This window comes from Lycium barbarum, chromosome 5 (genome assembly GCF_019175385.1).
Source record: "Lycium barbarum isolate Lr01 chromosome 5, ASM1917538v2, whole genome shotgun sequence".
Classification (NCBI taxonomy): Eukaryota; Viridiplantae; Streptophyta; class Magnoliopsida; order Solanales; family Solanaceae; genus Lycium; species Lycium barbarum.
In genome coordinates this window covers 104,049,193-104,121,281 of record NC_083341.1, presented here as the reverse complement: position 1 = coordinate 104,121,281, position 72,089 = coordinate 104,049,193, and the positions used below count along the sequence as shown (strand labels likewise).

At 39.3% G+C, this 72,089-nt stretch overlaps 2 protein-coding genes and 1 pseudogene across 2 annotated transcripts; 1 reads left to right on the top strand and 2 right to left on the bottom strand.

Annotated features, from left to right (window-relative positions):
* Positions 1 to 30,376: 30,376 nt before the first annotated feature.
* On the bottom strand, positions 30,377 to 30,982 carry LOC132639593 (uncharacterized). The gene has a single exon (XM_060356032.1). The coding sequence runs from the start codon at positions 30,980 to 30,982 to the stop codon at positions 30,377 to 30,379; it is 606 nt and encodes a 201-aa protein (XP_060212015.1).
* A 21-nt stretch (positions 30,983 to 31,003) lies between these two features.
* Positions 31,004 to 33,547, bottom strand: LOC132639592 (topless-related protein 1-like). The gene is made up of 11 exons (XM_060356031.1): positions 33,471 to 33,547; positions 33,205 to 33,384; positions 32,996 to 33,109; positions 32,882 to 32,894; positions 32,404 to 32,508; positions 32,230 to 32,314; positions 32,054 to 32,124; positions 31,785 to 31,899; positions 31,581 to 31,684; positions 31,368 to 31,499; positions 31,004 to 31,099 (listed from the first exon to the last, which is right to left on the bottom strand). Exons 1-11 carry the CDS (start codon positions 33,545 to 33,547, stop codon positions 31,004 to 31,006), a joined length of 1,092 nt encoding a protein of 363 aa, XP_060212014.1.
* A 1,937-nt stretch (positions 33,548 to 35,484) lies between these two features.
* LOC132639590 (protein TPR3-like) lies at positions 35,485 to 50,594 on the top strand (annotated as a pseudogene).
* The last annotated feature ends 21,495 nt before the right edge of the window (positions 50,595 to 72,089 follow it).

Here is a 72,089-nt window from a genome sequence, read left to right as displayed (position 1 = left end):
AAAGGTACGTGAGGCTAACCCTTCTTTCATAAGGCATGGTTCTTTGGCCAATCATCTAAATCTTCTACGGGCTTATGATATTCTCCAAATGCTTCTATCTTCAATGCTACTAAGCTTATGACTCTCGATATGTTACGATTGTACTAAGTTCCTCGTATGAAGAGTAGGCCTATTAAGGTAAATGTGACGAATGACGATAATAGTAACAATGATGTTGATGACGATTGTGATAATGATGTAAATAGTAAAGATGCTTATGAGCTATTATGTATATGTGTCTATGTATGACTATTATGGAACCCCGAGCTTGTGAGGCCGGGTAAGATATGTAAATAAATATGTATATGATTATGTAATGCGCGCACACCTCTGCAGATGGTACGGATAACCCTGAAGCCTTGGTAGGGCCAGGTAGATGTAACCCTGAAGCCTTGGTAGGGCCAGGTATAAGTAACCTTGAGCCTTGGTTGGCCAAGTATGTATGAAACACCGATCCTGCATGGTCGGGTATGCTATGTATATGAATGTGAATAAGGGTATGTATACGAATATGAGTACAGATATGGAATGGATACGGATATGGATGTATGTACGTAAATACGGATTAGAAATGGAAAGATCCTATGTAAGGCAAGTAAGTGCCTATGACGATGATAACACCGTCTCCCATCTCGTGCTATTTCTTATGTTGCTTATTATGCTTCTATATTGATATTGATCATGCTTTACATACTCAGTACATTCTTCGTACTGACGTTCTTTTGTTTGAGGATGCTGCGTCATGCCCGCAGGTGCACAGGGAGACAGACTTGATCCGTAGCTACATTCTCAGAGACTACATAGCAGAGCTCCATTTCATTCAGAGCTATAGCTTTTGGGTACTTATTCTTTTGTGTATATAATTATAGGCATAGCGGGGTCCTGTCCCGCTTATGTGATGTGTTATACTCTTTTTAAAGGCTCGTAGACATGTGTATACAGTTAGATATGTCTGGCCTTGTCGGCCTATATTTTGTATATCATTTTGATAGCCTTGTCGGATCATGTACATTGACGTGGTATAGATGCCAACCATGATATAAAAGCATTGTTGTCCAATGGGACTAGTATGACAGATGAATAGAATTATGTGTTTAATTATGTGGCTCACCTAGATGTAAGCATAAGAGTAAGCCAAGGGGTGTTCGGGTGGCTAGCACCGGACGCTCGTCGGGGCCCCCTAGACGGGTCGTGACATAATAACACCCCTGGTAGCGAACCCAGGAGTGGCCACTCTTCCTCCCGAATGGCTAGGCATGATCACACTAGGATCTATAGTGGCTACTCTTCCTCCCGAGTAGCTAGGCAAAACACAACAACCAGTTTTTATAGCATAGAAGCCAATTCATAATTCATTTGTAATGTAGTCACATCATCAATTGTCATTAAGGTTCATTATGCCATATTGAAAGAATAAGTCATTTCAATCAATGTTTTGAAAACATTTAACTTCTTTACGAAAGATTTCCATGTCCTAATTCATCAATGAGAATATCATTGCCAGCCCTTAACCATCATTATTAAGCATCTATTATAGAGGAAGACGTTCATAATATCATATACATATACAGGTGTTATAGCCCGTATTTTGTACGTTCGGATAATTCAAGATAATTGCGAGAAGTTAAAGGTAAGACTATTTTCCAAATTATTTTAGTGAACAAGTTGTTTATTGGTATGGAAATATTGAGAAAGGCTAAGGGTAAAATGGGAATTTCACAAAATATTCAAGAAGGTTCACATGGTATTAGTAGGAGCCATATATATATATATATAAATATGGAAAAGTGATGACAAAATAAGATAATTAGTCATCCTTTTTTTTAATTTAAGAAACTTCAAGAAAGGGGGCATGTGTCCACTTGGTATTGGGAGGAGCTATATATATATATATATATATATATGTAGAGAGATGACCAAGCAAGACAAATTATTCATGAAATTTCAAGAATAAAACTTGGAGAGAAAAAATAGGGCCATTCGGCCAAGGTTCCAAAATTTGGTGCCAAGGAAATTTATCAAGAAAAATTATTTTCTTCTAGTATTCCAACTAATTTGAAGGCCCTAATTAACATGGAGTGGTTGTTGGAACAAACAAAATATTCATGGTGCAAGATGGAAGCTCTAGCCGAATAGAGGAGTCAAAGAATAAAGGTAAGGTTTAACCCCTTCTTTCATGTGTTATGGATGATTTGTGAGTGTTGAAGTATGTGGAAATGGATGAAATTCATGATTTATATATGTGGAGGTGGTGGCCGAATAGGGCCATGTTGTGTAAGTATGATGAATTGATTTTATTTAGTAGTTTGATTGTTGATATTGTGGATTCCATAATAAAAATGAAGGTTTGATGAATTGAAATGAAGTTGGAATCATTGTGGGATTCTTGAAGAAGTTAATGTGACATTTTTATGGTTTCTTATATTTGTAGGAATGATATTGCTAATGTGTGGGTTGTAAATATAATTCATGAATTTGGAAGTGAGACATGTGTTTGGAAGATTGTAAGTTGGGTTGTTGTAATTGAAATTGAAAGAAGGAAATAGGTTGTTATTGTTCTTGTTGAATTTGGAAGGTCTCGGGTGAAGTAGTAGGTTGATTGGGTTGTTTTGAATGTTATGTGAATTGTTTGAAGTATTCTTGAATCATGTTAGAAAGATTTCGAATTAATACTTGAATGTGGGATCATTGGTGTTAGCTTGATAATATGTGATTGAATTGAATATAAATGAAATACCGTTAAATTGTGTGACGAAGGTTGCTAATGTTAGAATATATTTTGGATTGATTGTTGAAGTTGTTAGTATGATTGTTGGTATTGTTGCGGATAATTTGGCCGAGTTGAATTCTCGGATTGTTGTTGATAAATTGGCCGAGTTAAATTCTCGGGGATGGTGTATTTACAGGGGAAATGCTGCCGAAATTTCGGTAGAATATAAATGAATTCATTTGAAAGACTAAGACAAGTATATGTCGATGAATCTAATGATTATGTCAATTCTCTTGAATGTAGACTAGCAAGCTTGGACGAATAAGCGTAGCTAATAGGACGTGGAACAGGTATGTAAGGCTTACCCTTTCTTTCTTTTGGCATGATCTTTGTGAAACCAACATGACAAAGTATATGTATGATTTCAAAGAAATTCCTATTCTTAGAGCCACTGGGATGACTAATGTTCTTGATTTTCGAAAAACTATTTTGCTATGTCTTGATACAAGTGTGTGGTTCCAAAAGTTCTATGTTGATTTGATTCATAGCGATATTCGAAAGGTACTTGATATGATTATTTCTTTGATTTTCCAAAAATAGCTTCTGAAACGTTCATGGAAGGTTCTGTACTTCAAACGCTCATAACATTTTTATACTAAATCGGATTGACCCGAAACTTGTTTCTGAGCCTTCAGGTGTCGGTAAGTATACTTGTCCATCGAGTCTTCCATAATATATTCGGAGGTTACCGACCTTACGTCCCTTCGATAGAGGCATAACATTCTTTGGGCTCTCCTGCATGCTGCTTACATGATATATGTATATGCTACATGAACATGATATATGTATATGTATATGGGGTAAGGGGAAAGGTGAGGCGCTATAGACGCATTGCCACCTGATCAGTTGGTATCGGAGCCGGTGGTGGGGCAAACCTCAGCAAGAACGCTGAGTCCCAAAGGGGAGTGAGTGTAAGGCTTGCCTTAGGTGAATCCCACATTGGTTTAGGCGAATCCCACATTGGTTTAGGCAAATCCCACATTGGTTCAGGAAAATCCCACATCGGTTAATATCGTCCCGGACGCGGGATATATGTGGCTAAATGGATCGGAGCCGACGCCTCGGCAATATGATATGTTCTATTTTACATATATATGAAAAAGAAATGCTTTCAAAGAAAGTAAAATATGATATGTATATATATGGATCGGGCTGCACGTTCCGCAGCACTAAGCATGCATGGTACCGGCCTAAAAGGCATTCAGATGTACAGGTTACTCTTTTACCCCATGATGTGCTCTATATCTCCATTCTGTTATTATTCATAATTACATCTCTTACTATGTTACTATTCATGCCTTACATACTCAGTACATTGCTCGTACTGACCCCCTTTCTTCGGGGGCTGCGTTTCATGCCGCGCAGGTACACCCAGATGAGTAGAAGCCATTATAGAAGATGTTCCAGCGAAGTTGGCAAGCTCCATTTGCCCCTAGAGAGTTGTCGGGTCAGAGTTTTATGCTATGATGTCTTGTTCAAAGTTAGAGACTTTGCAGACAGAGTCGTGGGTATAGAATGTCGGTATTGTAAGTGGCTCCACCAGCCGATGTGTTATTGTGTTTCATGTTACAAGTTTCATGTGACGATAGAATTTATTTGAATTGAGTACGATGAAAAGAAAGATTTTGAAAGCTTTACTATGTATTTCATTATATTTGATTTAAGAGTTCGAGAAGACTATGTGTGTAATAAGCGTCAGCGGGTTCGCTCGGCTCCGAGTATGGGGTCGGGTGCCCATCACACCCTAGTAAGATCGGGGTGTGACAACAGGGTTTGTTACAATCTAAGTTTAATGTGGGTTTGTTCCCTCACACATATTAACCACCATTTAGACATGAATTAGAGTTCAAGAAACATGAAAAGATTACATTTCTTTTTATTCATTAGAGAACCTTGAATGAAATTTATACTTCCAATAGTAGTTTCAAAAGGTGATTTTCATTCAAAATAAGTTTTCAAAAGAGAGACATACCTTAATATGTTAAACGAAGTTTAACAATTCACTTTTCTAATGAAGAACACCCAAAATCCTAGCTTGAATCACTTTATGAAGAATTATGTTGCAAGCCCTTGTTGTGGGAGGTTGATAGGAGAATAATACGTTGTTCTAGGGTTTAGAGAATGAGGGAAATCTGATTTTCGAGTTAAGGGATGAATTTATATAAATCTTAGCTCGACAGGGTCCATGCTTGGCACGGAAGTGGACGAGAAAAGCTAAAAGCAGATTTTTCCCGTCTCGCCACTATCCTCACGAGGCACGGACTTGGGCGAGCCGAGAAAAATCACTCTTGCCTCATTTTCTCGCCTTGGCCTCACTTTACTAGTTTGTGGCACTCAAAATAAGCCTAGCTCGTCCCATTTCTCACACAACAAGACCTAGCAACGAGCCCGGAAGTCTACCAACTTGTTTGGCTCGCTAAGGTTCGTGCTTGGCAAGACTTGAAGACGAGCCGGGACAAGCTTCCTTCATGAATTCCTATGCATGCGAAATCCTTAGTATGAACTCCATATTCACCATACGAATCAACATACTCTCGAATCATGTACGTGGCTTAGCTTAGAGGTATGAGGAGTTACAAACTACTTATCACCAAAATCATCCCGAAAGGTTTCACATAACAAAAATATGATATGCCAACCCTCATTTATTCATTCACACTTACCCGAATCTACGGAATGTTACACTTTATTAAGTTGGTAATAATCAATGCACATTCTGAGTGACCAATCCGTCTTTCGGACGAATAAGACCGGAGCACCCCAAGGCGAAGTACTAAATCAAATGAATCCATTATCCAACAAATCTTTAAATTGGTCCTTCAATTCATGTAGCTCTATTGGAGCCATACGATACAACATAATAGATATAGGCTGAGTATATGGAATAACATCGATCCCAAAATCAATAACTCTATCAGGTGGAATACCAGGGAGATCCTTGGGAAACACTTCAAGAAATTAATTAACCACATGCACAGATTCAAATTCGGGTATTACGGTCGGATTGTGATTAACAACAACTAGGTGGTATATATACCCTTTCGGGATCATCTAATGAGCCTTAAGATAAGAATTAACCTACCTCGAGGATTAGCAATGTTACCCTTCCATTTAATGACAGGTTCATTAGGGAATTCGAATCGGACTATTTTGGATCGGCAATCCACAATTGCATAACACCCGGAATGCCTGTTAATTCCCATAATCACATTAAAATCTACCATCCCTAATTTGATCTATAGTCTTTTGACCTTTGAATACAACCACACAGTTTTTATAAAATCTAGAAGAATAATGAGGACACCAACCCGACTATTCAGAGAAAAAAGGTTCTAATAATTATTCAGACTACACCCCAAAATCAAGAGAAAAATATAGTGTCACATAAGAGAGGTTAGACCCAGGGTCAATCAACGAATACGCATCATAAAAATGAATAGTAAGAATACATGTGACAAGACCATCTGAGGCTTTAACTGCCTCCCTACGAGCCAAACCATAAAGTCAAGCTTGACCCCCCTTAGCAGTGTTAGTAATTGTTTTACCTGCTCTGTTACCATGAGCATTAGGAACATTATTAGCATTAACTATAGGCAGATTCTTTGCAATGACGAATTATTTTTCTAACCGAAAGAGTTAGCCATCTCTCGTAGCCACTTTCGAAACTCGCTCTTGATATGACCCCTTATACCACAATAATGACAAACATGATCCTCCGATCCAGATGGACGTCGACCCTCACTCTGAGAAAGACTATTCTGATTATTAAATCTTCATCCGTATCTACCAGACGAAACACAAACATTAGACTGAGCTGACATCGCAGGTGCAGAAGACCCTTTCCGCTGACCTCCATTATATGAATCACTGAAACCACCCACTGATCGGGCCTTCTTATTCTGCTCCACCTCCAACCTGTCTTGATTCTTCCAATCCTTATGCTTTTCGGCAAAATTGACCAATCAAGAGAATGTGCAAGTAGTGGACATAGCAACAGCAACACACGCAGATTTAATGTATGGCCCTAAACCACGCACAAACCTCCTCAACTTCTGCTTTTCTGCCAAAATCATGTATATTGCGTACCTTGCCAACTGAGTGAATTGAAAACTATACTTACGAGCAGGCATGTGCCCTGTTCAATTTAGTCAAACTTAGTAGGCAGAGCAAACGACTCCTCATCAGACAAGAATCTCTGCATGAACGCCTCTTCAAACTCAGTCCAAGTACAAGCTGGAGCATTGTTACCTCGCTTACTCTCCCATAACTCTAACCAAGCATGAGCTGCATCTTTTAACTGATATGATGTAATTCCACAGCTTCTGAACCATGTGCACCCAAAGCCCTAAGAGCTTGAAAGTATCATTTATGAAGTACTGGGATCGTCCTCTGCATGCGAACCATAAAACTTGGGCGGATTCAGTCCCAAAAAGTGCTTAAGTCTTACTCCTCCACCCACTATTGTCAGTTCAAAACCCACACGCTGGTGTTGGTCTGCCACAAGAATGGTAAGCATCTGAATTGAATTCTGCATAGACGTAATGTCGGAAACACCTGCAGCAAGGGCAGCCGAAACCGGTGGATCGTGTGAAGGCAGCTAAAAATGGTGGATCTTGTGAAGGCACTTGGTTTCTCCACATCAGCAGTAGTCTCAATAGTGTCATGGTTCATGATCGTAGCCGGTCGTCCGCTTGACGCTGCATCAGAAGCACCATTTTTCCTTGATTAGTAGCTCCCACACAAGTTAAAGCCATTTATGTGAGACACGAATAATAAATACATCATAATTATTCTAAAGGGTATTTTAATCTCTATAGCACAATCTAGAATCAAGAAGAATGAGAAACACCTATAAGTGTCCTGGTAGTCTTTCGATCATGCAGGTGATTGGCCGAGGAAGACTCTACTCGACATAGCTGCATATACATAGACTAATCGTACGACACTTCTAAACCTAGGTATTGGCATAAGCACGTGTGAGTTTGATGATTGACAAAGTAAAAGAACAAGGCGAATGAACCAGGTCTGTCGACATGTTCTATCTCGTAGACAAGTAAAGTGAATAGGTCAGAGACAACTACAAGACAGAGGCTGAATAAAATAGGTCTATGGACATGTTCCATCTAAAAAACTAGGAATATTTAGAGATGGATGAAATAGGTGCTTGAACCACGTCCAATAACATGTTCCAGCTCAGAGTCCTACTACGAGTAGGATTTGTGATTTATGGTAAAGACTTGGCGGACAAGTTTGCAGGATTTCTTGCCATAATTATCGAGATACTTCAGACTTCTACAAGGATATTGAGGCCGCGTAAATGCAAGAATCCCAAGTCAACTCAAATCCTAACTCTCATAATGGGCCTTACCATATAGGATTGAGTTCACCCGACTTGATGCAAACCTAGTACAATAAATATTCAAGTCATGCATGAAGAAGATTCACGCATTCATAAAGAGAGAAAATCAGAGTTTGAGCAAACACTACCAATGCAATATCTAAGAGACTTCTAATTACTAAAGTGCACCCTAATACAATGAAGAAGATTGAAGAATCTATTTTACAGAGTTCATGTTTTACAGACTTGAGTAATGGTTCGTGTACTAGGATTGTTTGTTATAACAACCCGTTTTGTCGTTATAGGCATTTTACTCTTTTTCCCCGAAAAAACCCTTCTCGTAGTCTCTCTTCTGTGTTATTTGACTTGCGGGGATGGGTGTTTATTTGTGTCCGTGGGATTTCGAATGAGGTTCAGGCGTTGGGATGGAAGGTTGGAGACTTAGCTTATTATTCCTTGTTTCAGGTGCCTTGCACCTGCGGACATGGGTGCGTAGGTGCGGTCCCTTCGCACCTGCGATCCAACAGGGTTTTATGTGAGCTCGCATTAGTAGAATATTTTTCGCAGGTGCGACATACCTCACATCTGCGAGGATTGCTGAGTAGACGAGATATTTAATTCCTAAATTCGTGCTTAGTTCTTTTCATTCACAAATTTTGACCTAGAAGGCTTGGGTAGGCAATTTTGTGGAGCTCCTAGGAGATTCTTCTATTGGTAAGTTTCCCACATTCATTTTGTGTTTATATCATCTATTAATTAGGAAATCCATGTTAGAAATCACGTGTTAAGTTGGGGGGGGGGGGGGTTTGGGGTTATGAACCCTAAGTTGATTTTTGGATCCTTCTTCAATCTAATATGGTTTTTGTTGAGAAATTTCTTAGATTCTAAGCATTTAATCAATGGGTAACTAGTCCCTAGCTTGAATCTTCCTTTTTATTCAAGAATCTTGTTATGGGAATTGAGGGTTTTCTCCGAAATTGGGGGTTTTTGATTATTGATGAAATTAAAGCTCATTCGGGGTTAGAATTTCATGAAACTTTAGATTTTGACTACTTAGACTTTGGGTAAACTAGTTTTCCAATATTTTTTTTTATTTTGCCCTTATGGGCCCGGGGTCATTTTCTAAGGTCATTCTTTTGGGTCATTTTAGAAGTATTTTGATAAAGGTGTTCATAGAATCGTATACTAATGTAGAATACTAAATTGATAGAGTTTGATCGTTTTGAGGCGGTTTGGAAAGGAAAGGCTCAAGTGGATTAGTTCGTTGCACCTGTTCGGCTTCGAGGTAGGTTATGGCTTACCTATGTTTAGACTCTGATTAGCGAAATGTATGTAGATGGTAGTCAATGACGGGGAAAGCTTGATAGGCCTTCGAGCATGGTTGAGGTGATAAATCCACTAGTTTGGTATGGATGTTGTTATGTGGGCTTGTCGCCATGTTTGTTACTATCTTATGATTGTTGATTGACCTTGTTAGTTACCTGATATCTCTTATACCTCAACAAAAGGAAAAAATTATGTATGGATGACTTTAGTTGTATTCGACTTTCATGATTTGCATCCCTAGATTCCACAATTTGTGATATTGTTAAATTGATTTCCTAGCATTGGCATTTGTCTTCTAATTCTAAGATATTGCGGTGTGATTGAGGTTAATTTCATGCATGGCATTGCATCTCATACTCCATATGTGATTTAATATAATTGTGTTTTGAAATCATGATAAGTGAGAGAGTGTAGCCCTTGAGGTCTTTGCCGGGGAGCGTAAAATAAAGAGGGAGAAAGTGCTCGTGTCCGAGGTTATTTGCCGGAACGAGGGTACGTGGACTTCACGGGTCCCCTATGGGTCACGGTGTCACGACCCAATTTCATTAAGTCATGAGGGCACCTACCTTTCCCACCTCAGTAGGCGAACCCTTAACCCAACATTATAAAACATAAGTAAAGCGGAAAAAGATAGAATAACGTAAGTCTTACGATAATAATATAAGCAAATGCGGAAGTAAGAAATACACCCTTGTATCTGGTCTAGTCATACACGAGCAACTAACTAACTACTACAAGTCTGAATAATAACAATACATCAATAGTCTAAAAAACTATGTCTTAGAATGGAAATAAAGACATAATGATAGAAAGAGTCTTCGGGCAGCGAACATCCGCATGCTCACCCTGAAGGACTCTAATCAGCCATCCTCGAATATCAGTCACGGGGAGTAAAAGTCGATCTTACCTGGTACTTTGTATTCATAAAAGAATGCAGCAAGTGCAGGTCAGTACAAACAACAAGTACTGGTAGGTAACATAGGCCGACTAAGACTAGCTAACGTATATAAAGACAAGAAAGCAAGATAAACACATAACCAACAAGTACAAGTCAACACAAATCTATATCTACAGAACAAGTCATCTCCTATGTTATAGCATCTAAACCCAACTGTGCCAAGTCTCAGTATCATTAATCCGAACCAATACATCACATTAGTATCACGCAAGTCATCACATATGTTATAGCATTTAAGCCCAACTGTTCCAAGTCTCAGTATATCAACACCGAATCTGTGTATCACAATGGTATCACAATAAATCACAGGAATATCACAGGAAGCCAAATGATACAATGCAATGACATAATGTATAAAGTGAATGCAATGCATATGCAGCTTTGTACAACATGTCCCAGACGGAATGACTCCACGTCTCGACGATCATGACCCATGGGGGACCCGCGAAGTCCATATACCACTTGTTTCGGAATATGACCTCGGATCACGAGCACACTCTCATGATCCCGGCAAAGACCTTAGGCATCAGACACTCCATTAGTCCCGGCAAGAAACCTTGGGCAACGAACACTCATCTATCTTTTACGCTCTCCGACAGAAACCTCAGAGGCTACACTCTCTCACATATCATCATTAGTGCTAGAACTATGCATATGTCAGTATATCATGGAAATGCGTATGAATATGATGAAATGTGATATCAACAACCAATTCTATCTGAAAACTGTACCACACATGGCACCCAAGTAATATCAATAGTAAAGCTACACAATAAGCCACAACGGAATCACAACTCTCAATAGTACCTCCCAGGGCACACAAATAATATCAATAACAAGGCTACACAATAAGCCACAATGGAATTACAACTCTCAACAGTATTGTCACGACCCGGCTAGGGGCCGTGACGGGTACTCGGGGCTAACCACCGAGCACCACTCATTTCCTTACTCGCCATAGTTATTATACACTTCTTTACCATTCATAAACTCATAATCATAAGACAATCATTTTTCATTTGAAAACATAATTGATATTATATACATACGCCCTTCGGCTATCAACATAATAACATATACACCATAGTGGCATCGTGAGACGATACTACCCACACATATGTATCTACGAGCCTCTACTAGAGTTCTAGACATATGGACGGGACAAGACCCCGTCGTGCCCAAAATACATATACATATATATATATATATATATATATATATATATACACACACACAAGTATAAATCCGATTAGCACCTCCGGAATAATGGAGTGCTCCTGCAAATCTGCTGATAGCTCCTAAAGGTCTGCGCCGTCTCCCTGTCTACCTGTGGGTATGAACACAGCTTCCAAAGAAAACGGACGTCAGTACGAATATTGTACTGAGTATGTAAGGCATGAAAGAAATAAACATAATAGAAAAATCATAAGTCATAAGGTGAAGGCAAAACTTGCGCGACCTTTAAGGATGAATACATTTCATACATACATCATATATATATATACAATCGTCATACATGAATCATCATAGCGTATACATCATTATGTCATATAATTCATCACCATAGTACCGTATCTGCTCATACACATAAAACATTATCCATATTCGGCCACGTAGTGGCTCGACAATATCACATACATATCTTCCGTATTCGGCCACGTGGTGGCTCGACCATATCACATACATCATAATAAGGATCAATATATCTCATCATCATCATTGTCATCACATACATCTTATAAGAGTATCGTAACCTTTCATTAATGCATACATTTAAATTTAAAGACAATCTATGAAAATCACATCATATTCGTAGCATGGACTTCATATGAATATCGTAGGATAGACTTCATAATCTCTAGGCTTAAGCTCAACATTACCACTATCGTTTATATAGCGTATCTCTTACCTTTATCTCATATGAAATCCTCTATGAACATAGACTCGCAACTTTGCGGAACAGTGGTCATAATACGTGCATTGAGGCTTATGGACAATCTATAACAATGTCGGGGTGACATAAGGTCGAGAACCCCCGATTACATTATGGAGCATTCATAGGTATTTTGCCTCACCTTGAAGGAATTAGTATATAAGGTGAGTGTATACAACAAGCAACACCAATAGATCGTAGTTAATGTCGTTAGCTTGTAGAAACATTGTACCATGAACTCTAGAATCTTTAGATTTAAGCTTATCATCTTCATTATCGTGCTCATAACATGTCTCTTATCTTTATCTCACGTGGCTATTTATGAACATAGACTTTTAGTTCCGGAATATAAGGAAGCCATGGAAATGCAGGGATCATAATATCCTAGAGGTTACGTAAGGATCATTAGCTTCGTAGACATCGCTCCTTGCTTTAGAATCTCTAGGCCTCAGCTTATCATCATTATTATCTCATTCATGACATATTCCTCATCTTCGTCTTATAAGAAGATTTCTATCAATGTTGACTCATAGTTCCCGGAATGTAAGAAAGTCATGGAGAGGTAGGGGAATAATATCATAGGAATCATATAAGGATTGCCATCTTCGTAGGAATGTCGTTCATGAGCTTTAGGACTCCTAGACTTAGATTCATCATCAATATCGTTATGCTCATAACGTGTCTCTTTTCTTTATCTTGTGATACTCTTTATAATCGTAGACTCATAGTTTTTGATACGTAGGAAAATCATAAAGAAGGAGGGGACATCGTACTATAGGATTCATGCCTTAGAAAGAAGGGACTAGCCTTACATACCTTTTCCTTTAGCTATTCCACCGCTTGATCATTCCCCTTCAATATTCGCGTTTCTACCTTAAATGATGGATGAACAACCCTTGAGTGAAACTTCTCTTCTTGCTCCAAAACCCTAACTCACTTCCCTTAGGTTTTCTTGATGTAGATGAACTCTTGCTAGGTTTCATACACTTGTTTTCATGGATTTGGTGTAGTTGATCATGGTTTTCCCTTGAATTCTTGTAGATGAAGTTTGTGGAACCTTCTAGAGGTCTTGAGATATGAAGAAGTGTGTGGGAAAATGAAATTAATGAAGTGGGATCACATTTATATAGTTAGAACAACTCAGCCCGTCGGGACTTCCACGGACACTTTCACGGTCCGTGGAATATTGTATGGTCCGTGGAACAGGTCTTGGTTCACCACCAGAAGACCATCATCTCTGCTGGGTATTCCACGGACCAGTATATGGTCCGTGGAAGGTTTCACGGTCCGTGAAAGGGGTCGTGGAACTCACAGCTTTTTCCGAAGTTGTTCTCGTTGTTTCATTCAGTAAAAAGATCATACCTCTTGATCCCGTTATCGTGTGAGGGCCCACGACCTATGGTTGGAAAGATCTTTCAATTATATACAGCTTTCATTCTTAGTGTTTTTCCAAATTCCATAATTATAATGGTGTTTTGGCCCCTCCAAGTCAGATCATCCGAAAATGTTTCCTTAAATCGTCCTTTTGGATGGCTTATGCCCATATTTGGCTTATGGGTCCTTCTTAGAACTTGCTCAACTTTCCATGTACTACTCATATATCTCTTCATGTGTCTTTTATAAAACTCCGGCATGTGGGCCCCACTTAGCTTACAGCAACGAGGGCTTTTCGGTAAGTGACATATGAACCAATTCAACCCATATGGTCTCCAAATGCCATATGTATACCATTATTACACTCTTATAATATAACCTTTCTCCTTAATCCTCGCATAAATTTTCTCTTCCTCAGGCCCATACTAAGCTGGCTACGACCTTGGTAGTGCAAAATTTTCCAAGGTGTAACAAGTACCTCCAGGGCACACAAGTAATATCAATGATAAAGCTACACAATAAGCCACAATGGAATCACAACTCTCAACAGTACCTCTCAGGGCATACTAGTAATATCAATGATAAGGATACACAATAAGCCACAATGGAATTACTCTTCTCATCTCAATATCAATCAAGTAAAGCACCCCAATATCATAGACATCGTATATCACTAATCACCAATAACACAATGTTATCAAGGTGACAACGAGCCACAAGTAAATAGATCAAAGTAAGTCAACAACACAATGGGGTGGCTAACCCTCAAATCATACAACAAAGCCCAACCTAAGACAATATCCATCCCAACTTCATACCCGAAGGCTTACATGCATTCTTCGATAATATCATCTAAACATACGCTTCGGTAATCAAAGTCTCACCGTAAGGTAAACCATAACCTACCTGGAAAGTCGAACAGTAACGTCTCTAACAATGAAACTTTAGTCTTTCCCTTCCTTTGAGCCTCGAGATAATGAAATTCTAAACATAGTCGAATCAAGAAATTAGAATCAAGAAGAATATCATTCAAACCCTACTTCTATTCAAGACCAAAATTATCAACCTATGGAATAGGGTTTATGATATAGAAAGATGAAATTAGGAATCTAAAGATCTCAACATAAAATTAAAGCTCTAGGTGATCAATTCCTATCAATATCAAGCTAGAAGAACTAACAATTTACTCAAATTCGGATTCTAGGCAAAACCCTCGGGTATAAACCCTAACTCCAAATCTATAATTTAGCCACTAATTAGGAAGGAATCATGCAATAATAGATTCTAATCATCAATTCCATGCTTAATGAAGCTAACCCAATCAATAAATCAAGATTTTGAAGCCTAGAAAGAAGAACTCATTGAACCCTCTTTTAAATCATTAAGCCCTTAATGAACTATCATGATAAAGGAATCCTAAGGTGATTACGGAAAATGAAATAGCAAGGGAGATAGAAGAACTTACCACAAAGAGTTTCCCCCGACAATCACCTTGAAAAGCTCTCAAAAACTCTAAAGTCGAAATAATAACGAAGAGGGACTTAGGGATTTTAATACTCATTTAATGAAATTATCTGCCCGATACCGCTTCCGCAACGATATCGCCTCGATGCCATGACGGTCAGCCAACATTTGCACTTGGCCGCTGTTGCGGCAAGTCTACCGCTATAGCGGTGCCGCTGCTGCCGTAATAGTGCCACTGTAGTGGGCACCAGAACCAGAATTCCCAAATCACAATCTCAACCTAAAATCCCTACTATCACTCGAGTCCATCTGCTCACATACCATAAATGCAGGCACACATAACAACACGCTACGGACGCACCCGTGGCCTTGAAATTCCCAACAGAGGTCTCGTTGACCGAGTCAACCCCCGACACCTCAAATTCAACTTCCCAAACCAAATCCCAAAGTGAATCAGAGTGCATTGGGAACCAAACCAAATATGCACACGACCATCCGGACCTCTCGGAATCGACAGATTTCCAGAAAAGGTTCGTTTACTCGAAAGTCAACTTTGAGTCCACTCTTTTTCGCTTTAAGCCCAGATTTCCCAAATAGTCAGCTAAATCCTATCCAAATACCTCGGGAAGCATGTGAACGGTCCCCTCGAGTCAAATGTGAGCTAAACAAGCTCGGGGAAGGTCAAATGTACCGAAAAGACTATAACGACCAAACGGGTCGTTACACATGGCCGTTGCCCTTAACATGTGTGTACAGTACAGAGAGGATTCCAGGGGGCATTGCATTTCATTTGCATTGAACTTCACATTATTGCATGGTACATTTCCTCATTGGTTCTTGGTGGATGACATGATTGAGTTGTTGTTTGCTTGTAAGGCTCTTTTATTAGAAACTTGGTGGACTTGAGGATTGAAGATTATACTTAGGCCTATGATCCGAGGATATCGATAATTACTACTGTTATTATTGTTGTGAACTATTATTTGAACATGCTTAGTGATTGTTCTTGACTGCTTCTCTGTTCTACTTATTGATTGCTTCTTATTTATATGCATTATCTAAACATTGTCAGCCTATTATGCCTCCGAGTACAAGTGTTGTACTCATACTACTCTTGTTACATACCTTTTGGGATGCAGAGTTGGTTCAGGTTGTTGTTCGTGACCTCATGACTGATCCCGAAGATGTCCGTCAGAGACTTGGGGTGAGCTACTATTTGGATTCGTAGCCCTGAATCTCTTCCGATGTTAAACTGTCTCTTTCATCCCTTAGACGGTTTTCTCCTCCCGTTTTACTTTAAAATGTAATGTCAGTTTTGGATATTGTAATTCTTTAGAAGCTCTTGTACAAGTCTAGACCAGATTTTGAGGTTGTAAAGTCTTAAACGTTATTTCCGCACTATTATTAATGAAGGAAGTTCTAAACCGATTGTTGTTTCTAGTTTGGTACATTTTCTGTTAATTATGTGAATTGAGGAAGGGAAGGGTTAGCCCATTAGGGGGAGAGTGTGGGTGCCCTCACGACTTGCGAATTGGGGTCGTGACAAAGTTAGTATCAGAGCCCTAGGTTCACCGGTCTTACGAGTACAAGAGCAATGTCTAGTAGGGTCTTGCAGAATGGTATGTAGACGTCTGTACCGATCCACGAGAGGCTATAAGACATTTAGAAAAAATTTCCCTTCTTTCACTCTTTCATGCCATTTCATTCAAATTGGTATCTAGTCTATTCAAATTGGTATCTGGTTGATTCCAATTGGTATCTGGCCGTAGCGTGTTGAGAGGTGTCAGGTGAATTTCGATTATTGGGTTGGAGTTTAGACTTAGCAAATTTTTCTAGTTTTCTAGTGGTTCGCATCTGCGAGAAGTGGGCCGCTCCTGCGAAGCCACACCTGCGCAAGGTGGGCCGGAGGTGTGTTGTAATTGAGAAGGGCTAGTGGCCGTATCTGTGAAGCACAACTCGCAGACGCGAGGTCGCACCTGTGGAATTTGGTCCGCATATGCGGACTTGGGATGATAAGTGAAGCTCGTAGGTGTGAGCCCATATGCACAGACGCGGATCCGCACTTGCGATCGGTGGTCTTCACCTGCACAATAACTGGGTAGAATCAGAAAACTTTCTTCTACGAATCGATACTTGGCTTTCCATTCTAAACCTGTTCAAACGAATATCCATGCATAATATAAAAGCCTGACAAGGGCACTAGTCTAGCATAAACAAAAGCCCGACGAGGGCATACATCTAGCAAAACGAGAACAAGTGTGCAACATCCAAATAGACAAGTCATCAAAACAAGCAAAAAGAAAAATAGTATGAAAGTCATCACGAGACTGAATCAAATAATCAGAAAGGAGCTCATCCCTGCTGAGCCGAACTCGGAGCTCCCTCACCATCAACACCACTACTACCATTAGCATCATCATCAGCATCATCCTTAATGTCAGCATTATGCTTAGACAGGAAGGAATACACCTTGTGGTTATCAGAATCCTTGACTGGGAACCTCTTCTGTGGATTTCCCCACTGGAAGATCGCCTTGATACCTCTCAGCATCTTCACCAGTTGCTTGCATTTCACCTTCTTCTTCTTCTTCTTCTTCTTCTTCTTCTTCTTCTTCTTCTTCTTCTTCTTCTTCTTCTTCTTCTTCTTCTTCTTCTTCTTCTCAAAGTCATCTCGAAGAGTGGAATGTGCTGTGTCCATAGTAGTATAGGCCGCCTCAAGAATACTCACAGAATTTGCAAGGTTCAGACAAGACTCTACCTGGTCCTTCTGCGCATCCAAATACTTCTGCATCTCTGTCTTTGAAAACTGGTCAGGACTGGCCTCTGAAGGTCCATTGGGAAGCTGGGACACTAATCCCCGAATGCTCTGTAGTTGAGAACCTAGTGCTCCGAAGGGTCTTTTTGCCTGTGCGGAGAGGGAGTTATCTTCTACGTCTATCTCTATCTTTCTCTTCTTACTTTGACAGACGCTACCCTCTCCCGTGACCCTACAGGGGTTGAAGGGCCTCTTTGGCTTTACCCAGTGATATGTCGGGCGATTAATAACCCCAACATTCCGGCAAGCTCAGTAATCAAGGATGGGAACATTAATCTCGGGCTATTCTGGACCAAATACTCCTTAAACTCCTAAATGATATGATAACCAACATTCACTGGAATGTCATCCAGTATACAAGCAATCATTAGGGGATGGATGTACGTGAAGTCTGTCGTGTTCCTCGAAGGGGATATCCTGCTAGCAATGATGTACTGCCACATCTTGGCCTCAGCGGTAAAATCTGTGGACTTGATCCCCTTTTTCCTGGTACCCCAATGAATTTTCTCTCTCTTGCTTGCCAAACATAATTTTGACACCAGCCAATCCCTAGAATCACAAGTTTCCTTCTCTTACATTGGATCAATTGGATAATTGGGAAGGTTGTCATAGGCATTTATCATTTCGGGCCCAAACCTCACTACTTTGCCCCTTATGATAAGCTCGGGATTCTCGAACCTCGTCCGCTTCAGGTTCGCATAAAATTATGTCACCTACTCCTCATTTTCTTTTCATGGAGAGACAGCGAAACACATCCATCCGGTGGCAACTAAACGGTCATAGAGCCCCGATAACAGCTCAGGCACTTTTTCCATGAAGATTCCCTTTTCAGGCAGAAGCTTCTGATCTAGCAGATTGGCATAGTATCGACGGTGCTAGTCTCGAGACATGAACCTGGTAGTATTATACTGCTCATCCGCAACCCCCTTCGGTAACTTCCGAGCCTTGTGCAATATTTTCATTCCCGTTCTAGTCCATGTTTCACCACTCTAGAACCTAAAATAATCGAAACCAAGTTAGTTCAGCGATAGAATCATATCAACCAAGTTAGAACTCTGGAAATCAGCCCAAGAACCAAACCAAACAAACCCAGCAGGTACCGGACACAAAATCACTGGTTTGCAGAAATCATTTCAGTTCTCGCACCTGCGAAAGTGGAACCACAGATACGAGGCCGCACCTACGGATGTTTTTTCGCATATGACGAAGTACCCATCCTAGCAGTCACCGCACCTGTGTGAATTCTCGCACAGATGCGGGACCGTACCAACAGAATTTTTCTCGCAGGTGCGGAGTTCATCCTAGTTCCCAAGAAACCCAAAAACTGTCGAAATGTCCCGATTTCCCCATCATTTTTGGTCAAAATATCTCATTCTAGCCTCCAAATTCCCCATATGTATGATCATGCATGGCGAATAAACTCGACTGATCACGATTTCGAGCAGCAACACCTAAAATTCTAAGAATCCTACCAAACCCACATGAAAACTCAAAACCTAGAATTGCCCTCAAGTTTTACCAAAATTCGAAACCATACTAGTGATATATAGTAGTAATCTAGTTAGATATCATCAAACCCATTTAAGACTACAGAGAAGACAAGAAATCATACCTTGTTAGTAGAAAATCTTTGAAGAAGATGGGATGGTTTCTCTCTTCCTTGTCATCGAAAGTTTTTCCAGTTAGTTCCCTTTTCTTGTGATGTGGGTTGGTGAAAAGTGGGAGAGTGAGGTGTTCATGGGTTGAGTAATTGGAAGTTGAGAAAGTGGGAACTGTTTGGGGAGGGGTTGTGTTACACCCCGTACTTTCAGAGCATGAGCACGCCACGTATTTCACTATATTAATGGAGTATCGGAGACGCCCCGTGAAGTTTTGAAAGGTACAAGCCATGGAAAGTACGTAACAATGAAGTAGAGGATGAATTATGATCTCGTAAGTCGTAACTGGGAAGGAAAACCTTGGGACCAAAGTAAATGACCCTTTATCAAGTATAATTAGTGATAAATATCATGTATGAAAAGTTTCGGAAGATTCCGGGTTCAAGAAAATCGAGAAGAAAATAAGTCTGTCGAAAATTTGGGAAAATTTGGCAGAATTTTGGATAGATATTTTGGGTCAACTTAAGAGAGGTATATCTCCTGGTATATCAGGAGTTTTGAGGTATTTCAATGGCCTAAAATGAAGTTCGTCGAGTGTAGTTTCCAATGCCATAAACCGTTCGTCAATACGACATCGGAGTAGGGAGCTATGGGCGTTTTAAGACGGACTGCCAGAAGCCTGCGAATCTACGCAAATTCTCTAGAAACTCACTTAAGGCCCACCAATTCGGCCCAATAAAGCCTAACCCAACCCACACACCTATAAATACCCCTCTAACTCATCATTTTTCACCATTTTCTCATCTTCACACCTCTCTATAACTTCCCACAACATTCATCCAATATCCAAACCTCCCTAAACATATCACAAATCCTTTAAAATCTTCCTTCAACTTCCACAACATGCACATATATTCCTACAAGTCTATATGACAATTTTGGGTCATTGTTATTTCATTTTTAACATAGCCTCAAGTCCTAGGAAGTCCTAGAAACTTCTCCAAACATATTCCAATATATTTCCAAGCCCAAACCAAGGATCAAAGTGAAGATTAAAGTGGTTAAGGTTTCCAAGTGAGGTCTACACTTGTCTCCTCTTCTTGAAAATGTTTGGGTGAGTATTTTTAAGGTGGAGTAACCATGGAATTGAAGTGTTCTTGAATTTTGAGGTAATATTTCATCTTACTTTCATGTTTATAAGTTTGTTTGGTAATTATGTTAAGATTTGAGGTGAAGAAAATTGGAGGAAAAGTTCAAATATGCATTTGATGATATTTTGAGTTGTGAATTAACTTGAGTTATAATTATTAGTATGTTTTGAGCATAACCTTGTTATGAGGGAAAATAATGATGTTAAGGAATTGTCGTATACAAGTGTATAAGGGGTTATATGAAGTTGTTGTTATGGATTGATTATGAAAAGAAGTTTTGGGATTGAATTGAGTATAATTTGAATGTAATCTTTTGATTATGGAATTGTTGATGTTTTATTGTGCTTTAGGAGTTGTTTTGAAGATTGGAGGGAGTAGAGGATATTGGGGAGATGCTGCCCGAATTTCGGCAGATTCAAAAAGGAATTAATTTGAGGGCTTAAGACAAGCATATGATGATAAGGCTAACAATAGTATAAATTCTCTAGAATGTAGATTTACGAGCTTGGAAGGACAAATGTTAAGTAATTAAAGTTAAGGCGACTGAAAAGGTATGTTAAGGTTAGTCCTTTTCTTTCTAAAGGCATGATTCTTTTCATATAAACCCATACATATGTTCCATAATATCCTTATTTCCAAAACGCTAGAAGTTCATGATTCTCAAAGTTCTTATGATGCTAAATATAGATGTTTTCTATGATGAAAATGATGATGATGATGATTCCATTTCTAGAGATTTCAAAGCTTATGGTCTTGATGCTATTATGAGATTATTGAGTTTATTTTATGATTTTCTTGATTTCATTCATTATTGTTGATCTCACCTTATGATAATTGTTCCTTCAAGGTGAGATATAGCGATGATGATTGTTCCATAATATTAATCGGAGGTTATCGACCTTATGTCACTCCGATAAAGTAGTAGCTTTTATTTGGGCTCTCATGCATGCTATGAATATAATTTATGTATATAGCTGTTTTGTGATATTACCGAGTCCTATTATTTCATTTTACTTATGCATTGCACTCATTCTCATTCTTCATATATATATATATATATATATATATATATAAGGCACATTTGACCGGGGGTGATGATGTGGCCTATGTTGTGGTGTTCATGTGTATATATAAGGCACATTTGACAGGGGGTGATGATGTGGCCTATGTTGTGGTGTTCATGTATATATATAAGGCACATTTGATAGGGGATGGAGATGTGGCCTATGTGGTGGCGTTCCTATATATATATGTTCCTTGATACATAATCATACGGATTCATTCAGATTCACAGGCTGACTGGCATGTCTCAGATGTTTTTTTCCACGATTTTTATGTACATGTTTATCTCATGCCTTACATACTCAGTACATTATTCGTACTGACGTTCTTTTCTTGTGGACGCTGCGTTCATGCCCGCAGGTAGACAGGTAGATGGACCAGACCCTTAGGAGCTTCATCAGCGGAGTTTCAAAAGCGCTCCAGTTGCTTCGGAGCTGCAGATTATTGGTACTACTCTTTTGTATATATATACTTGGGCATGGCGAGGTCCTGCCTCATCTTCACGGATTCCTGTAGTATATATAGAGGCTTGTAGACAGATGTGTGTAGCTAGAAGTCCCATTTAGATATCAGTTCATATTATTGTATTATATTATGGCAGCCTTGTTGGCTTGTATTTATGGGCATAACTGTTGATGATTATATAGAGATGTGTCACTATCTTGTAACATGTACCCTACAGAGTATGACGCCCATGAGATATTTTTGTGGTCCATCTAGAAATGATTATGGGATGTATGTTCAGAGGTATTCGATGGGTTAGCTCCGATTGCCCGTCATGGCCCTCTGGTTGGGTCGTGACAGGTTGTGTATGTTTGAGTGTTTAGGGAAAAAAACTCTTCTTTTCCCCCTTTTTTTGAAACTGCTTGTCGGCTGCACCTGCGAATACACCTCTGCGGGAATTTCACCGCTCCTGCGAACCTCTTTCCTTCGGCCAAGTTCGCATCTGCGGAGTCGCTTCATTTCTGCAAATCCGTCTACAACGACTCGCTTGATTGTTATTGCACTTTCGACCCTTTTGACCCTTTCCTAAGCTTGGTTAGCTCACTTTTGACTCGATAGGATCATTGACATGCTTCCTGAGGTGTTTAGATTTGATTCGGGTGACTCTTTGTGAAATTTGGGCTTAAAGCGAAAAAGAGTTGACTCAAAGTTGACTTTTGTGTAAATGGACCTTTTTTGGAAATCTGTCGATTATGAGAGGTCCGAATGGTCGTTTAGAACTTGTGTGTATATCTGGTTCAGTTGCCAAAGACTCGGATGCATTTTGGGACTTGGGTTGGAAAGTTAGAATTGAGGTATCGGGAGTTGACTCGGTCAACGAGACCTTCGTTGGGAATTTTGAGTCCACGAGCGCGTTTGTAGCGTATTTTTATGTATGTCTGTGTATGTGGTTTGTGAGCAGATGGCCTCGGCAATTAGTCAGAAATTTGGGTTGAAGTGTGAAACTTGGGGAAGTTTTTGGTGTTTGGTGCCCGCTTTGGCGGCACCAGCACCGCGGAAGCGGTACCGCTGAAGCGGTCACCCTGCCGCTGGAGTGGTCCTTGCCAGTTGAGCATGACCGCTGTAGCGGTCAAGGGACCGCTGGGGCGGCGCCGCTGAGGTGGTCTAAGTGACCGCGAAAATGGTGATCGGGCAGTGACTGGGGTATTTAATGATATAAAACCCCAAGTCTTTTCATTATGTTATTATTCCGAAAGTGGTTTATATGGGGAGAAATTCTAGAGGATTCTTGGAGAAGATTCTTAGTGGTAAGTCCTCCTAACTTTCTTTCTAATTCATTATTCCTAATCATCTTAGAATTCCTTTTGCTTGTTAGTTCTTTAGTGAAGAAGATTGAAGTGGGTTTAATGAATGTTCTATCTAGGCATCTAAATGATGAAATCAATTAGGTTTATGCTAGATTATGATGTATCTAAGGTTGTTAATCATATACCTTCCATTATTAGTGATGAATTTTTGAATTTAAGAGTTAAGGTTTGAGTTAGGGTTTATACCCAAAATTGGGAGTTTTACTTGGATTTCGAAATTGAATGAATCCGTGAGTTAATCTAGCAATTAGTTGATGGGTTTTTATCACCTAGTGTTTAATTGGATAATTTACCCCCGAATTTCTCGTTTTGCCCTTGTGGACCCCATTTCCCCAAATTCTAGGGTTGGGTTTTGACCCAATTTGAATGATAGCAATATAAGAATCGATCTTCGTGATTTCTAATTTAGATTTTGAATATTAATAGACTTTCTTTATCTCGAGGCTCAAGGCAAGGAAAAACTAAAGTGTGATTGTTGGTGAATTGTTGTTTGGCCTTCCTGGTAGGTTACGACTTACCCTAGGCGAGACTTCGTGTAGTGAAGCTTGTATTTAGATTATATTGTTGGAGAAAGCATGTAAACCTTTGAGTATGAAGTTGGGTTGGATATTGTATTAGGTTGGGCTCTATTGTGTGATTGGGGCAAGCCACCCCGTTGTGGTGTGATTGAGTTGTCCTATTGTTGTGGGCTTGATGTCGCATAGTGATAGTGGATATTGGAGACTATTGAGATATCTTGTTCACGATATTGTGGTGCCCACTTCTTGGCATTTGATTTCGGGGATAGTGTCTTTATATGACTTGTGTAGTCTTTCATTGTATTGTTGGCGTACCCATGTCTTGTAGTTTGATCTAATTATTCGTGTAAAATCATACATCACACACATTCATATCTCTTATGATATATTGTTGATACTTGATGAAACACTGTGATAAGCTGAGCTCAATTTGCATGAGAGTGATGTGAGTAGTCCAATATCCGATGGTTATCCCGGAATCGTGGATTGTGTGCGAGTGATGTGAGTAGTCCGATGTCCGATGGTTGTCCCAAAATCATGGATTGTGTGATGTGAGAGTTCGATGTCCGATGATTTTCCCGGAATCGTGGATGAGTGAGTACATGGACTTTGCGGTCCCCCATGGGTTGTGCTACCGGGACGTCGATTCTTCCGTCTAGAGTACATGTATACACAACATTGCATTGCATTTACATTCTTACATCATTGAATTGCTTTGCATTATGGCTTATATTGTGATGATCTGGTGTTTTACTTGTGTTGTTGGATTCGGATTGGTCATATTAAGACAGTACACACTTGGGTTTAGATGCTTCAACCTAGGTGATAACGTGTACTTGGTTCTGATTGTGTTTGACTTATACTTGTTGATTTATCTACCTATCTTGCTTTATTGTCTGAATTATGTTAGCTATACTTAGTCGGCCTATGATACCTACCAGTACTGTTGTTTTGTATTGACCTGCACTTGCTGCATTCTTTTATGAATGCAGAATTCCAGGTTGGATCTACTTTTGTTTCTCGTGGCTGATAGTCGCTCTGAGATTTGCTTATAGCCCACAAGGTGAGCACGAGACGTCCGCCACCTTGAAGTCTCTTCTTTATTTATGTCTTATTTTCTATTCCGAGACATACTCAGACTTGATGTATTATTGATATTCTAGACTTATAGATTCTAGTTAGATGCTATTGTATGGATTAGACCAGACTCTGGGGGCGAATTTCATTTGCTTCTGCATTTTCTTATTTATATTATATTTGTGAGACTTTTACTATTTTATTTCTTCCACTATTTTCTATTATTGTGAATATTGAGTTAAGGGTTGACCTACCGAGGTGGGAAAGGTAGGTGCCCGCCTGACTTAGTGAAATTGGATCGTGACACCGTCCCTGCAGAAAAGTTTCCGCACTACATAATTTCCCTTCCTTAGCAAAGTTCGCCTCTGCGGACAATCATCCGCACCTGCGCTCTCACATTTGCGACCTTGTTCTCTCAGATGTGCTCACTACATTGATTTTTCATAAAACTTCGGGCAGCTACTGTTTGGCTTAGAAACCAACACCTCAACCTTTATAGGATTCCTGGTGAAGTATTTTCAGATTATCATAGTCTTTAGTGTGTGTTCGACCAACGAGATATAAATTTGAGACAACATAGGGGCTAGAGTTATTCAAATATGACATTACCGTTCCTTATCATCCAGGCAAAGGAGCGAATCTCGATAGCGGAAGGTTGCAGATAAAGGGCGTGTTGTGTTCCTTGTATGAGAGGGCTGACTGGGGAAATGTTGGGAGAGGTTCATCATTCTAGACGTTCCATTGTTACAGTACTACGAAGATGTATCGTGGCTTGTAGCACCATTACTGGCGGGAAGAGGATAGCTATGGACATCATGGTGGAGTTACCGAAGATTTTGGGAAAGTTTGATCCTATTGGTTCACCATGGAAATGGTTAACCGAGTTTGAGCTCTACATTTTGGTTCAGACTACCTATAATTCAAAGAATACAGTGAAGGACTATATTGGAAGGATTGTTCGAGATCATGGAGTGCGCATGTCTAACATTTCAGCCGGTGTACTCAGTTCAATTTTAAATTCTAGGGGTTACGATAGCAGGCTTGCGTATTTTATTTGGGTGGTCCCGAGGACTAGTACCGACCCTTTGCAGGGTTTACTCATGATGATAGATATTACACGAGTAGGGGCTTGGTACCCTTGGGGTTCGATATATAGGAGATGTTGCGCTTCAGATGGTTGGTTCGATACACCTGGGGGAAGACCTGAGAGCACTGATTTGTCGAGAGATCTCGTGGATAGAGTGAAGTTATTCCAAAAGATATCTTCAGTAAGAGCATAGCATAAGCGCTGTCCGGTCGAGGAGACTATTTGAGAGACCAAGGCCGATATGTGTGGTGAATGTCACCAACTCTTTACTGATTCACGTACCTTCCCTTTGCTTCTCCCCGTTAGAGTACGAACGGTTGTTTAATTGGTATCTTATGTCACGACCCGTTTGGTCGTTATAGGCATTTTAATCTTTTTCCCCCAAGTAGCTTCCTTAACCGGATGATGCCTTCATTGAACTTGCACTGAAGCTATCTCTTTATATTTCAACTTCCGAACCTGCCTATTCAAGATGGCTCTCTGTGTTGGTTGAAGTTATACATCAATTATACAATATCTATATGTCATTGTCATGACTTTAATTCTTTCCATGTACATTTTGACTTTTCGTTTTTCGAACTGTCACAGTAAAACGATGAGTGTTGCTGGAAAAATCGAGTGACTATCGCAGAAGTACAATTTGCTAAATATGCACACCACCTCAAAGTGATAACCCTTATTCGGGAAAGACATTGTAATGACTCCTATTTGATCTTCATACTTCCAGAAAATAGACCATTTAACTCTTTCTCATTTCATCATGAAATTCCTTTTCCATTTATGTAAGAGCGCCGACGATGAAGGTGAAGGAGAAGGAAGGAATCAATGACGGTAGTTGAAGGAGAAGAAGTGGCGGCAGCAACGATAAAGTGTTAAGGTTAAAGAGAGTAATGCTAGCTATGAAATTGTGAGGAATAGGTATGAGAAGATTAGGATTTTTTAAGGAGTGGCTATAAAAAGTAAAGTATGTAACATAAATGTTTAAATTGGGTAAGTAAAAAGAACAGGGTTATTTTAAGTTTGGCATAATACATAAACATTCCCTCAAACTTGGAAGCCAGAAAGTATGCTATCCAACTTTGAGTGTGCACAAGTAGGCACCTCAACTTATCTCCACTTTGTCAGTTGCACACTCCGACTTACAAAATGATCATCTAGACACCATCGAAATTTATGTGCCATGTTAGTATTTGTGTTTACGTGTTCAATTTTATACTAGTTGAGGTGCCTACTTGTGCACACCTAAAGTTGGAGGGTGTACTTGGCAGCTGAGGCCAAGTTTGAGGGCATGTTTATGTATTATGCCTTTAAGTTTTGGACCATAATGGGTTGCTATTCTAGTTAACTGTCTCATTTTTTAGGGTTTTATCAGGGCTGGCAACTACATTTTCCTCCTATAAATAAGAGTGTTTTTTCTTCATTATAGAGACATTACACTATTGATAATAGCATTGAGAGTCCTGTGAACATTTGTGGCTCGTGTTTTGCTTTTACTAGTTTCATTATTCAAGGTATAAGGTAATTTCTTCTTGTGATATCTTTGATTTATTTATGATATTCTTTAGAAGGCGATTAATTTTACATACAAATTGTTGTCTTAAGTTACTTATAAAGCGGTCAAGATCTGCGTTTCAGTTCATTTCTTAAGCAAAGGCGTTAGATTTCTTCTCATAAATCTATATGTTGTTACTTGGACTTGTCAAGACTTTTGAACATCACATTCTTGGAAATTCTTGGATTGTCCTCTTGAATTTTCCATATCTTTATTTCTAGTTTTCTAGGTTCTTTTATAGTTTTGCTTCCGCACTTCTAATATTGAACTTTAAATTTGGGATCTCCTAACCTCGCTGCTATCACATGAGCTAACTTTTACCAATTTCATTAATTACTTAACCCAAAATATTTATTCTTTATCTTTAATAAATATTTTCTCTACTTCAGCGCTTGATAGCAATTATCAAAAAGTTTTGTTCAAGATTCTTAAATGAAACAAAACAACTCACAAATATTAAATTATTAGGCTACTTCAAGAAAAGATCTCGTCATCTTGCAAAGAACCTTTGGCGATGCTTGCACCGGAAAGGATATGAAGCTTTCCGGATGATTGATCAGTATCTTGATTTTTTTTATCCATTTGACTCCGGCTGCCGTTGACGATAAATTCACGATTGAACGCTTACCAAGAAGGAGAAATTGAGTTTAGGTTTAGGGTTTTTAGTTTAAAAGAAGAAAATGTCCCTACTTATATAGGGGGTGGTGATATTTGGCACAAATATCATGTTTCGTGTCATTTTACATCACATTCCTAAGACTTTTAATGCCTAATATATGATGAAATCATCGTATTTGAGCTTATGTCGCTATATTTCATGTATCTAGGTACGATGAAGACAAACGACGGGAAACCGAGCAGTTTTGGTTGATTCTGGAGGTGACCTTGTGTACACGAGTGAACGAGAGAAGCTTTGGACACTTAGGTGAATTTCTGGAAGAATCAGGAACAATTGTGCCACACCCGCGTCGCGGATGAAACACACAATGGCAATCACGCATTGAGCCCACGTCGCGTGGACTTAACAGAAAAATCAGCTGCAGGAACTTTCTCAGTCAGGTGTTGAGCCCGCGTCGCGGACTTAGCACAAATAGAAGCCGAATTCACTGAAGACCCCGCGTTGGACCCGCAACGCTTGGCCAACGCGGGAATGTCGAATTTTGTCTGATTTTAAGTAGGATTAGGACCCTTTTATTTGGTTAACAACCCTAAACTATAAATATCTATTTTGCTCATTGTTAATGACGTGCTGGGATTATTCCAAGACTTGTAAGCCGTCATATTACCTTCTCTCTAGATTTATTTTATTTTTCATCTTTTTCAACCCTAGATTATTCATGAATTCTTCTTGTTCATTAAGAATCATGAGTAGCTAAAACTTCTCAATTCTAGGGTTGTGGCGAAAGACATGATAGTTGGTTTGACGACAATTATTATCTATTGATTTTCAATATTTTGGGTTGCTTATTTATTCTTGATCTTAATTATTTGATTATCTGGCCAATAGTTAGAAACTATCTGTGGTGCGTGAATTGGACTTGAGAAAGGGAGTTCACGTACGTAATAAGAATAAATAAAGTTTGTTCGATTCAATCGTTTCGCTACTGAGGATAGAGATACACCCTTTAGCCCTACTTAGTTGAATACGGAGAATTAAATGCGTTCTTGTTACCTCTGATGACCATAGAGATATAGGCGTTATAGTAACATCTACAAGCTTGTGAGTAGTTCGAGAGAATATCATAAAGTTATAATTAACCCGTCAACTAGTAACCCAGGAAATAAAATAGGTGGAATTGTCCAAAGATCAACTGGATTGTCGAAAGCCATGACCCTAGAACTTTCTCTCATCTGATAAACCTTACAATATTTGTCGAAATATTCTCAGTCACAAAAACATCCATCACAAATTGTTTACTTTTCAGTTTTAGTTTAGTACAACAAACATCGTGATTTTCACCTTCTTGAATTGTTTCATTCAAATTTGAATTAGCTTAACAGTAGAATCTAAGTCTCTGTGGGATCGATATCTGGACTTAACAGTCTATATTACTTGTACGACCACGTATACTTGCGTGTGCATTTGGGAGAAACATACATCCATTGTCTATCAACCATGTGGATTTGTTGGTTGTGTTTTCTTCATGAGAAGCCATAAACAAGCTTTCTTCTTCCTTTTCTGACTCTTCAGTAAAATTTTCCTGCTGCTCATGGTTTTGTTGTGGTTGATTCTGCTTGACCCTACAATTCTTCTCAATATGACCCATTTTTCTACAGTATCTGCATTGAATAGACGACTTTCCTTTGAACCAGCAGTCCTTTTCTTGATGATTGGTTCTTTTACAACGGTTGCAAGGTTGAAACTTCCCTTTCTTTGAAGATTCCTTCCATGTTTTCCCCTTTGCTACTTTATCTCCTTCCATCCTTTTATTGTCCTTCGCAGGCTGCTTGCCTTTATGCTTTGCTTGAAATGCCACTTCTGCTACTTCTTCATCTCTTATACGTTATTTTAGTTCTTGGGCTTGCAACTTGCTGATCAGTTCTGCTACTGATAAAGTCTTCAAATCACATGATTCCTCTTTTGCTGAAATCTTGGACTCAAACCTTACTAGTAAGCTTATCATCATCTTCTCCACCGCCTTTGAATTTGGAAAGACTTCACCAAACAATCTGATTTTATTTACAATCTCCAAAAGTTTGGCAGAGTAGTCTTTCACAGTATCTCCTTCCTTTATCCTTAACATCTCAAATTCTCTTTTGAGAGTTAGGAGTTTGACAGTCTTCACTCTGTCTCTTCCGTCGAACTCCTTTTTTAGCTTCTCCCATGCTTCTTTAGGTGTCTCACAAGCCATTATTCTTGTGAAAATCACTTCTGAGAGTGCTGAATGAAGACATGTCAGAGCCTTTGGTTTCCTTGACTTCAGATCTTCATAAATCTTCATCTGCGCAACAGTTGGATTTGGTCCAAGTGGAGGAGGATCAGCTTCACTTTCAATTGTTTCCCATAAACTAAGAGCTTTGAGATAAGCCTTCATTTTTATCATCCATGTGTGATAATTCTCCCCTGTAAACATATGAGGACCTGCACCCAAAAGGTTGTTGGAAGCCATGTTACTGCTGCTTAGCTCCCATCACCTTAGAAGAACTGAAGAAAAAAACTTTTTTCTTTTTTCCTTCACAGATCCCTCAAGAAGAAGGGCTCTGATGCCACTGTTAGCTATTTGAAACTACAGAGAAAACAAAGAAGGTTCAGCAGAAACTTTTTCATTCATTTCATATTCCAAAAGGCATACATACATATATCTACATAATACACTTCAAAAGTTAGTAGGACACCTTACTTATCCAACCACTATTGTCCTTTCCTACAAGACATATTCCACAAAATAAGGAGCACCATTCCTTTACAAACTAAACAAAAATATCAAAATAGGAAATATTAAATTAAAGATTATCTAGAAAAAGTCTCATTTTTCTAACAAAAGCAATACTAACAGAACAGAGCACAAAATTCAGAAAATAAGTTCCACTCCAGATCCAAATATATGAAGACATACCAAAGAGAGATCCATCGGAACTCCATAGGATTTGATTGACTGAGATACACGGATCTTCAGTTATACTTTGCTGAACAATTATGGAAACCACCATTGGTTACAGTAAGAAACAACTTTTTCACTTTTAAATATCAGTTATAAATGGTCATACCAGAAATGCATATGAAACAGCTTTTCCTGCCCAGATCATCCTTGAAAACAACTTTTCTTCAGAACTAACATCCCACAGCTCTACGCCTCCAACATTGTCTCCAACTGCAAAATAACATCGTCACTAGCAATGAATTTCAGTATTCAGAAACTTTATCACAAATATATCAATTTGCGAACTATAAATTCCTTCTCGATGAGAAACCTATCAGAAAAGTCAGTTGAATAAGGTGAAAATCCATTGTGGTTGGAGAACATCCGACCTTTAAAACACGTTCAACGGCCTTAGGAAAGTCGTCAGAGAGGTTAGACGACACATCCTAGTTTTGACAAGGAACAGTGGTAGATAACACCTTCTGCATGAATATAAGTACTTAAATAATTCAAATTTACTGATAGGCAACTAAACCATCAAATGACGATACCTCTTAAATTGGGAGAATAGAATAACAATGTATGTTCAAAGTACTTCACCTCATTCATACCCCCTGTAAAGCTTACACCATATAAATTACCAGAATCCTGAACAGCTTTCAAAGTTGTAGCTAACAAGAATAGCCAACAAAACAAAAGCGACACTATTGTTTAGCAATATATAGTAATTCAACTGCATAATAGGTACATCAGGTTTCCTAGATCAACAGCCTCACCAGAACCCATGTCATCAAATACAATGGAAGAATTGAAGAACATTTGTGGAAAAGCTGGTTTTGCAACCGGTATGGTTTTGCTAGGCTGATGAAGAAGAATTCAATATTAGTTGAAATGTCTCCTGCAAATGTGAAGTACTGCTATAATATAAGAAACACTTCCAAATAAGTTACCCTTGGTCTTTTCTTAACCGATTGATCTTCAGGTTCGAGACACTTATGATCCGTGAAGAGTGCCTTGATCTCTAGTTCTGGTTGAGGATTCTCACAATTAATATGCTGCTAGTTCAAGCTGTATATATTGAGATGGTATCAGCTCTTTGGAAACATCCATAAAGGTATAAAAAGGAAATTCAAACATTATCGAGTGCATTAGATGAAGGAAAGGAGGAAAAAAAAACACTCAGGTTAATTAGATTATATTGGAGTTGGTGGAGTTTCAAGTAGTCAATGAATAAGCGGATTACAAAAAATAGAGAGAAGATAACAAACAGTAACATACTACCTTTGATTAATTAGACGGCGCAATCTTGACTTGTCTAATTCTGTAAATTTGACTCTCCCCTGAAACTGTGGACTTGATTCAATGATAGCCTTAAGTTTCTTCATCATTTCGTTTCCTAGAAGATATTATGTCTCCATAAATTGCAACAGGAGTATATTTTCTGCGCATAAAATTAATAGTAATCAAGAGTTTCTTGTCAGGCGTCTTACTTGTACAATTCTATCACCTAGATAATCACAATTGATAATCAGTTAATCCAACCTGAAGGCATCCAATGTAAGAAGCTGAGCCATCTCTCTATGAAGCTCTTCATTTGACTCGGCAAACACTATAAGATCTTTCGATAGGATGTCTAGAGCAGTAATATGATCTTGCCTATCACCGGAATAAATTATATATAAGAACTTTATCCAAACTTTTGCCTCAGAAAACTGCATATTACATCTGAATTCTAATAATCACAAGATTACCTGTCGAATGCCTCATGGAACTTTTGTTTCCTTATCTCAAAATACTTTTTTAATGAATATTTATTGTCACTGACACCAGTGAAACTTGAAAGATAATTTTCAGTCTCATCCCAATTGCCACTAAGCACCAGAGCTTCAAAACGTTGCATGTCAAAAAAGAACCCTGCCTCCTGCTCTAACCTATTTCACAATTTTACAATTCCCATAAAAATACACAAAATGACTCTTATTCACCCTGGAAAAAAAAAAAGCAAAATGGAACTCACATGTGAGCAGTTTTTGTGAGGTTCTCCTCATTGCAAAACTGCAATATCAAGAATATAAGGTCTTTACTAAGAGACATAGTCAATAGATCTTCTCTTCCCTTCAAAACCTTCAGATAATCAGAGCGGTCAGTATAGTGTATGACGTGTGGCTCTACGGTAAACCAATAGTTTTTGTTTTGACCCTATATATGTACCAAGAAATATCTATAACTAATTTGATTGTAAACACAATTATTAATGTATATCAACTCGAGATCATTGCAGGAACTCGATATATATATATATATATATATATATATATATATATATATATATAGACACACACACACTAGCAGATTGAATAATCCTCCACGTTAAGGATGTCCTCCACATTTATCGTTTCATGCTCATACATTTAGGGGGAAGTGAATGTGGATCATTAAAGTTGGACTAATGAACTTCTTATTCACTCACCCATGATGTACTTTAAATATTACTACTATTAATTAGATATTTTATTCGGTTTTGATTCAATGTGGGGTGGGTGGAAAATTTATTAATGCTCTAAACGTGTGATTCAACTTTCATGTAATGAAAATATCAGTACTATTTAATATTTAATTAAATTATTTATTACATTTTGAATAATTTTGATTTACTGTAGGGGCAAAATGGTAATCTAACTTTGAAGGTAGAACCTTCGCACTTTTAGTATTATATGATGATGATATAGTTTCATTTAAAAGCTATTTTATGACCATGTGATTCCCCTTTAATTTTATAGGATTTTTATTCTTGAGTACCTTGCAAAAGCAAAATGACAGTTGAGATGTTGTGATAAAAATGAATCAGGTTTTTAAATAAGAGAAAATAGCTTTTCGTGAATTACAAGATATTTCATTTGATGCTTTTCTCTTTTAGACCACTAAGAAAGAACAATTTTAGAGCCCTAATTCACATGCCATATTTGGATTATATACATGCATGGTTTTCCTTTATTTTCTATATTAATTTAAATTGTTTTTAAATAATTAAAAAAAAACCATACCCGAACAGAAATTCCATTTCAAACACAAACAAAATCTACAAAGCTTGTGTGTCATAGATAATAAGCAAACTAACTTATTCATCTCAAGTCTCTCTCTCTCTCTCTGTCTATATAAAGAAACTACTATCTTCCAACTTTCCTCATTCTTTTACACAGTACTAGCAAAGGTTTATAGATAAGTAGGTTAGGCTCAGTTTTTTGATTACTCCCCCAGTCTCCATTTAAGTATCTTACTTCTCTTTTTATCTGTCCCAAAAAGAATATTATTGAGTAAGTTAACAATTCAAACAGTCTATAAGGCAAGCTTATAATCATAACATTCAAAAGACATTTTAGTACATTATACACGTCTTTAATTTAGGACTGCAAGATTCAAAAGTTTTTTTTTTTAATTTTGTGCCTAATCAAACTAAGACATTTAAATTGTGACACAATGAGTATTTGTTTGTATTTTTTTGAATAACTTGTGGTCACTTTTCATAATTACATTCTGTATCTCCAGTCTTTTTCATTTCCAAAAGTTTTTGAGTCTTTTAAGTTCTTCTTTCTCCAATTTGATTTGATGGACAAAAGAAGTGAAAGAAGACTGTGGATGGTATTTGATCAAGTGTTCATCGTTTGTTATTTGGTAGCCCGGTTCTTAAATTTTCTTCAACTTTGTGCAATTGAGATCATTGAGATTCTTATCTGGCTCATTTTATTGTTTTCCTCTCTTCTGTGTTTCCATCTGCAAGCTTGACCTGTCTAGTTGCACTCTCATTCAATTAGAAGCAGATTCAAGATTTGAAGTCTATGAGTTCCTGCAATGATCTCGAGTTGATATACATTAATAATTGTGTTTACAATCAAATTAGTTATAGATATTTCTTGGTACATATATAGGGTCAAAACAAAAACTATTGGTTTACCGTAGAGCCACACGTCATACACTATACTGACCGCTCTGATTATCTGAAGGTTTTGAAGGGAAGAGAAGATCTATTGACTATGTCTCTTAGTAAAGACCTTATATTCTTGATATTGCAGTTCTGCAATGAGGAGAACCTCACAAAAACTGCTCACATGTGAGTTCCATTATGCTTTTTTTTTTTCCAGGGTGAATAAGAGTCATTTTGTGTATTTTTATGGGGATTGTAAAATTGTGAAATAGGTTAGAGCAGGAGGCAGGGTTCTTTTTTGACATGCAACGTTTTGAAGCTCTGGTGCTTAGTGGCAATTGGGATGAGACTGAAAATTATCTTTCAAGTTTCACTGGTGTCAGTGACAATAAATATTCATTAAAAAGGTATTTTGAGATAAGGAAACAAAAGTTCCATGAGGCATTCGACAGGTAATCTTGTGATTATTAGAATTCAGATGTAATATGCAGTTTTCTGAGGCAAAAGTTTGGATAAAGTTCTTATATATAATTTATTCCGGTGATAGGCAAGATCATATTAATGCTCTAGACATCCTATCGAAAGATCTTAAAGTGTTTGCCGAGTCAAATGAAGAGCTTCATAGAGAGATGGCTCAGCTTCTTACATTGGATGCCTTCAGGTTGGATTAACTGATTATCAATGGTGATTATCTAGGTGATAGAATTGTACAAGTAAGACGCCTGACAAGAAACTCTTGATTACTATTAATTTTATGCGCAGAAAATATACTCCTATTGCAATTTATGGAGACATAATATCTTCTAGGAAACAAAATGATGAAGAAACTTAAGGCTATCATTGAATCAAGTCCACAGTTTCAGGGGAGAGTCAAATTTCCAGAATTAGACAAGTCAAGATTGCGCCGTCTAATTAATCAAAGGTAGTATGTTACTGTTTGTTATCTTCTCTCTATTTTTTGTAATCCGCTTATTCATTGACTACTTGAAACTCCACCAACTCCAATATAATCTAATTAACCTGAGTGTTTTTTTTTCTCCTTTCCTTCATCTAATGCACTCGATAATGTTTGAATTTCCTTTTTATACCTTTATGGATGTTTGCAAAGAGCTGATATCATCTCAATATATACAGCTTGAACTCGCAGCATATTAATTGTGAGAATCCTCAACCAGAACTAGAGATCAAGGCACTCTTCACGGATCATAAGTGTCTCGAACCTGAAGATCAATCGGTTAAGAAAAGACCAAGGGTAACTTATTTGGAAGTGTTTCTTATATTATAGCAGTACTTCACATTTGCAGGAGACATTTCAACTAATATTGAATTCTTCTTCATCAGCCTAGCAAAACCATACCGGTTGCAAAACCAGCTTTTCCACAAATGTTCTTCAATTCTTCCATTGTATTTGATGACATGGGTTCTGGTGAGGCTGTTGATCTAGGAAACCTGATGTACCTATTATGCAGTTGAATTACTATATATTGCTAAACAATAATGTCGCTTTTGTTTTGTTGGCTATTCTTGTTAGCTACAACTTTGAAAGCTGTTCAGGATTCTGGTAATTTATATGGTGTAAGCTTTACAGGGGGTATGAATGAGGTGAAGTACTTTGAACATACATTGTTATTCTATTCTCCCAATTTAAGAGGTATCGTCATTTGATGGTTTAGTTGCCTATCAGTAAATTTGAATTATTTAAGTACTTATATTCATGCAGAAGGTGTTATCCACCAGTGTTCCTTGTCAAAACTAGGATGTGTCGTCTAACCTCTCTGACGACTTTCCTAAGGCCGTTGAACGTGTTTTAAAGGTCGGATGTTCTCCAACCACAATGGATTTTCATCTTATTCAACGGACTTTTCTGATAGGTTTCTCATCGAGAAGGAATTTATAGTTCGCAAATTGATATATTTGTGATAAAGTTTTTGAATACTGAAACTCATTGCTAGTGACGATGTTCTTTTGCAGTTGGAGACAATGTTGGAGGCGTAGAGCTGTGGGATGTTAGTTCTGAAGAAAAGTTGTTTTCAAGGATGATCTGGGCAGGAAAAGCTGTTTCATATGCCTTTCTGGTATGACCATTTATAACTGATATTTAAAAGTGAAAAAGTTGTTTCTTACTGTAACCAATGGTGGTTTCCATAATTGTTCAGCAAAGTATAACTGAAGATCCGTGTATCTCAGTCAATCAAATCCTATGGAGTTCCGATGGATCTCTCTTTGGTATGTCTTCATATATTTGGATCTGGAGTGGAACTTATTTTCTGAATTTTGTGCTCTGTTCTGTTAGTATTGCTTTTGTTAGAAAAATGAGACTTTTTCTAGATAATCTTTAATTTAATATTTCCTATTTTGATATTTTTGTTTAGTTTGTAAAGGAATGGTGCTCCTTATTTTGTGGAATATGTCTTGTAGGAAAGGACAATAGTGGTTGGATAAGTAAGGTGTCCTACTAACTTTTGAAGTGTATTATGTAGATATATGTATGTATGCCTTTTGGAATATGAAATGAATGAAAAAGTTTCTGCTGAACCTTCTTTGTTTTCTCTGTAGTTTCAAATAGCTAACAGTGGCATCAAAGCACTTCTTCTTGAGGGATCTGTGAAGGAAAAAAGAAAAAAGTTTTTTTCTTCAGTTCTTCTAAGGTGATGGGAGCTAAGCAGCAGTAACATGGCTTCCAACAACCTTTTGGGTGCAGGTCCTCATATGTTTACAGGGGAGAATTATCACACATGGATGATAAAAATGAAGGCTTATCTCAAAGCTCTTAGTTTATGGGAAACAATTGAAAGTGAAGCTGATCCTCCTCCACTTGGACCAAATCCAACTGTTGCGCAGATGAAGATTTATGAAGATCTGAAGTCAAGGAAACCAAAGGCTCTGACATGTCTTCATTCAGCACTCTCAGAAGTGATTTTCACAAGAATAATGGCTTGTGAGACACCTAAAGAAGCATGGGAGAAGCTAAAAAAGGAGTTCGACGGAAGAGACAGAGTGAAGACTGTCAAACTCCTAACTCTCAAAAGAGAATTTGAGATGTTAAGGATAAAGGAAGGAGATACTGTGAAAGACTACTCTGCCAAACTTTTGGAGATTGTAAATAAAATCAGATTGTTTGGTGAAGTCTTTCCAAATTCAAAGGCGGTGGAGAAGATGATGATAAGCTTACTAGTAAGGTTTGAGTCCAAGATTTCAGCAAAAGAGGAATCATGTGATTTGAAGACTTTATCAGTAGCAGAACTGATCAGCAAGTTGCAAGCCCAAGAACTAAAATAACGTATAAGAGATGAAGAAGTAGCAGAAGTGGCATTTCAAGCAAAGCATAAAGGCAAGCAGCCTGCGAAGGACAATAAAAGGATGGAAGGAGATAAAGTAGCAAAGGGGAAAACATGGAAGGAATCTTCAAAGAAAGGGAAGTTTCAACCTTGCAACCGTTGTAAAAGAACCAATCATCAAGAAAAGGACTGCTGGTTCAAAGGAAAGTCGTCTATTCAATGCAGATACTGTAGAAAAATGGGTCATATTGAGAAGAATTGTAGGGTCAAGCAGAATCAACCACAACAAAACCATGAGCAGCAGGAAAATTTTACTGAAGAGTCAGAAAAGGAAGAAGAAAGCTTGTTTATGGCTTCTCATGAAGAAAACACAACCAACAAATCCACATGGTTGATAGACAATGGATGTATGTTTCTCCCAAATGCACACGCAAGTATACGTGGTCGTACAAGTAATATAGACTGTTAAGTCCAGATATCGATCTCACAGAGAATTAGATTCTACTGTTAAGCTAATTCAAATTTGAATGAAACAATTCAAGAAGGTGAAAATCACGATGTTTGTTGTACTAAACTAAAACTGAAAAGTAAACAATTTGTGATGGATGTTTTTGTGACTGAGAATATTTCGAAAAATATTGTAAGGTTTATCAGATGAGAGAAAGTTCTAGGGTCATGGCTTTCGACAATCCAGTTGATCTTTGGACAATTCCACCTATTTTATTTCCTGGGTTACTAGTTGACGGGTTAATTATAACTTTATGATATTCTCTCGAACTACTCACAAGCTTGTAGATGTTACTATAACGCCTATATCTCTATGGTCATCAGAGGTAACAAGAACGCATTTAATTCTCCGTATTCAACTAAGTAGGGCTAAAGGGTGTATCTCTATCCTCAGTAGCGAAACGATTGAATCGAACAAACTTTATTTATTCTTATTACGTACGTGAACTCCCTTTCTCAAGTCCAATTCACGCACCACAGATAGTTTCTAACTATTGGCCAGATAATCAAATAATTAAGATCAAGAATAAATAAGCAACCCAAAATATTTAAAATCAATAGATAATAATTGTCGTCAAACCAACTATCATGTCTTTCGCCACAACCCTAGAATTGAGAAGTTTTAGCTACTCATGATTCTTAATAAACAAGAAGAATTCATGAATAATCTAGGGTTGAAAAAGATGAAAAATAAAATAAATCCCAGCACGTCATTAACAATGAGCAAAATAGATATTTATAGTTTAGGGTTGTTAACCAAATAAAAGGGTCCTAATCCTACTTAAAATCAGACAAAATTCGACATTCCCGCGTTGGCCATGCGTTGCGGGTCCAACGCGGGGTCTTCAGTGAATTCGGCTTCTATTTGTGCTAAGTCCGCGACGCGGGCTCAACACCTGACTGAGAAAGTTCCTGCAGCTGATTTTTCTGTTAAGTCCACGCGACGCGGGCTCAACGCGTGATTGCCATTGTGTGTTTCATCCGCGACGCGGGTGTGGCACAATTGTTCCTGATTCTTCCAGAAATTCACCTAAGTGTCCAAAGCTTCTCTCGTTCACTCGTGTACACAAGGTCACCTCCAGAATCAACCAAAACTGCTCGGTTTCCCGTCGTTTGTCTTCATCATACCTAGATACATGAAATATAGCGACATAAGCTCAAATACGATGATTTCATCATATATTAGGCATTAAAAGTCTTAGGAATGTGATGTAAAATGACACGAAACATGATATTTGTGCCAAATATCACCACCCCCTAGTTAGACCTTGCTCGCCCTCGAGCAATCACGAACCAACACCATACTGCATTTCTCATTTAACTCATTCAAACAGGTCTGCAACGAGATTCGGCTAGTATGGCTATGTCAAAGGAACGATTTCAAAACCAAAACAATGAGCCAAGTTATGAAAGCCATGCCAAAGATTTTAAAACCTTGTTTTCAACAACAATGACCATTTTCCTAAAAAACACGTCACTTTTAAACCAATTAACCCAATGACACCATTTTAAAACATGTAACCATTCTTATGACCAAGAAATCAACACTTCACTACTCTATTGGTAATCATGTACCCTCACCCATAGAAAGTAGTCCACATCTCTCAAGAATTACACATGTATAAATCAATGGACATAATCGATAATCACGCTCACTCTCACAAAGAATATCACACGCAAAGTACGACGTACCATAGGCTTGCCCGTAGTGTAACCACTCCACTAATACAAGTAAGACGAACCTAGAATCAAGTAGGACTTCGAGGGCTGTAATGTAGGCCAAGGGACGAGTAGGAATTATTTGGATAATAGTGACTAACCTCCCTAAGCACTTTAATACATATACCTCTACCATTCTTGCACAATTTCTTCATTAGCCCTTATTCAACACCAACTAACCTTTAAATTTCTCCTAATTCACCCCTTTTTGTTTGTTTAAGCACCACTCTTTTAAAGGTCTCACAAGTTAGAAGGGAAACTTTTTCGCTACATTTTTTTTTCTTTTTCAGATTTCTCTTTCTTTTCTCTTTTTTTTTTTTTTTTGCTTTTTCTTTTTTTCAATTCCCAACTAACAAGTAAATTAGTTCTTTTCATTCGGTGCTCCCATAGTCTTCCTAGATTACAATTAATAACCATTTCCCCTCTTTATTTCACATCCCAACTCCCATTATATATGTAATTGATTAAAGTGCTCATAGAGTATTTGGATCAAAAATCAAGTTTTATAGAACGAAGGGGTAGAGGCTAATTAACTGCTATCAAAGAAAAGGCTAAAGGCTCAAAAGGGTTAACTAGGGTACTGTTTACAAGTTGGTAGGATATACATTTTAGGCTTTTTAGTGACTAATCAAAGAAACGCCTCTATCATTTTCTAGGCTTAATCGAACTTCATTTCGCTTCGCGAACACACAAGGCAAGTTCTAGATGTCAATACCAAACATGGATACAAATGCAAAACCTTACACACACATGGCACACAATCAACACAAGAGGGATCCGGTTTTCCCTCGAATCAAACAACAATAAGAAACAACAATGCTAAGTGGGTCATAACGAGTCAACCAAAAACCATTTTCAAGTGATTTCAAGAGAAGTGATACAATTTCAAGGCATGCTTTCACACAAAAAGAAATTTCAAGATCACTCATATGCCAATAATTCACCTAACCAGTGCACCTAGCATTTGAATACACCTATCCTAAGGACTAATTTTCCCTCAAACAGGTTGTCATCCACCCGTCATCAAGAAAAGCCCTTTCTATGACTAAGAATTAAAACACAAAGAAAACAGAAATCCTAACGGATGACTCATGCCACTACTGAGGGCCTACTCTAAAAACAAAAGTTTTTTTTTTCAAATAGTCCTAAACTAGAAAGAAAGACTAAACTAAAGTTAGATCCTAAAAATAAATCCTACGGCATAAGCATCCTCTATCTCGAGACGTACTCCCACCCCACACTTAGTTTCATGCACTGCCCTCAATGCATATGAAAAGATAAAAACAATAGTAAGCCGAGAGATACTCCCTGGGGCCCACTAGGGCCTAGTCATCCTCATCAGCCTCGCCATCCTTAGGTTCGGCTTCCATCGCAGCATAATCATCATTCTCATCCCCCATCTGGGACTCTACCTCCTCTCTCGCGGCTATATCAGCCTCAATCAAGTCCGCCGAGTTCACATCCTCATCGGCAGCTAATGTGGCCTTTTCTCCCACAAGAGCTTGGGAGTACGTGGTGTGTGGGACTGCAGCAAACACACTAGACATATCGAACTCAAAGTGCTCAGCGGCTACTGTCATCCCTATGTAAAGTTGGGCCAACATTGTAGACTGGGCTGCCCTCTCCTCGGCGGGGTTGAGCTGCTGCTTCTTGCTCAACTCTGGTGCCTTGAAATTTGAAATATCCAGGGCATCCTTAGGAGGTGGTAACACTCTATCAGACGGCTGTGCTAATCCATCATTCAAGTTCATCAAGTTCATCAAGTAAGCCGTGAGAGTGTTACCGAAACTCAACTTCGGTGGGGTGTGTAATCGAACCTTCTACATCTCCTTTATCATCAAATACCCTATGTTAATGGGTTGTCCCTTCATAAGGAAGTATACAATGCAGACCCGCTCTGTTTACACATCAGAATAGTGCTCCAATGGCCAGATTCGGTAATTCAACAACCGCAACGATACCTGTGCCTCCTGATTGAAATTACTCATCGTCATGTACTTGTGCTTACGATACTTTCCCGCATAACGGGCCCATGAAGCTTTGGAATCCACACTACACAAGGTTTCCCGAATGGCCTTGTAATCAGGCCAGTGAATGAAATTCAACAACGGTTCGATAAGATGATCAGAGACGCTCAAGTGTGCACATAATAGGGATGGTGAGATGGGTATATCCCTGCCCCTGCAATAGACGGTCGGCTCCCATTTTCCATGTCGGTTGAACGTGATATTAGCATAGAACTTGAGGACAAGATCGATGTTAACTGGCCCCGGTGTCTCAAAGATGGACACCTACCTCATTTCTACCACCCGATTGTACATATTCCTAAAGCAGCGTTGCAATCGGGTGCCATTTATGGCAAGCTCATGGATGTACCCAGCTGTGGGGTTGAAAGTGTCATACCAATCCTCCCCGGATACACGGACATCTGGCCTGGGCCTGGACGATGGAGCACGAGGGATACAGACGGTTGGTTGCTTACCCCCCCGACAGCGATTTATTGTCTTTTTAGCTTTGGGGGAGTTGGCTCTCCCCCGTTTTGTGCCTTGGGAGGTGGAAGTGGCAGCCGATTTTCCCTTTCCTTTGTTGTTAACCATTTTGCCTGCAAAACAACACAAGACCAAACGTGAATCAAATTCCAAAACCAAAGGGGTCGTGAAACGACCCCACACTTAATTTCTTTCGATATCTTCCAAGTTTGGGGTTGTGTGGCCCCCTTTCTAGCTTTTCGAGCCTTTTTACGATTAACACCTAAGTTGGGGTTGAGCCGACCCCACACTTACTTCTAACTACGTAAACAAAGGAAAACAAAGAAGTTAACTAAATTAGACTAGAATAAAAAAGAAAACTAAGAAAAGAGAAAAAATAAAAACTAGGGGCACTAGTTCATGTGTTAGGACTTTGGGTTGGTGGTTCATGATTTTCTCAACCCAATCCACAATTTGGTAGGCACAAATGATGTCCCACGGTTCGTACGACTATTTAGTGTCATATTGCTACTCAAGACTTCACAATTACACATAAACATTCATTCGAGCATATTTACAAACACGTGGCGGGCATAGAATTGTTCCCTTTGAATGTTAAGCAACAATGGTGGGTTTAAACCCTCCCTTCTATCATGGATTCACCTTCTAGCCTAAACATCAATAACACACAACCAACCCAATCCCCGCCCCGATTTCGCCCAAACCCAACAAGCCTAGTTTTACAACTTCAATCTTGAGAAATAAGTGAAAAAGGAAAAGATTGTGCTTACCTCTTGATGTTATGAGATGAAATCACACTTTGTTTGAAGTTACAATTGGGTTTCCTATGAAATTTGGGGAAAAAGAAAGGGTGGGATTCGAATTTTTAAAGGGAAAGAGAGAGGGAAAGGTGTGTTTGAGAGAGAGTGGGAATGGGGGCGGATCTGCTTATTTAAAACAAATCTGAACCGCCAGTTCCGCGTTGACCCCGTGAAGCGGGTCCAACGCAGACAATTTTTTTTTCTCCAAAAACTCAGAGTGAGCGTTACACCCGCGTCGCGGGTACAACGCGTGAAAAACAGCTGCAGGATATACATCAGAGTTGGCGTTACGCCCGCGTCGCGAGTACAACGCGGAAAAAATAGTTGCAGGATATTCCCGTTCTAGCGTTGGCCCCGCATGGTGGGTTCAACTCATATGGCAAACCTGGGACGAGTTTCTACTGGTACTTGCTTGTTTTGCGGTCCTCCTCCTTTCCTATTCCTGCAACATGAACAAACGTGACCTATATGCACATAAACGTTGGGTTGCCTCCCAACCAGCGCCTTAGTTAAGGTCGTGGCACGACTCTTTTTGAATTTTTCTCATTTTTTTTCCACACGGGTTGCCTCCCGAGAAGCGCTTGATTTAACGTCGCGGCACGACCTAGGCTTTCCTCAAGCCTCTTCTAGATCGATGGAGGACCTTGCACGGTCAGTGGCCTCCCCGTAGTAATGCTTCACTCTCTGCCCGTTCACCAGTAATGTCTCATCCGAGTTGGGTTTCTTTAGCTCAACCGCTCCATGTACGGTCACACGAACTACCTTGAACGGCCCAGACCACTTACTCTTTAACTTTCCACCAAAAATCTTTAGCTTAGAATTATACAGCAAGACTAACTGCCGAGGCTCAAAGTCACGAGATTGGATCCTTTTGTCATGAATTCGCTTAGTTCGCTTCTTGTACATTTTCGCGTTTTCATAAGCATGATAGCGAAATGCTTCCAACTCGTGCAGCTTCAACAGTCTCTTTTCTCCAGCTTGAACCATGTCTAGATTCAGCTTCTTGATCGCTCAATATGCTCTATGCTCGAGCTCAACTGGTAGATGACATGCCTTACCAAAAATGAGCTTATAAGGAGATGTGCCAATCGGAGTTTTGTAAGCTGTTCTGTATGCCCACAGAGCATCATCGAGCTTCAGTGACCAATCTTTCCTACTCACGCTCACAATCTTATCCAAAATTCCCTTGATTTCTCTGTTCGATACCTCCACTTGACCACTCGTCTGAGGGTGATAAGTAGTCGCTATCTTGTGTTTCACCCCATACTTGAGCAACAATTTATCAAAGAGTCGATTACAAAAGTGCGTACCTTGATCACTGATGATGGCTCGAGGGGTTCCAAACCTTGTAAAATTGTTCTTTTTCAGAAATCTGGCCACCACATTATCATCGTTGGTGGGAAGTGCACTGGCTTCCATCCACTTCGAGACATAGTCTACAACAACCAATATGTATGTATTTCCCTTGGACGGTATGAAGGGGCCCATGAAGTCGATACCCCACACATCAAATAATTCGATCTCTAAGATGCCTTTCAAAGGCATTTCATGACCCTTGGAGATATTTTCGATTCTCTGGCAGCTATCGCAGGCTCTCACAAATTCATGAGCATCTTTGAACAAAGTAGGCCAATAGAACCCGGACTGAAGTACCTTTGCAGCTGTTCTGTCACTCACATGATGTCCCCCATAGGGTGATGAGTGACACTTCTCAAGGATCGCGGGGACCTCTTTCTTTGGAATACACCTTCTAATCAGCTGATATGTGCCAACCTTATAGAGATAGGGCTCATCCCAAACATAGAAACGACTATCATGCAAAATCCGCTTCTTCTTCTCGTGATTAGCGCCAGGGGGGTAAATCTCACTTACTATAAAGTTCACCATGTCTGCATACCATGGAACCTCAGTTGATTGAAGAGCAAAGAGTTGTTCATCAGGAAAAGTCTCCTTAATCGCCACTGCCTCATCCACATGTTCCCGATCTTCCAATCTCGATAAATGGTCTGCTACTTGATTTTCTGTGCCCTTTCAGTCAAGAATCTCGATGTCAAATTCTTGCAGCAGTAACACCCAACAAATAAGCCTTGGCTTTGCATCCTTCTTCACAAACAAATAACGAACTACAGTGTGATCAGTATACACAATCACCTTCGTGTCCACAAGATATGATCGAAATTTGTCAAAGGCGTAGACAACCACCAATAACTCCTTCTCTGTGACAGTATAGTTCATCTGGGCTGCATCAAGTGTCTTGCTGGCATAGTAAATCGGATGAAAAATCTTGTCCCTTTTCTGACCAAGGACAGCTCCTACAACAAAATCACTTGCATCACACATCAAAATAAACGGCAGAGACTAATCGGGTGCGATGATAATAGGAGCAGACACTAACCTTCATTTCAGCTCATCAAAAGCCGTCAGACAGGCCTTATTAAACACAAACTTCACATCTTTCTCTAAAAGCTTGCACATTGGATTAGCAACTTTAGAGAAGTCTTTGATGAACCGTCGATAGAATCCTGCATGCCTAAGAAAACTGCGCACTCCCCGAACTGAAACGGGTGGTGGCAATTTTTCAATTGCTTCAATCTTCGCCTTGTCAACCTCTATTCCCTTGCCCGATATCTTGTGCCCAAGAACGATTCCCTCTCGAACCATGAAATGGCATTTTTCCCAGTTAAGTACCAAGTTCGTTTCTTCACAACGAGCTAACACGGCATCAAGATGGTTCAAGCAGTCATCAAAAGAATACCCAAAAACAGAGAAGTCATCCATAAATACCTCCATATAATTTTCCACCATATGGGTGAAAATAACCATCATGCATTGCTGGAAAGTACCTGGAGCATTGCACAAACCGAAAGGCATCCTCCGGAATGCAAACGTGCCATATGGACATGTGAATGTGGTCTTCTATTGATCCTCAGGTGCAATCATGATCTGGTTGTAACCCGAATAGCCATCCAGAAAGCAATAATAATCGTGCCCAGCCAATCGGTCGAGCATCTGATCTATGAAGGGCGAAAGAAAGTGATCTTTTCTGGTGGCGTTGTTCAACTTGAGATAGTCAATACATATCCTCCAACCAGTAACAGTTCGTTGAGGCACCAATTCATTCTTCTCGTTTTCTACCACAGTCATGCCCTCTTTCTTCGGAACACATTGTACAGGGCTTACCCATTTGCTATCAGAGATAGGATAAATAATGTAGCTGTCAAGCCACTTGATTACCTCTTTCTTCACCACCTCTTTCATGATCGGGTTCAGTCTCCTCTGGCACTAAACACTAGGTTTGCTGTCTTCCTCTAATAATATTTTGTGCATGCAAAACGAGCTACTAATACCTCAAATATTAGCTATCGACCACCCAAGGGATCGGACTCGATCTCTTAGCACGCGTAACACACGTTCAACCTGCACATCAGTCAAATAAGCAGAGAGGATTACGGGCAATGTGTCTCCACTACCCAAGAAAGCGTAGCGAACGTGAGGAGGTAATGGCTTCAACTCAAGAACTGGAGCCTCTTTAATAGATGGTTTCGGCTTCTTCCATGACTCTAGTCTGTCTAACTCCTTAAACGGTGTACTTGCTCGTAGATAAGCACATGAAGTCTCAAGAATGCTAAGACACTCCTCGACTTCTGCATCAATTGTCAGATCTTCCCCATACACTAAAGTTGTCTCCAACGAGTCTCGCGAAGCTAGAAAGTGATCTAACTTAGCATTAGTGAGCTCGGACTCCACCACGAAAATCATTTTCAACTCCTCATAATGGGCTGGAAGCTTGGTAGCTTTAAACACATCAAAATTCGCCTTTTTTCCATCAACTGTCATGGACATCTTCCCATCTTTCACTCGGATCATAGCATCAACAGTGGCCAAGAATCCTCTCCCCATGACGAGAGGAACACTCTTATCTGCCTCATAATCAAGTATCACAAAATCAACCGGCAGAATAAATAGGCCTACCTTCACAAGAACATCCTCAATAATACCATCAGGATAAGCAAGAGATCGATCAGCCAACTACAACGTAATAGTGGTTGGCCTAGGCTCACCCAAGCCCAATGTTCGGAACACAGAGGTGGGCATCAGATTAATACTAGCACCCAAGTCACACAATGCTAGCCCAACTTTAATGTTTCCAATCGTAATCGAAATTGTGAAGCTGCCCGGATCTTTTAACTTTGGAGGAATTTTACTCCTCACTCTAGAACTGCACTCCTCAGTAAGTGCAACAGTCTCAAACTCTATCCAACACCGTTTTTTTGCAACCACATCTTTGATATACTTAGCATATTTTGGAACCTCTTGCAAAAGCTCCACCAAAGGTATGTTGATGTGTACCTGTTTTAAGAGTTCAAGAAATTTCTTGCAACCCGAATCTGCTTTCTGTTTCTGAAGTCGCTGTGGAAAGGGAGGGGGTGGTCGAACCACTTCCTCTACATGTTGCTCTGCGACTACAGAAATTGAAAAGTATCACGCCTCCTACACCTGCAGCAACATGTATTGCTTGCCACCCGTCTAATAACAATGTGATTGTTGTAGGGATGGATGATTTGACAATCATTGTCTACAGTGTCCGTTTGGATGAGGTATCATATTTATCTCTCACTTCCCATTGAGGAAAGTGTCAAATATATGAAGACCAGGGAAAGTTGATTTTTTTTTTTCATTTGATCTTGCAGGTCATAAGGAGGCTTAAGGGACATTCTAAAAGGATTATCGGACTCACCTTCTCTAATATACTGAATGTGCTTGTTTCTTCAGGAGCAGACTCTGAGGTTTTTTCCTTCACCATTAGAAAAAAGCTGAGAATTGATTTGCTATAAGTTACAAGTTAACTTTGTAGTGTCTAATAGCACATTTTGTGTCCTATTTGATAGTTAATTCTGTTATATAAATGAGAACCTCTAACCCCTCATTTGAATTATTGCGTATTGAATTGAAAAGCAAAAGCAGCGTGGATTTAAAAGATTCATGTAACCAACCACTTTAAGATTGAAGCATAGTTGTTTTCTTTGTGATAAATGAGAACATAGGATATATTGGTAGTCATTTGAAAGGACCATATAGCACCTCTCTTACATGGAAGAACCAACTGTCTTCTACTTGGTTTCTTTTACTTTGCCAGATAGTGGTGTGGGATTCAACAAACTGGGAGAGGAAGCGAAGTACAATGTTGCTGATGTCTCCTGATTGGTTACTAACAGAACTATCAGAGACCTTCCGTCCAATTTCACCGAGATGAGAAACGCTTCCTTGTCGTACATGAGACTCAAATTGCAATCTATGAAACAACAAAACTAGAATGTGTCAAGCAGGTTTCCTCTCTCTCTCTCTCTAATCCCCGGCCCTGATATGAAATAAAAAAGAAAGCAATACTAAAAATACTCTTTCCTTTCCATATCAACAATAATAAACAATTTTTTGATGTCATATTTGCCAGTGGATCATCAAAAACTTCTGTGCGCGAATTTCACATGCAACATTCTCATGTGATAGTCAGTGGATCTATGCCGTTATGAAAGATGGATTCGTTTTGATACTCTGTACTTCAGATCTCTCCCCCAAATATGAGATAGATCCTTGTACTTTCCTCCCTTCTAATTTCAGGTAATTTGATGTGCTTTACAGTTTATTGGAATCTGGGAGGACTCAACTTTTGTATTGATTGGTTTATTTATTCCATGTTAAATATGACAACCGCTCTCCTACTTTACTTTCTTTATCTGCATTTAAGTATTTCAATCATGATGCAGTATGACTCATAACCTGGGAATCATAGAAAATCATGTTTCAAGCAGTATATGAATTTTTTATAAAAGAAATTTATTTGTAGTTGCAGCTACTTCTTTACTGTGGCTTGTTTAGATAGCTTCTGCCTTTCTACTTGTGTATACTAAACTTGAACAAGAATGAACAGTATTCTATTTTACATAAATTTTGTGTTAGGAACACTGAACGTATAATCAAAAGAAAGAACCAGAGGAATGTTAGAAAGGAAAATATTTACATGCAAATCCTATGTTACTGCCTTTCACTGATTTTTGTATTGACTCGTCATTTTACTGTTCAAATGCAGTTCTTATATGTTCCCTCTGGTGGTAGCTGCTCATCCACAAAATCCGAACCAGTTTGCTTTGGGTTTAAACGATGGTGGGGTAGTCGTTAATGAACCTCCAGAGTCTGAAGGTAGATGGCAGCTCGTGCCATCTAGAGGCGATGACGAAATGATTATACAAAGGTAGTAATGTAGCAGTTAATTCTAGATTCGCCTAAAATATACTCTTTAAAGGATTTGGTGGAAAATAAGGAGAACATTTATACATTGTTAGGTCATTCATATGAAGAATTGTGATTACTTGGAGCTGGTTCTCCCCGTTGGCAAAATATATATCAAATTGTTTTTTTCATGCAACCTTAAGTGGAAAATTATTTATTATACTTATATATATTAGTGTTATTGTTTATGTTGCATGAAAGGCTTCTCTTCATTCATTTTACCATCTCAAGAAGCTGAAACAGCACATGAAAAAAGGATTTGAACAAGAACAGGAAAATACGCAATGCTTGGGAGAGGACGAAGAAGAAGAAAGAAACCAAAAACGATCTTTTCAAGGGGAGAGCCAAAATACCTGAAGAGAAAAAAAGATATAGACAGTTCACTGGAAAATGAGCTCTAATGAGATACCACGACTTCAAGTGTAAGAGAGAGACTCTATCAATCAATTAATCAACAATATAACATGAATCCACTATAACTTATTCAGATGTTACATCATCGTTACACTTTTTTCGCCCTAGATATCAATGTCTTGTTTGTATGAGTCCGGGACCTAAATGACCCAACAAAGGAGGCAATGAACCAAAATACTCCAAGAAAAAAAAATGTTACCAAAGTAACCTTAACGCAGAATTTCCTGCGTTAAAGGACTTAACTGTAACGGCTCAGTTAAGTCCTTTAACATAGGAAATTTCAGCATTAAACAAGCCATTAAAACTATGGCAGAACCTCCATTTTCCACACTTCTCCATTCCTTCATCTCCTCCATTTCACTCTTTTCCCATACTTTAGCCCTCCATAAGTCATATCTCAAAACTCTATAACGTCGTTTTATACTATGGAACCGGAAGTTTTAAGTGCGCTGTATATTGCCAGCTCAAAACATCAAGGACCCCAGAAAATCCGATCCGTCGTTTTTGGCATTGTAAAGTGCCCGAAGTAAGTTTATTTTGCAACTTTTTATAGAGTTTTTTTCACATTGTCTACATTATCTACTTTACAAACCTAAATTTTTATTTGTTATTTTTATAGGCAAATGGTGGGTGCAAATATTTTCGGTGGGAAGACGAAGTTCTCGTGAATAAAACGATGGCGGCGAAGTTTAAAAAGGCACCGGTTGATGGAGATACCACGACTTCACAAAGCAATGTAGATACCGTGAAATTTGATTTGCAGTGTCAACTTAGGGAAGCTCTAGAAAAAATTGAATTTCTTGAGTTGTTGCTAAAAGAATCGGAAGAAAAAAAAGAGTTTTTTCAAGGATAATCTTAGAGACTCTCACCGCGAGACAAATGCTTTGAAAGAGAATCTGAAATTTTGGAGGATGATTTGTGGTCTCTTGTTGTTGTTTGTAATTTTGAAATGTTGCATTGTCGGTTAGGTTTATTATTTCCTATGTATTTTGTTTTTGTTTTTAGTAGTTGCTCTTTTTATACATTATGTATTTTCTATGGCTTTTTATGTATTATGTATTTTCTATGGATTTTTAATGTATTATGTAATCGACAATTTTTATGCTCTATTTTCTTTGTGTTTTCTATAAAAATTTGAGCATATAATTTTATGTGCATTTTGTATGTAATTTTATGTATATGATGTTTGTCAATTCTAACACACTCAAGTAAGTAAATAATAAAATATAAGAATAAATGCAAAACTAAACATACTAATTTTCTTCAAATTAATGACATCATCATAAATTTAAAATAATTAAAATCTGAATATCCTTAATCATCAGAATTGAAGTTGTCAATATCGCCCTCAGATAAATATCATGGGTTTCTTAAGACAAATCTTCTTTCTGTAGATGGTAGTTCCTTACCGGTTGATGATTCTTGTTCTTCGTCCAATTTGAGCATATCAAATCTAAAACGTCATGCTAGCATTTGGTTGTTCTCTTTCCTAATCCTCTGTACCGCAACCTCGCAAGAATCTTGATTAGTCCGAAGCATGCTCATTGAGAATCTTGTTGGGATTGAAGCATTGAGATTTTCCAAGTCACGAACAAGACGTTGTGATTTGGCGTACCTATATGCCCTTTCGCGATGTAAACCATAATAATATTCACGTGGATCTGAATATTTCAGCTTTAGAAAATCGTCATTATGCTCTATTAAAAGGTAAGGCTTCAAATCGTCTTACACGAATTCACTGTTATCGATTGAGGAATCACCAGAGTAGCTGCTATGATTTGAGCTGTCATCACCACTGCTATTCGAATCCTTTTGAAAGAATACCAACGAATCTACATTTCTACTATTCGACATTGAATTTTTAGTAGTTTACTAAGTAGCGAAAGGGTACTTATATAGGTATCAAACTCAATAGGTTGTGGGATCATGACTATGACCCCAACTACTTTATTTAAAACAAATATTAATAAGATCATGGGGAATCATCGTCATCGGACATCTTACAGTCCGAGTCCCACTTGGATGTGACGTAACCATTTCGACTATATCCAGTCCTAATGCAATGTATTTTCGTCCTGTTGTTCTCTTCACAAAAATGATTAAGAGAAAAATTCAACTCTTGTGGTGTACCACGAGGCATTGACATAGCACGCTTTTTGGGCGTTTAAGTCCAATTTCCCTAAAGTCTTGTTCTAGGTCTGCAGCCTCCCTAACACGCCAATTCCCCTCATCTCTCATTGTATTGTTGAATGTATCTCTTGTTCGGGTTATTCAAATATTCAAAATCATCACCCACTTCCCATAACCTACCCATTGCTTCGAATATGTCTCCTGGACAGAATAATGTAATACGACTAATATTTTCAAATTGGTTAAAAAAAGACATAATAACTCGATTTTGTGTGGTTGCTAGTTATTCGTCAATTATGTTATATAATAATGGCTAGCACTTTATTTCTATATAACGTTGATTTTACATGTGTTATGCATGGTGAATTTAGGACGTTTCCTAATGACAACTCTGATTGACAACACAATGCAGGCGTTTGACCACTTTATATTACACACTTATATAACGCTAATTTTATATGCATTATGCATGGTGGATTTATGACGTTTCTGAATGACAACTCTGATTGACAACACAATGCACGCGTTTCACCACTTTATACAACATACTTATATAACGCTAATTTTATATGCGCTATGCATGGTGAATTTATGATGTTATAAACACAACAACAATGGCATTCATTGCGATAGAAAACCCACATTTTCAAATGCCTAGAAATATTACATTTAATAGTTGGTTTATAAATAGACAAAAAGGTGAAGGTAGCTCAAGGAAGCCCCATGGTAGGACGAAAACAAACACAATTGAATCTTATTTTGAAAAAGATATATTAGGATGTTACACAGATTTTATCAGATGAAAAATGGTATCGTGATGTTCGTCCCTTTGAAAATCAACCTCTTTGTAACCATGTTGATTTATAAGTTGCTGGACACATCATTAAGGGTGATGCACACTCCTCAAAAGCCGAGGGAGTTCGAATTTGGGTGATATGCCGCCACCCGGGATGTGCTGCCACCGTGAGATATGTGATGTGCCGGGGATTTTTGGCACATTCGACGCTTTTTGGCTATAACTTTTACTTGTTTTTGAGCAAGTCGTGGTCAATTTGATGTGTTTTTATTGGGTTTCAGGTATTTGGCATTATAGGAGCCCAAAGACGGAAGTTTCAGCAAAATGGAGCAAAATAAGAAGAAGGACGTCCCATACTTGAAAAGACGGGACATACCTGTTTCCCGCACTTGGGAGGAAAGCCATTGAAGTTTCTAGAAAAACAAAGGGAATTACGGCTTGGAAAGAACATCTCGTACAGAGAAGGATGGGCCGTACTTGGTGCCCGTCCCTTGGCTGAAAGCAACAGAAAGTCATTAAGCACTGACGAAAAGGACGTCGTGAAAGTATGTCCCGTACTTCAAAGGACGGGATGGAAATTTTCCTGTACTTATTCCGAAGTCTGAAGTTAGTCAAAGGCTATATTTTACAAGGATGGGACGTACTTCAATGTACGTCCCGTACTCTTTCCGCAAGGGTGCAGTTATTTGTTCCATGTTGAAGAAGGATTTGACTCTTATAAATAGCCAATAGGGTTTTGAATGTTTTTTTTATCACTTTCATACTTTTGAAATACTGAATTTTGAGACTTGTGTGGAGACAATTTTGTTCTTAGCTACTCTTCAAGGATTTCAAGACAATTACACTCAGTTAATTTCCAGTTTTATTCGTAAGATTTAGCACAATTTCAATTATGCAATTTTTAATCTTTTATTGTTTTCTTGTTGCCATGAGTAGCTAAACACCTTTACTAGGGTTGTGAACCCAAGGATGGGTGTGTTGTGATTGGGGATCATGAAGGATATACGCATAATGGATTGTTAGGGTTTATTTGTTCTTCGTTTCATCATATAGTTAGTGATTGCAAACATTAGCTAACTCCATAAACTTTAGTTTATTTGGGAGAATAGCTAGGGTTAGGTAAGAATAAATAACAAGAACTCAAGGATTTAACTCTTGTTTAATAAATTCACTTAGGAATAAGAGGAATTTACTTGGCATAATTAACAGTTCTTCATGCATACTTTCTTATCTTTGGAAAAAGCATAGAAAGAAATAATCTTTTCTTATTGGGAAATAGTCTAGATTCACATAGAGGTTAAGTGCATCCATACAAACGATCCATTAGAAGTATATCAAGATCAATACCCATGATCATACACATTATCTGACGGGGACACAACCTTGGTTCTTTTTATCCATATATTTACAACTTTAGATTTCTAGTCACTTAGAATTAGTCCACAAACCAAAACAACTATAAAACCCTTTTTCTGGAATATACCTGGACCGCAAGATTAGTATAATACTTGTTTAGTAAAATTTTCACACCATATTCTCTGTGGGATTCGACCCCAACTTCGTTGGGTTACTATATTTGACATCGTCCGCTTTACACTATTAAAAGTGTAAATTTGAGCGTATCAAATTTTGGCGCCGTTGCCGGAGAATACGGTTTTGAAATTACTAAATAGTGTTTACTCTTCTTAATGACTTTGTCATATTCCAACACACCTTGTTTGCTACCTTGTAAACCAGGTAATCATGGCCAATAACAAACTTCCAGCCGAGAATGTTTTTGCTGATGAATCAGAAGCAGATAAAGACTTTGCATCTGCAATCATTCATCCGAGGGTGACTGCTACTACTATCAAGTTTGATAATTCCCTCTATAATATGCTCAAACAAGAGAGATACTTTCGGAATGCAATCGATGATAATCCTCACCAAAATATAACAAACTTTCAAATATTTATTAGCCGGAGAAGCAAGAAAATGGTTCACAAAGCTGCACCGAAACTCTATTGCCACATAGGAAGAGATGGTTAAGGTGTTCCTCAGGAAGTGGTATCCCCCGAGTAAAAGAGCTGAAATTCGTGATCAAATTTATGAGTTCAAATAACGTAATGGGGAACAACTTCTTAAAGCTTGGGAGAGGTACAAAGAATATTTGGATAGGAATCCAAATCATGGGTTTCCAGATCATATTTTGAAGGAGAAGTTCTACAGAGGGTTGGATCCTATGACCCAAGTGATAACCAATAATGCTGCTAGCGGGTGTTTCATGAATAATTCCTATGCTACTATTATCGATATACTTGATCGATTGACTACACACAGTCAAGCATGGCATTCGAGTAATTCTGATGGGCTATCACTTGGAACACCGTTGATTCAAAATATTGTGAAAGATAGCCAGGAAACGCAGCAGACGTTGGCACAATAGGCCACCAGTCTCTCTTTACTGACAAAGAGGCTTGATGAGAGGGAATCGAAGAAGGTGAGCGTGTGTAAAGATATCTCATGCATGCCACCTGGAATGTACCAATGCCAAGAAGGTCCATATCAAGAGGGTCCCCCTTAGCCAGTCGAGAATGTTCAATATGCAGATTATGTAGTGAAAGGGGATGTTTCTGGGCCAAATCAGTGATATTGGAGACCTCAACAAGGGCAAGGTGCATACAACCAAGAGAACTATAACAACAACCAAGGGAACTACAATAACAACTATGATGGACCGAACCAAGGTAGATACAACAACAACAATGGTAACTTCAGGAACAGAAGTTTCAACCCTTACATTCCACCAAATGGTCAGTCTAATGATCAAGGTAGTTCGAGGTTGGATTCAATAGTTGAAAAAGTGTTGGCAAGTCAGACAAACACTGAAAAGACATTATCTGGGCTATCAGAGACAATGGTTTCTCATTCAGCAGCTATTCAGAATCTTGAACAGTAGATGCATGATCTTTCTAGAGAATAGCATCCTACTAGAAAAGGTGGGCTTCCTAGTGATACTATTCCAAACCCAAAGAATAGTGGGGGCGTGGAACGTACTTTTGCTGTTAGCACGAGGAGTGGTAAGATACTTCAAGGTGCTGACAAGAAGGTGGTTGATCTAGATCCAATTATTGAGGAAGAAGAGGTGTATTCTGATGTGCCTATTATTGAAGATGAGGTCCGCGGTGAAGAAAAAGTTGTTGATATTCCAGAAGTTGCTGCTGACACAAGGAAACATATGATAAAATGGGCACTTCGCCCTTTGACTCAAATGTAATAAGCAAAGCCTCCCTTTCCTCAGAGGTTGGAAAAGACGAATGATGATGCTAAGTGTCAGAAGTTCTATGATCAGTTGAAGTAGTTAACAGTGAATTTTCCATTCCTAGATGTTGTCAAAGAGATGCCCGGATTTGATAAGTTTGTGAAAGACCTGCTTACAAAGAAAAGGTCTGTTCAACATGAGACAGTGAATTTAACTAATTGTGTGAGTTCAATTATTACTTCCACCACAGTTCAGAAGAAGGGAGATCCAGGGGCGTTTACCATTCCGTGCAATATTGGGCTTGATGCATTCGCCCGTGCTCTGTGTGATAATGGCGCGAGTATCAACTTGATGTCCCTTGCTATTTTCAAACTATCCAGATTGGGGACTCCTAGACCGACTTCTATGCGATTACAGATGGCAGACAGATCTATCAAAAAGCCAGTTGGGTTATAGATGATGTGTTGGTACAAGTGGGTAAGTTCATGTTGCCTGCTAATTTTGTTCTTATGGATTGTGCGGTGGATAGAGATATTCCCATCATCTTGAGAAGACTGTTCCTTGTACGGGCAGAACGCTTATGGACTCTGAAAAGAATGAAATTAAGTTCCGAGTGAATGAGGAAGAAGTGGCTTTCCAAGCAAGCAAGGGGATGAAGTTGCCAAGCGCTTATGAGAGTATCTCGATTATTGATTCGTTTGATAGGATTGATGATGATGTCGAACATAAAATGGAAGAATAAAGTCTAGGAGAAGCTCTTACTACGGTTCTGATGAACTTTGATGCTTATGATATGGAGGGCTATGTGGAAACTATAAATGCGCTTGAGGGTCTGGGTTCCTACACTTACCACCCAAGAAAGCTTGATCTTGACCTTGCAAATAGAACTACTCCACCAGCTAAGCCTTCTATTGTTGAGCCACCAAAGCTTGAGCTTAAGCAGCTCCCATCACACTTGAGGTATGAGTTCCTTGGTCCGAACAAGACATTGCCAGTGATCATTTCAGCATTACTGACTGAGGAACAGATTGAGCGTTTAGTGGAGCTTTTGCGTCAGTACAGACATGCTATTGGTTGGACCATAGCAGACATTCGGGGTATTCCTTGTGGTATTTGTGAGCATAAAATTCAGCTAGAGAAGGACAGCAAGCTGAGTGTTGAACATCAGCGGAAATTGAACCAGAACATGCAAGAGGTCGTGAAGAAGGAGATCATAAAGTGGTTAGATGCTGGGGTAGTGTATCCGATTGCAGGCAGCAAGTGGGTGAGTCCTGTTCAATGTGTACCAAAGAAAGGAGGTATCACCGTGGTGTCTAATGCAAAGAATGAGTTGATTACCACTCGTACAGTTACTGGATGGCTTGTTTGCATGGACTATAGGTAGTTACTGCCACTTGTAAAGACCATTTTCCCATGCCGTTCATTGATCAGATGCTAGATAGGCTGGCTGGGAGGTCTTACTATTGCTTCCTAGATGGTTACTCGGGATATAATCAGATCATTAAAAGATCAAGAGAAGATGACTTTTGCTTGTCCTTATGGGTCGTTTGTGTTCAGCCGAATGCCCTTTGGGCTGTGTAATGCACCAACTACTTTTCAGAGGTGTATGATGTCGATCTTTTCTGACATGGTAGAGGACTTCTTGGAGGTGTTTATGGATGATTTCTCTGTTGTTGGTGATTCGTTTGATGATTGTCTTGGCTATCTGGGTCAAGTGCTGAAAAGATATAAAGAGACAAATCTCGTGCTAAATTGGGAGAAGTGCCACTTTATGGTAAAGGAAGGGATCATCCTCGGTCACAAAATCTCTGAAAAGGGAATTGAGGTCTATCAAGAAAAGATAGGTGTGATTGCAAAACTTCCTCCACCCATCTCAGTCAAAGGTGTCTGAAGTTTCCTGGGACATGTTGGGTTCTACAAGCGCTTCATCAAAGATTTCTCCAAGATTGCTAACCCGAGGTGCAAGATTCTTGAAAAAGAGGCTAAGTTTGTGTTTGATGACAAGTTCCGAAAGGTGTTTGATGAATTATAGGAGCACCTCACTACTGCTCTTGTTATTGTTACTCCTGATTGGTCCTTGCCTTTTAAGTTGATGTGTGATGCTAGTGGTTTTGCGATAGGTGTTGTGCTTGGTCAGAGGCACAATAAAATTATGCACTCGATAGTAGGACACTCAATGCGGCGCAGATGAAATACAGGATGACTGAGCAAGAGCTGCTTGCTATAGTATATACTTTTGAGAAGTTTCGGTCCTATTTGCTGGGGTGCACGGTTGTGGTGGACACTGACCATGCTGCGTTGAGGTATCTGATGGAAAAGAAGAAAGCTAAGCCGCGATTGATTCATTGGGTCCTTTTAATATAAGAGTTTGATTTTGAGGTAAAAGATCAAAAGGGATCCGAAAATCAGGTCGCAGATCATCTCTCTAGGATCGAGAGAACTGGGGTGCCAGCAGAAGAACTTGATATTGAAGATGCGTTTCCAGATGAGCAAGTTTTGGAGGTTTCTATGCAAGGGGCACCTTTGTATGCGAATTTTGCTAATTACTTGGTGACTGGTGTCATTCCTGACGAGATCAAATCTTATCAGAAAAAGAAGTTTTTGTGGGATGTTCGTTAGTACTATTGGGATGAACCATACTTATTCAGAACTTGCAATGATAACATTATTCGGCGTTGTGTCCCAGAGAGTGAAGTATTGGAGATTCTGAAGGCTTGCCACGACTCTCCAGTCGGGGGCACATCACAGTGGTACGAGAACTACTGCAAAGGTTCTCGAATGTGGTTATTATTGGCCTACTCTCTTTTATGATGCTAATTTGATGGTGCATTCTTGTGATCAGTGCCAACGGCAGGGGAACATTGGTAGGAGGCAAGAGATGCCTATGAACTTTGTAATGGAAGTTGAGGTGTTTGATGTTTGGGGGATAGATTTTATGGGACTTTTTGTAAGCTCTGGAGGCATGAAGTACATCTTGGTGGTTGTTGACTATGTTTCTAAATGGGTAGAAGCGGTGGCTTTACCTAATAACGAAGCCAAGAGTGTCATGGGGTTCTTGAAAAAGAACATATTTACTCGTTTTGGTACCCCAAGGGCAATAATCAGTGATGGTGGTTCTCACTTTTGCAACAGTGCCTTTGCGGGATTGATGGAGAAATATGGAGTCAAACATAGGGTGGCAACCCCTTATCATCCTCAGACAAGTGGGCAAGTGGAAGTCTCTAATCGGGAGATAAAGAGTATTTTAGCGAAAACGATGAATAATGCAAATAGAACTGATTGGGCCCGCAAGCTCGATAATGCTCTATGGGCTTATCGAACTGCCTTCAAGACTCCGATTGGGACTTCGATTTTCAAGCTAGTTTTGGAAAAGCATGCTACCTGTCAATTGAACTTGAACATAAGGCCATGTGGGCCTTGAAGAAATTGAACATGAATTGGGAAGAAGCGACCAAACTCAGGTTATTTCAGCTCAACGAGATGGATGAGTTCCTCTATCAGGCATATGAAAGTGCAGGGTTATACAAAGAGAGGATAAAGCAGTATTATGACAAGAAAATCCTGAAGCGAGAATTCTATAAGGGTGACCCCGTCCTGCTATTTAATTCTATATTGAAGCTACTACCGGGCAAATTGAAATCACGGTGGTCAGGTCCCTTTAAAGTGGTAAGTGTCTCACTCCATAGAGCTATTGAATTGATGTCCGAAGATGGAACTCGGACATTTAAGGTGAACGGGCAGAGGGTGAAGCACTACCATGGTATGATTTCGGGAGATAGGATTGTTGACTGATATCGGTTGAAGTACCTGGGAACGAATGACGACTCGGCAAGTCCTGACCAAGAGTAAATTGGTAACACCGTTGTGCTACGACGTTAAATCAAGCGCTTCGTGGGAGGCAACCCATGTTTTACAGCTTTCTTAGAATAGTGTAACATTTGTTTTTTTTTTGCAGGAATTTCGACGGTTGAACTATGGGCTGAGAAGAACGTCCCGTACTTTATTGATGGGGTGCACTTCATGCCCGTACTTGTAGAGCGAAGCTTGCAAACTCACTGGAAATATTTGGGAAGTATGGGAGGAAAGAACGGGCCGTACTTCATTGTACATCCCGTACCTTCTCCGCGTACTTTATCAGGTACGTTGAATACACTCACTAGAACAAGGAAGAAAGGTACGTGCTATATGTACGTCCCGTACCTCTTTGTACGGGACATACTTTTTCCGGGTATAACAAACTTTCAGAAAAAAAGCATAAAATATTAAAAAAACAAAAAAAAAGGGAAGTTGAAACTTAAAAGGAAATGAACGGTTTGTTGTTTCTTCCCACTTCTAAATTCCTTCCACCTCCCCCATCATCACCTACAATTTCACCACCCCATTCATAACTGCCATCACTTAATCCCATTAACCACAATCCACCATATAATCTCACCATAGTCCTCACAATCACTAAAACACCCAATTCCATGTTTTGTACTCGAAAAAGTAGTGAGGGAAAGGAACTTGTAGGGATCTTTTGTGTTGCGTACATTATTCTTGCTGTAATCTTCCTCCCAGGTATGTTGATTTAAGTTCTTTCATTATTTGCCTTGAGTATTGTAAGGGAGTAAATATATTGAAATCTTGTTACAAGAGCATTTGTGGTATATTTCGGGGCGGGGATTGGTATGCTGTCATGTATAGAACTCGTGGGGACAAATATTTCATATCCCCACTGTGTTGGAGGGCGTTCCAATGATTGGTTTTAGTTTTGAAGCCTAAAGTTGTTATGCCCGCCAACTGCTCGGTAAATTGCCTCAAAGAAAAATATTATGGAACGTGTGAAGTCTTAGTAACCCGCACCCCTAAACCCCTTAATTGAAGTATGAAAGAAGTAATTTACGTGTTGGTGATGTTGTGTAAGTCGTCATTAATATTTAGCAGGGTCTAGTGGAAGTACTTGAGAGTACGTGATGACTGTATGGGCCGTACTTTATTTTACGTCGCGTACATCGATCATGTACCTCAGTAGAAGATTACAGAACCGGCCAAGTTTTATACCTGAAAGTACGTGAGCAAAGTTTGTCCCGTACTTTATTGTACGTTGCGTACCTTGATCACGCACATCAGTGAAATGCAACAGATACTTCTAAGCTGTAAACTCCAAAGTACGTGCACAAAGTATGTCCCGTACATCAGTGTACATCGCGTACCTTGTGTCCGTACTTCAAAATATGCCCTGTACTTTGATTGTGCAGCCTACACTGCTGAAACACTACATTTTTAAGCAAAGACTTGCCGCTTCTTTTATAGGTGCTGTATGTTACACCTCGGAATTTTGGGTTGCCGAGCGGTGAATGGACTAACGTAAGTTAAGGTGTATATGATGTCCCTAGCAGTAAGAAGGGATGCTTAACGATTCTAATTAAGATTCCAAAGACATTTGAGGCAAGGGAGGAAAGTTCGTCAAAATGAAACTTCATTACAGTTCTGCGATAGGGGGGTTCGACGATTGTTCTTTGTACCGTCGGACAGGTCGACACTTCGTCGATTGTGTCATAGAATTGATTTAGCGCAAAGACCATTCGACGAAGTAGTTCGACGCTCCGTCGATCAGTTCGACGGACCGTCCTTCTCACTGTTGAATGAAAGGGAACGAAAGTTGCTCACTGGAAATTTCACGACTTAGACGGTCAGTCGATCTGATCTACGCTCCGTCAATCTGATCGACGCTTCGTCATTCGTACCGTATAATCCTCATCGGGCAACTTTTAATTTTTTATAAAAAGAGGCCCCAAGTCCTCATTTTTCATTTCACTCATTCTCCAACTCTCTCAAAACCTCTAGAACCTTCTCCATACCATTTCAACATATATCCAAGAGAAATCAAGGGCTAAACATCAAGAGTTGGTAGAATCAAGTACATGGATGCTCACTAGGGGTGATACAAGTCAAGAACTTCTTTAGTGTTGAAGTTGGGGTTTTCTCAAGTGGAATATCTTCATCCAAAGACCATTTCTACATATTCAATGGTGAGTTTTGAACTTATTTCATGTTATTAGAAGTATTGAGTGGTTGAAAGACTTGGATTAAAGAAGAATATAGAATATGAGCTCAAATATGAACATAATGGTATTTTGAGTAGTAAGTTCAATTGAGTCATGATTCTTAGCATGAAATGAGTATAGTTTTGTTATGAATGATGCTAATGTCGTTAGGGGAGTATTATATGAAAAATGAACATGTTGTTGTATTGTAGTAATGGGTATGGATGATTTGAAAGAGATTGTGAGGATTGAATAATGCCTAACTTGAAGAAGTTATTGATTATGATATTATGGCTGTTGTTATTGATGTTTGGGAGTTGTTGTATCATATGGAGAAAGTTGTAGAAACAAAGAAAGTGCTGCCCAATTTCCGTTAGCCCTTAGTCGCCTTAGTTTAGCTTCAAGCATGTTTCCGTTTATCTAACCTTAGTACGAACTCTCTTGAATGTAGAATTGTGAGTATTGGAGGGGAGCACTTAGTCGATAAAGCTAGAGAGACGTAAAGGTATGTAAGGCTAGTCTCTTTCTTTCAAAGGCATGATTCTCATTTTGTGATTTCATTTCTATAATCCCATGATCTTCTAAAATCCTAAAAGATGAAGGTTAAAGGTTCTTAAGGGCTCTTATGAGATATTGATGAGATATGCTCCATGATAATGATGTTGATAATGAAGCTATAATGAGCCCGATATTCTTATCTTTATGATTTCATTGACGTTATTTCTTGTTGTTATCTCACCTCATGATATTAGTTCCTTTAAGGTGAGACATAGTGATGAGGATTACTCCATAATGTAATCGGAGGTTCCCGACCTTACGTCACTCTGATAGAGTTACAGTTTTACTTGAGCTCTCATGCATGCTTAGATTATGTGTATGTAAGACTACATCGTGCCTAGTTGGCCGAGCAGACACCACTACGATAGGCGTAGTTGGAAGCTATGATGATGATTACTCCATGTCTAGATAGCACGGGCAGATACCACTAGTGGGCTGCATGAGAGGTTTACCCCAGACACAGGAGGCCTGAACGCGGGCTAATGATGATCACACCGTACCTATGTGGTCGGGCAGTTCTATATATGCTTATATGACATGATGTTATTTATTATATAAGTTAGCATGCATGACTCCGCCTTAAGGGGCAATCAGTTACAGGTTATCCCTTTATCTCATATTGTCTCATCTCTTTATCATGTTATCGTGTATGCCTTACATACTCAGTACATTTTTTGTCTTGAAGTCCTTTCTTTTTATGGACGCTGTGTTAATGCCCACATGTAGACAGGGAGTCGGCCGAGATCCTTAGGAGTTATACCAGCTTACACAGGAGCACCCCACTATTCCAGAGGTGCAGCTTATTAATGCATTCTTTTGTGTTCATATTGGGTATGACGGGTCCTGTCCCTTCCTCATGTCTCAGTACTCCAGTAGAGACTTGTAGATACGTATGCGTAGGTAGTAGTTGTCACATGAATACATCAGGGTATATTTTGTATATCATTTTTGCAGCCGTAAGGGCTTATGTTTACATATATGTGTTGCCTTGGGGAGTATGTGTGTACAGGTTAGGTATGATGGTTAGCCTGAATAGTGGTGCTCGGTAGTCAGCTCCGGGTACCCGTCATGGCCTACTGGTTGGGTCGTGACAAAAGCAGTATCAGAGTTGTTCCATCCTAAGGTGTGTCTACGAGCCGTGTCCAGTAGAGTTTTGTTTATGGGTGTGAAGCGCGCCACACTTATAAATAAGAGGCTGCGGGGCATTTAGGAAAAATGACCGTCTTCCTTCTTATTAGATCGTGCGATAGAGCTATGTTATAAGATTTCCTTTTCCCTAATGGTGCGTTATGATTTCAGCGATGCCGGTAAAGAGGAAAGCTTCAGCCGCCCAGAAAGGCAAGGCCACGACAGCAAGGCGGATCGAAAGGGAGCCACCAACAAATATAGAGGAAGGTTAATCCCATAATGAGGCTCTATTTCATACGTCTCGCACTCCGCCTGTTGATGTTCGGCCAAAAATGCATATATTTAGCCATTGTTGCCTCACATTTTAGTACTTTTAATTGCCTTTTGAGTATAGATTATATTGCTTTGTGCTTAATATTATATATTTATTGTGTAGGAATAAATAATTACAAAATTGAAGTCATTCGGAGCAAAAGTTGGAAAAAGAAGACGTGAAGTTTTATAATTGGAAAAAGAATTGCATGGAATAAAGTGGTACAAAATTGAAGAGATTTGGATCAAAATTAAATAGAATGCGGAAGACAATAGAAAAGGAAAAAAGTGCACATTGAAGAATGGAAGACGACTAAGGAGAAACCATATAATGATGGGCCCATGAAGTAATGATTACCTGCATTAAATGAAGATAAGGAAAAGAGAAGCAAAAGAATTGAAATTGCAAAGACGTACTTGGCAAAATTGTTCTGTGACCGTGAGCAAACAGTGGACGCATCCGAATTTGTTTCGGACCAAAAAAGAATAATTCCCAATTCGTTTTGGACTCAGTTATTTTATTTGGGATTTTTTCTACACCTATAAATATTTCATAAGCTACAATTCTTAGACATCTTTGGCATAAAACACAAGTTTGGAGGCTAGGGTTCCTACGTATATTTTCTTTCTTTTATTTGAACCTTGTTTATGGGAATTTCTTGGTGACAATTGAGATTGAAACTCTTGTTGTGCTTATTTATTGATCAAACATTATTTTTAATCAAGTAAGTTATTGTTATTTTAATTATTCTTGTTCTTCAACGTTTCTCAAGGGAGTAGCTAACCTTAGGACTCGCCGATTTACTTTGTTTGAAACTCGGAAGAGGAAGAATGAGGTTGGGATAGAATAATTAACATGAATTTGGGGCGTTACCCTCATCTAATGGAAATTGACCTAGGAATAGGCGATACCACTTGTAGCCATAGTCGAGTGTTCTTAATGCTCCTAATTACTGTAGAGATATTCAATTGGGTAGTTTAGTTAATATTCGGGAGAAGTTAATTTAGAGTCATTATCCGAGGCTAATTAACATAACATTACTATTATCTCTAATTCGTGAAATATGTTGGATCGTTACTTGAGAAGTAGTTTCCTTTATTCCATTCTTGTGGCCATTGATCAATTTACATGCTTTCTAGATTAGAATTTATATTTCCAAATTTTATCAAAACCTTATCAAAAACCACCATTGATGCGTTCGGTCTAGCTATTTTAGTGATAATTCCTAATCTGCTTAAATTGCCTACATATTGTTCTCTGTGAGATTCGACCCCAACCTTGTTGGGTTACTATATTTGACAATGTCCGTGTTATATCATTAATAGGTGTAATTTGAGTGTACTACCTGTTTCGGAGGAGCACGAAGGGGCTTCAGCTCCATCTCCTATGCATTCAGTTCCTCCATCGAGTGCTTCGGGTGAATAGATGACTCAGGCTATTTAGCTATTGACTCAGTTTTTTGCCGCGCAGGCTCAACGGCAGAGTATGGGCCCAGGTGATCAGGCGGTTAGTGCAAGGGCTCGTGATTTTATGAGTTTAAATCCTCCAGAATTTTTCGGGTCAAAGCCGGATGAAGACCCACAAGGCTTTATAGATGAGTATTGAGGATGCTAAGGATCATCCATGCTTCGGATACCGAGTCAGTGGAGCTGGCATCTTATAGGTTGCAAGATGTGGCGGTTCTATGGTATAACAATTAGATTTCTTCAAGAGGGGAACATGTGCCTCCCCCGGTTTGGCAAGAGTTCGTAAATGCTTTTATCCGTCATTATCTGCCACCCGAGGTCCATCGGGCCAGAGCCGATAAATTCTTGAATCTTAAGTAAGGGAGTATGAGTGCCCGAGAGTATAGCCTTCATTTCAATTCATTGGCTAGGTATACCCTGACAATGGTAGAAGATATGAGAGATAGAGTACATCGATATGTGAGTGGCTTAGGGCCACATTTGTTCAAGGATTTCTTGACAGCTTCACTCCAAGAGGGGATGGACATCTCCCGTATTCAAGCCCACGCACAGAATTTAAAAGAGCAGTAACAACCGCAAAGGGGTGAGCGCGACATTGATAGAGGGCAGAGCAAGAGGGCCAGATCTACCGGTGCTAGTAATGAGTATAGAGGGGGTCAGCGATAATAGTACTCCAAATATTCGGGACAGTCCGCGACTAGTGCACCTCCTCGATTTTCCGGCAGGAGATTTGATTAACCCATTTATTCCGGTCCGGGTCAGAGTTCGAGGGTCTCAGGTCCTCAGTTTGGAGGTGATCCTAGTTAGAGGAGACCACCGGTGCCAAGATGTAGTCAGTGCGGTAGATTACATTCAAGCCAGTATCGCTGAGGTTCAGATGCTTGCTATGCCTGTGGTCAGGTTAGGCATATGATACGTGATTGCCCATCGATGGGTGGTAGAGTTGGGGCCCAGCCCGCACGATCAGCAGCTGGTTCTTTCTTGTCTGTGCGCCCGGTAAGGCAGACTCCCCAGACTTCAGCAGGCCGTGGTAGGGGTAGAGGAGGAGCACCCAGTTTAAGTGGCACCCAGCCCCGTATTTATGCTTTAGCCGGATGTCAGGATCTTGAGTCCTCCCCAGATGTGGTTACAGGTACACTATCCATATTCTGCCTTTTGAGGTATCCACTCATGTTGGTGACCCAGTAATAGCTAGGAAAATATACATAAATTGTGTGATTGTGGTATGTAATCGTCAGACTATAGCTGATTTGATTGATCTGGAAATGCTAGATTTTGATGTGATCATAGGCGTGGATTGGTTAGCCTCTTGTTATGCTAATGTGGATTGTTGAACAATGATGGTTCGATTCCAATTTCTAGGAGAACCAATACTCGAATGGAAAGGTAACACAGCATATCCAAGGGGTAGGTTTATTTCCTACCTCAAAGCGAGGAAAATGATCGCTAACGACTATATTTATCACTTAGTCCGAGTTCATGACACCGAAATGAAACCACCGACTTTTCAATCTGTCTCGGTAGTAAATGAATTTTCGGATGTATATCCAGATGAACTTCCAGGCCTTCCACCGGAGCGGGAGATTGATTTTGCTGTTGATGTGCTGCCGGATACCAAATCTATATCTATTCCTCTTTATAGAATGGCTTCTACAGAATTGAAAGAGTTAAAGGCACAACTGAAGGATTTGCTTGAGAAGGGATTCATTAGACCCAGTTCATCGCCATAGGGAGCACCTATCTTGTTCGTAAGAAAGAAAGATGGATCTTTGCGAATGTGTATTGACTATAGGCAGCTGAACAAGGTGACAATAAAGAGCAAATATCTGCTCTCGAGAATCGATGATTTGTTCGATCAATTACAGGGTGCCAAGTGGTTTTCCAAAATTGATCTGAGATTAGGGTATCATCAAGTGAGAGTTAGGGAAGAAGATATTCCCCAAACGGCTTTCAGGACCAGATATGGCCATTATGAATTTCGGGTGATGTCATTTGGGTTAACTAACGCACCGGCAGTGTTCATGAATTTGATGAATAATGTATTCAGGCCTTTTCTAGATATATTTGTGATTGTGTTTATCAACGATATTCTACTATATTCTCGGTCCGAAGTGGAGCATGCAGACCATTTGTGTACTGTCCTTGGGATTCTGCGGGCTCGTGATTGTATGCTAAATTTTCGAAATGTGAGTTTTGGCTGAATTCTGTGACTTTTCTGGGCTATATTATCTCAATTGATGGTATTCGCCTGGATACTCAAAAGATCGAGGCTGTGAAGACTTGGCCAAGGCCTACAACCCCTATAGAGGTTCGAAGCTTTCTGGGTTTAGCAGGCTATTACAGAAGATTTGTGAAAGAGGTTTCTTCTATTTCAGCACCATTAACGAAGCTAACTCAGAAATCAGCAAAATTTTAGTGGACCGATGCTTATGAATGCAACTTCTAGGAATTGAAGGAAAAATTAACTTCAGCCCCAGTCCAGACACTTCCAGAAGGACCAGATGGGTTTGTTGTTTATTGTGATGCCTCCGGTGTCGGATTGGGCTGTGTGTTGATGCAGCACGGTAAAGTCATTGGCTATGCTTCTTGGCAGTTGCGGAAACATGAAAAGAACTATCCGACCCATGATCTTGAATTAGCTGCGGTTATTCATGCGCTAAAAATGTGGAGACATTACTTGTACGGTGCGCATGTTGATATTTATACAGATCACAAGAGTCTCCAATATATTTTCAAGCAGAAGGAGCTAAATCTACGAAAGAGGCGGTGGTTAGAGTTATTAAAAGATTATGATGTGAGTATTTTATATCATCCTGGAAAAGAGAATGTAGTGGCTGATGCACTTAGCCGCAAATCAATGGGTAGTCTATGTGATGCCCACCCGGAGAAGAAAGAATTAATCCATGAGCTCCACCAGCTAGCTAGCCTAGGAGTTCCTTAATAGACTCGGGCAATATAGGAGTCACTGTCCATAACCTAGCTGTTTCATCCTTAGACATGGAGGTGCGAGAGCACCAATATGAAGATCCCTAGTTGAGTCACTACAGAGATACATTCCCTGAGAAAGAGAAGTCGCCATTTGTAGTTTCTGCAGATGGAGTTCTCAGGTATCAAGGCAGGCTATGTGTTCCAGGACTGCGTCGTCAGATTCTAGAAGAAGCTCATTACTCTCGGTATTCCACTCACCCAGGTGCGACAAAGATGTATCACGATCTTAAGCTAATATATTGGTGGGATGGAATGAAGAAGGACATAGGATAATTTGTAGCTCAATGTCCAAATTGCCAACCAGTGAAAGTTGAGCATCAAAAGCAGGAGGATTTTTACAAGCCATGAAAATTCTAGCCTGGAAATGGGAAATGATCAACATGGGATTCATTGTAGGTTTGCCTCGTTCCCGGCGCAAGTATGACTCCATATGGGTGATTATTGACAGACTCACGAAATCAGCTCATTTTCTTCCAGTCAAAACCACATATTCAGTAGAAGATTATGCAAGGTTGTATCTTAAGGAGATAGTACGACTTCATGGGGTCCCAGTGTATACTATCACAGACCGAAGAGCATAATTTACTGCTAAATTCTGGAAGTCCTTTCAAGAAGGTTTGGGTACTCAAGTGAGACTTAGCACAACATTTCACCCTCAGACAGATGGACAAGCTGAACGCACCCTTCAGACCTTGGAAGATATGTTACGGGCATGTGTACTAGATTTTGGAGGTAGTTGGGATGGTCACTTACCTCTTATTAAGTTTGCGTACAACAACAGCTATCATTCTAGTATTCAGATGGCCCCGTATGAAGCTCTATATGGAAGGAAATATAGGTCGCCAATTGGATGGTTTGAAGTCGGGGAGACACAACTAATAGGTCTAGAATTGATTCAGCAAGCAGTGGAAAAGATCAAGCTTATTCGAGACCGATTGTTGACAGCTCAAAGTCGCCAAAAATCTTATGCAGATAATCGTCGACGAAACTTGAAATTTCAAATCAATGATTGGGTGTTCTTGAAAGTGTCACCGATGAAAGGCGTAATGAGATTTTACAAGAAGGGCAAGCTTAGTCCCCGATATATCGAACCTTATAAGATTGTCCGCAAAGTGGGCAAAATAGCTTATGAACTAGACTTACCTCTAGAACTTGAACCAGTGCACCCAGTGTTTCATGTGTCAATGCTCCGCAAATGTGTTGGAGATCCAGGTACCCATTGCCATACTAGATAGGCAAGTACGAAAACTTAGAAATAAAGAGGTAGCCTCAGCTAAGGTCTTGTGGAGAAACAATAACCGAGAGTAAATGACTTGGGAAGCAGAAGGAGACATGAAGTCCAGGTATCCACATTTGTTTCCACCCCGGAAGAGACTCAAGATGAGCCACCATCGTCCCCAGGTATGAGATGGTTTCTTTGTTCATTTTCAGGTCGTGTGTGGCCATGTTTCTTGCTGTGATATTGCATCCCTGTGTGGCAATGTTATTTTGGGTTGCTGTGACAGGATGGTAGTACAATATTACAGGGGAAACTCTGGCGAAATTTCTGTAGGATTCTCGAGAACTTAACATTCGAGGACCAATGTTCCTGGGGGGGGGGGGGGAGTGCTACATCTCGGAATTTCGGGTTGCTGAGCGGTGAATGGACTAACATAAGTTAAGGTGTATATGATTTCCCTACAAGTAAGAAGGGATGCTTAATGATTCTAATTAAGATTCTAAAGACATTTGAGGCAACAGAGGAAAGTTCGTCAATATGAAACTTCATTATAGTTCTGCGAAATGGGGGTTCGACAGTCGTTCCTTTTACAATCGGACAGGTTGACGCTTTGTCGATTGTGTCGTAGAATTGATTTAGCGCAAAGACCATTCGACAGAGCAGATCGATGCCCTATCGATCAGTTCGACGAACCGTCTTTCTCACCGTAGAATCAAAGGGAACGAAAGTTGCTCACTGGAAATATCACGACTTCGACGGTCAGATCGACGCTTCGTCGTTCGTACAGTATAATCCTCATCGGGAAACTTTTAATTTTTTTATAAAAAGAGGCCCCAAGTCCTTATTTTTCATTTCACTCATTCTCCAACTCTCTCAAAACCTCTAGAACCTTCTCCATACCATTTCAACATATATCCAAGAGAAATCAAGGGCTAAACATCAAGAGTTGGTAGAATCAAGTACATAGATGCTCACTAGGGTTGATACAAGTCAAGAACTTCTTTAGTGTTGAAGTTGGAGTTTTCTCAATTGGAATATCTTCATCCAAAGACCATTTCAACATATTCAAAGGTGAGTTTTACACTTATTTCATGTTATTAGAGGTATTGAGTGGTTGAAAGACTTGGATTAAAGAAGAATATAGAATATGAGCTCAAATGTGGAAATAATGGTATATTGAGTAGTAAGTTCAATTGAGTCATGATTCTTAGCATGAAATGAGTATAACTTTGTTATGAATGATGCTAATGTCGTTAGGGGAGTATTATGTGAAAAATGAACATGTTGTTGTATTGTAGTAATGGGTATGGATGATTTGAAAGAGAATTGTGAGGATTGAATAATGCCTTAG

Excerpts from the sequence above, each read along its gene's own strand:
- LOC132639593 (XM_060356032.1), bottom strand. The coding sequence starts at position 30,982 with ATGGCTTCCAACAACCTTTTGGGTGCAGGTCCTCATATGTTTACAGGG.
- LOC132639592 (XM_060356031.1), bottom strand. The coding sequence starts at position 33,547 with ATGTCTCTTAGTAAAGACCTTATATTCTTGATATTGCAGTTTTGCAAT. Across the intron at positions 32,315-32,403 it reads CGGTTAAGAAAAGACCAAGG|CCTAGCAAAACCATACCGGT; the intron begins GTAACTTATTTG and ends CTTCTTCATCAG. Across the intron at positions 31,100-31,367 it reads TGAATTTTGTGCTCTGTTCT|TTTCAAATAGCTAACAGTGG; the intron begins GTTAGTATTGCT and ends TTTTCTCTGTAG.